Below are 72089 nucleotides of genomic sequence, written 5' to 3'. Positions count from 1 at the left end.
TGTTTTTTAGTGGTCCTGCCTATAAATGTAAAAAAACAGGAAAGATATACAAACCTGTTCAAAAAAATAGGTCTAGCTACATCAAACTGTGATTTAAGGGGCACATTCCCCCTTTTCTCTCTGTAATAGTAACCAGGGCTGTATTTAGGCCCGATGCGGCTCTAGGCATCGGACCTAAACATGCCCCTTATGGCGTGCACGTGACATCATACGGCGGGAGTGATGTCAGTGCGTCATGCGTGTGACATCACTTCCGCACAATTCCTCTGGTCCCCCTACCCCTCACCCCCCGAGCTCCATCACCAGATTTCCTATGGAAATCCGTGGCAATGGGTTGGGCATTTTAAAAAAAAAAAACGTAAAAAATAGGCAATATCTATAAGTATATGAATACGACCCTGATAGTGACATAGTAACATAGTACGTCAGGTTAAAAAAAGACACAAGTTATTCAGGTTCAACCTCTTAATTCTATGGGGCAGATTCACTAACCGGCGAAAAGTCACCAGCGACCGCTTCACACCCATCACTACACTTTGCCAGACTAAAATTCGCTCAGACATCGCTAATTCATTTCTGCCTAGCGAAAATTCATTAGAGTTCTTGAGCTCAGGTTAATTTGCATACGGCAGGAAATTTAAAGTTGAATGGACATCTTTATGTTATATGTTGCAGCAAATACGTTACATTTCCACTGTTAATTACACATGCCCAGGGAACCTTAATAAAGACATTAGAGTTATTATAATGCCCTACACATGAGCCCACTGTATAATTAATGTTCCATATGTTAGCAAATGTATGGGGGGAAATTTAAGGACTTTTGCAGGCTATCACTCTGAAAAAAGGAAAAGATGCCAGCGTTTTTTTGAACTTTGATGCTTTTTCCACTAAAGAATATGATGTAAGTAACAGAAGATTGAGGAATGTACTCCAATGCACTTTGCCTGGTCTGAGCTGGTGAAGGCAAGCCTTGCAAAAGAGGTAACGTTCAGTAAAATCCGCATTTTAGTAAATTTGCAGAGTAACGACCATTCATTCGCCAGAGGGAATTGTCACCTGCCGATAGAGTGCGAATGACCGATACTGCCGATAGCCGATATCTATTTCGCTAGCGAATTGGCCCCTGCACCGGTTAGCAAATCGGTGATGTCCCTGCAGGGCAGTAACGCTGGTGAATTGTCGCCAGCGTTTGCCACTTCGCCCTAACCGTAAACTGCCTAACTGCTAGTTGATCCGGAGGAAGGCAAAAAAATCCATTTGAAGACCCAATCCCGTTTTAGCTGCTGTGTTATCAGTTTTTCCAGTGCCATGCAACTCACCAGTAGGATGCTTAAGCTAGGATTGGCCCCTCTTATACCTACTAACATACAGAAACATCTCTGTAAATAACATGAAGACACCTGGTGATGGAGCAGCAGGATTGTCTAGAATAAGTAAGCTTAGCAGAGGTCAGGCCATGGATTAGGTCAGATGTATGTTGTATACAATGTTCCCTCTAATTTTTTCTCGGCTATGTGTGCCAAAAAATTCTTTTGTGCACACATTGTACACGTTTTTTAAAACAGAATGAATACAAAATGGGGTGTTTACAAGCCAAATTCTATATGAGCATCAAATTTGCGCACATAGCTTAGGGGGGATATTGGTTGTATACTATAAATATATACTATAACAGTGCATTCAAATTCTAAACAAATCCTACACTGTGATATATTTTTTTCAAAGTATGCTGTTTGCTAAAAGTATTAAGTAGCTGCATTTTAGTATTCTGAGAGTCACCTTTTGCCACAACGACAGCTTGAAGTATCTTGGAGTAGATACATACCAGCTTTACACACTGGCCAATTCCAGGCAGATTAAAGCTTTGACTGGGCCATTGTTCCTGACCCATTCTAGTGTTAAAGTGGCCATACATGGCAGATTTAAGATGTTGAAGCTGTCTCTTCAGACCAAGGCTGGTATGGAAGATTTTGTAGGATGGTGTCAGATTGCATCCTACAAGTCGGAAGTAGTTGCATTGGTCAAATCCGAGCTGAGCTTCCTGTCGCACTATATTTTTCATCCGATGGTCAGTACAGAGTGCAGAGTTCACGGGGGGTTTAAAATTTTTAGGAAATGAGCAATAAGGGGTGTAATCTGTTAGAAGCCTTCATCCAATTGGAATCTTTTCAGATTTTGAAAGTGATGTACTGTATATATATGAAATAAGGATAGATACTCCCTATGCACTTGGTGATATGTATCCTAAACATCAAAGGTCAGAAGAGTCTACACCAAAATTAAGAGACACAAGCTTGAAAGGCTAGGCTTTCAAATCCAAGTATTTAGTGGGGGAAAGGTCTGATGTATTACATCAGAGCTAGGAATAGGAAAACCAGATCAGGAAAGTAACACGTTTATATTTATCAATTAGCTTGAACAGATGGGGAAATGACTATATTATACTACTCTGATGAGCAATAATAATTTATTTTGGCCTAAGATTTGGCCTGTTGCCCTTCTATGGATGTCTCTGTTTAATAACCTTATAGATGCAAACATTCTCCTCATAAACTAACTTTACTAAGACATATCCAAAAATATATTGAAGTGCAAAATTAGGTGTGGCTGAGGTTGGCACACAGGGGTGTGGTATATACAGTGATGTTCCACTCACAGAGGATGTGAAAGTAGACATTCAGAGACCTGATCCAAATGTGGATTGTGAGTCTGGTACATAATTAAATAATACATCATCATTTGCATTTCATGGATCTGGTACATTGACACATGATAATCATTTGTTGGTTAAGAATACGCCAAATGGCTAATGGTCCATACAACTTACACGTTTTCAGGGTTTCATAGAAACTCTGCTTTTTATCTGTTTGAAAGTAGAATTTATTTTGTAAAGATTTCAGGAAGAAACAGAAACTACATTGAAATGGTTAGAAAATGTATGAGGAGGTAAAAGAGAGAGAATGGTTTATGACAGCTCCAGTTGTTTACAACCCGGTTAAAGTTCTTAATTTTACATATTATGACAATGTGTTTTTTCTTCAACAGAAAGATGGTAATCCTTATGAAATCTTGAAGCCTAATCATACACAAGCTCTAGGTCTAGAATTATGACTATGATGGTTTTTCTTTTACCTGAGACTTCCATCTTTCTTAAAGATGTTAATAAAGGGGGTAGTCCTCCAATTGTCAAACTGTTTGTCCTAGCTATACATTTATTGAATGAGAATCTTTCAGTATTAATAGATGTACTGTATATTTACAGCCATTGGGTACCTAGGTTTGTGGTCATTACTGGGGTATAATAGTGGTTACCACTAATGTATGTGCAGCACACTCTTTTATTGCTATATAGGTCAGACATTCTTGGGGATTACTCCCAGAAAGGAGTGGGCATTGGGGCTGTTAAGGTCAAGGTGCAGGACATCCTACAACAATTGTGCCTATGACATAATACTTAGGGGGTTATTTACTAAAATCCAAATTTAACAAAAAAAAACCACAATCAAACTCCCATGCCTGATTTTAGCTTATTTATTAATAAAAAAAAACCTCAATTTAACTGGATCGCGGAAAAACTTGATAAAATGAAGCAAAAAACTTTTGGCATTTTCCCGAATTGCTTACATTTTCAGGCTTTTTCGCTAATTGCTCTAGTTTGAGATTTTAACATTTGGATTTTAATAAATAACCCCCTAAATGTATTAAATACATCAGGCTTTCTTTATTATTTTTTTTTGTCCTTTTCTTTCCATTTTGTTCTCTATCTCCGCTTGGTCCTTGTATCCAACTTGTTTTTCAGATGTCTGCATAAGCTAGGTGTTAAGAATAAAATGCAAACTCTCTGATTCTCACCTCTGAAAATATCTGAGTCATGGAGAAAGGAAGCCATAGAGAGCAATTATTCTGCTGAGGGTGTAGTAGGTAATGTTGGGAAAGCTTGCAACCAAGCAAGAGAAAGTAAGAAAAAGGCAGAACACACAATGAGGGTGTGACACAGCTACCAGACTGGGGTGTGAACTCCAAATTGCATTTGGAGTTCTGTTTGTCATTTAATGAAAAGTGGGACAAAACCTAAGAACTCACAGCACATTTCCTAGAAGTAGAGAACAGTTTGAATAAAATGCACGGATCCATCAAATTAAACTTTTGTTACAGTGCAACCTGCTTAAAGGAACAGTAACACCAAAAAATTATAATGTTTTAAAATGATTAAAATATAATATACTGTTACTCTGCATTGGTACAGCAAGCATGTTTGCTTCTGAAACACTACTATAGTTTATATAAACAAGCTGCAGTGTAGCCATGGGGCAGCCATTCAAAGCTGAAAAAGGAGAAAAGGCACAGGATCCACAGCAGATAACAGATAAGCTCTGTAGTATACAATACGATTCTATAGGACTTATTTGTTATATACTGTGTATCCAGCAGCTTGTTTATGTACACTATAGTAATGTTTCTGAAGCAAACACAACAGTTTTACCAGTTGCAGGGCAACAGTACATTATTTTGTCATTCATTTCAATACTTTCATTTTATGGTATTATTGTTCCTTTAACTTCATACTGATCCAAAATATGTTGAAAAAAGCCTTATCTGAAACCATTTACAGTACAACTTGCCTCAAATGGGAAAAACTCTTCCTCACTCCAAAAGAACAGTTAAATGCATATGTAGCAACTCTGGCCATACATGTCAAATAAAAGCTTTTGCCTTGCCCTACTAGACAGGGTTGTCAGGTTATTTGTCTGGCTAATGGACCATTGGGACCCCCTGCCCTATTGATTTTTGGCCAGATATTTATTGGGCAGGTTTGAAAATCCCTGTATCCTCATCCCATTGGATGAGAACCATATTTGATCATTGGCATCTGGGCTAGTGGTCAGATCAGCATAATCTGGCTCAGAATGTAGGTAGTCAAATTTGTTTGGTGACCTCACCAAAGAGTAGATCTGGTGTATGGCGAGTTTTAGAGTTAGACGATATCAAAGCATTTTTTAGAAACTGTCTGTTGTATATTATAATAAAGCCCCTTCACACAGAGAATTCCTCAACTTCACAGTTTTCACTATAAAACTCTATTTTTGAACCTCAAATGGAAACTCCTTTCTTTTATCTCAAGAGATGTATTTGCCTCCTCTGGAAAGCTCTACTCTGAAAGCATCAAAGCAGTTATTATATGATCCCATTATGTATTTATATATAATAATCATATCCCCTTTAAAAGAGGTCTGAATCCATTTAGCCAGCATTGGGCCCTTTCAAAGTCCCACCTCCAGAGCCACTGAGATCTTGTTCCCAGACAGCAACATTTGGCACTGTATTGAAAGCTTTGGAAACATCTAAAAAGACCACAACTCATACAAAGCAAGCAAAATAGTTTGACCTCATCTGTCCTTCATAAAACTACACTGATTACTATATATTCTCCAGGACATGTCTTGAGTGTGATATCATAACAGACTGCCCTCCTTCCCCACTAATAATGTCAACCAGGCCTATAATTGCCTGGTTGAGACTGTAATCTGTTTTTAAAATAATTATGCCAGCTTTCCTCCACTCCACTGATACTATACCAGATGACTGGGGATGTGAGAAAACCAAAAGTAGAGAACTGGCTAAAACTGATTAAAGGAACAATAACATCAAAAAATATAAATATAGTAATATACATATATAAATATAAATATAATGCAGTGTTGCCCTGCACTAGTAAAACTGCTGTGTTTGCTTCAGAAACACTACTATTGTTTATATAAATAAGCTGCCGTGTAGTAATGGGGGGCAGCCATTCAAAACCTGTGGCATATAATCTTTTTTCCATTTCCACCATTGCTACACAGCAGCTTGTTTATATGAACTACAGTAGTATTTCTGAATCAAACAGATCAGTTTTACCAGTGCATGGTAACAGTACATGATATGTTCATTACTTTACATTACATTACTTTCATTTTTTGGTGTTACTGTTCCTTTAAACATTACTAACTACTTGAGGTTGTATTCTATCAGACCCCAGAGCCTAGTAACATTAACTTTGCTTTAAAAAAAAAGTATCTTGAAACTCATCTGTTGTACTGTATATATTGAGGAAAATAAATCATTGAGCACAATTCAGAAACCAAAATATGGGACAAATGAAATGTATTGGGAACAACTTATCTCCTAATTCAGTTTTTAATAGAGGTTTTATGGTATAAGGCAGGAAATGTTTTCTCATTGATCATTGGCCAACATTTTTATCTTTGAATGGAGTGACATTCTAAATCCACATCTTTTGTTAGTATAATTTTTGGGATCAGTCTTTTCAATTGAAGCAGACTTTGCTTGAAGTTCCATAGTGTATTAAAACATATAGGCTAATCCTATAAACAAAGAAATAAACATAGCTATACTATAGGTAAAATATATTGTAATGAAATCCCTTAACTTAGCTTTTTGATACCGGTAATAGAATTTAGAGAATAGTATAGATACCAAATTATTGATTAAGGACAGCTCCCTTTGGCCCAGGATCAAGAAATCCAACAGCTCTTTTGATCCAAAGTTAATTGATGGAATAGGATCGATCTGCAAATTCGAATCGAACATTTTTTTTCTTTATTGATTTTCAAAAGTCCACCAAACAACTCCAGATTGGTTGTAGGAGGTCCCCCATAGGCTAAAACACCAATTCGGCAGGTTTTAGATGGTGAATAGTCTAATTCAAATTCTTAACAGCACAGCAAGATACATTTTGAAATTTGAATTTCAAATTTCTTAAAACTCAAATTCGAATTTTGGAAAATTATCTAGTCGAATTACACTAGGGCAGATTTATCAAGGGTCGAATTTCGAAGTTAAAAAACTTTGAAATTCGACCATCGAATTGGCCAAATTCGATAGTCGAAGTTTTCTTTTTGAATTTTTTGCTCGTCTTCGCTCTAAGTAAAATCGTTCAATCAGTCAAATCGAATGATTCGAACGATTTAATCGATCGAAAGATTTTCAAAAAAAACGTAGACTTAGCCAAATTTTGGCTCTAGGCCCTAGGAGGTCCCCATAGGCTAACATAGCAATTCGGCAGGTTTAAAGTGGCGAAGTGTCGAAGTCTACGTTTTTTAAATAGACAGTACTTCGATTTTCTAATTCAAAGTATTTTCAATTTGAATCGAAGTCGAATTTGGCCTATTCGATGGTCGAAGTACCCAAAAAATACTTTGAAATTCTACGGTTTTTTTCATTAGAAAATTCACTTCGACCCTTAGTAAATGTGCCCCTAAAATAAACTCAAAATTCAAATTTAAAAATTAAAAATTTCTATTCAACCCTTGATAAAGTCGAAATTTAGAGTTTTTTATACCTCGAATGAACTTGAATGGACTCACTTTCGAATGGTTTCTTATTTAAGAAAAAACTAAGGGGAAAAACTTGAATCGCTTGAATGGGTCGAGTTTTCAGGCAAAACCCTCTGAAAAAAAACATGGACATCATGAAGGCTATTAACCCTAAAAATCCGAGTTTTTAAAAAAAACTTGAAACATTGACTTGAACTTGAACTTCAACTTGAAATAAGGTTTGCAATTCACCATGCGTTGCCTTCGAGCTGGGCTTCTAGAGTCTTGGAAAGTCAATAGTCTTTTACCTCAACCTCAACCTTTATCCTACCTGGCCCTCGCTTTTTCTCTAGACTTCCTTTGAGAGCCAGCCCTACAGTTTGTCAACCACTTCTTTATAGTATATAAGCAATGAATATCTCACAAATCCACAAAGGAACCTTACATCTGGCTGTCCTCTCAGTACTACTGGCATGTAGTTAACTTTTCAGGAAACTGGCAGCGTGTATAAGGAAGAGGGCAGCACACACAGTATTCTATTTCAGAACACTTAATCTAGTCAAACCTGTATTTTTCATTTATTTATTTTTTTCAAAAAAACATGCACAAACTCTGTAATATTTTATGGTTACGTCACAGAAATATCATTGTGCAAGGTCTGTAAACAGGCTTCACTTTCCTGACAGTCACTGGAATGATTTATATGTAAATATGAGATACTTCCTTTTTAGCTTTGATCCTTTTTGTTTGACTAGTCATTACGGGTAGACATAGAATGACTAATATGCAGTACAACTCATTTGCTACAACAAAGGACAAATCGTCCGACCTTTCTAGAAGCTTTAAAAACAGAGATAAAAAGGGAGGATAAGGAACCTGAGAAAATAAAAAGCAGAAAATCTGGTTGTAGGGATGTGATTATTGAGCTGAGTTCCCCCACCCAGAACCAAATCCCTCAGCGGTGACAAAGCTGCTTTGCTTTTTCTAGGCTGAAAGCAGAATTCAACCACATTCCTATGAGCAGCCGTATAGTGAGTCAGTTTCATTGTCTGCTAACTGGAGTTTCACATTCTCTACACTGCAGACAATCATAATGTTGGGAGATTCACTCTAGAACACTCACCAGCTTGTGCCATGATTCCCAGATCAGTGCTTTTCCCCTTACATGCTGCAACAATAGGCACATTTTTTATTTGATTGACATGAAGCTTGTGGAATTCACTTACGAGGGATGTAAACGTGCAGATATGAGACTGTGAACTTCATTTACTAATAACAGACAATGGGTAACAATTGGCGCAACGGGCCGTGTTTGTACTGACAATTTTTTTTCAGCATTTCATTCTCAGAGCAAAATTGAGTGTCCGTTAAAGGGGTGGTTCACCTTTAAGTTAACTTTTAGTATGTTATAGAATGTCTAATTCTAAGCAACTTTTCAACTGGCCTTCATTTTTTATTCTTTATAGTTTTTGAATTATTTGCCCTTTTCTTCTGACTCTATACAGCTTTTAAATGGGGGTCACTGACCCCATCTAAAAAACAAATGCTCTGTACAGCTACATGTATTGTTATTTCTATTTTTTTATTACTCATCTTTCTATTCAGGCCCTCTACTATTCATATTCCAGTTTCTTTTTCAAATAAATGCGTTGTTGCTAGGGAAATGTGGACCATAGCAACCAGATTGCTGAAATTGCAAACCTGAGAGATGCTGTACAAAAAGCTTAAATGGATACTGTCATGGGAAAACATGGTTTTTTTTTGTATCAGTTAATAGTGCTGCTCCAGCAGAATTCTGCACTGAAATCCATTTGTTAAAAGAACAGATTTTTTTATATTAAATTTTGAAATCTCACATGGGGCTAGACATATTATCAGTTTCCCAGCTGCCCCCAGTCATGTGACTTGTGATCTGATAAACTTCAGTCACTCTTTACTGCAAGTTTGTGAGATATCACCCCCTCCAGCAGCCAAACAAAAGAACAATGGGAAGGTAACCAGATAGCAGCTCCCTAACACAAGATAACAGCTGCCTGGTAGCTCTAAGAACAACACTCAATAGTAAAATCCAGGTCCCATTGGGACACATTCAGTTACACTGAGTAGGAGAAACAACAGCCTGCCAGAAAGCAGTTCCATCCTTAAGTGTTGGCTCTTTCTGAAAGCACATGACTAGGCAAAATGACATGAGATGGCTGCCTACACACCAATATTACAACTAAAAAAATACACTTGGTTTAGGAATAACATTTTATATTGTAGAGTGAATTATTTGCAGTGTAAACAGTGTAATTTAGAAATAAAAATGACACCATAAAAATAATAACAGAATCCCCTTAATAACTCAAAAACACAAATAATAAAAAATGAAAACCAACTGCAGACTGTCAACATCAACATAATACTAAAAGTTAACTCAAAGGTGAAAAGGAGGTGAACCACCCCTTTAAGGGCAAGGGATGTGTCAATACAATGTGCAAAACTTCATCCTTTTGTAAACCGGCAGTAAATTAAATCCTTTTGAGGTTTGGGAGTTCTTTTACACACCCTCTAATTGTACTGGTGCTAAGGAAAGGGTGTGTGGGCATAGGAACTCTGGATTTAAAGCTTTGTCAAAGGCAGGTTTAAAGTACAATCTTCACATGTGCAATAGTGCTGTACCTTGTCATGTTACTCATTAAAGGCATAGTTCAGCTAGGAGCTACTTTTTACTACTAATTGGATTTTTAAGATTGCTTTCTGCAAGGCAGTTTTATGGTGGTGGCAGATGGGGTCATTAGTCGCCCAGAGACATTTGAAACTATTAGTATGTCATCCTGCTGGGATTCGTATTCATGCAGATGGAAAGGCATTTGGGCAGATTAGTCGCCCGAAGAAGTGAAGATTTGTAGCTGGCCGACTAGTCTCCCCGTCTGCCACTACCCTTAAAAAACAAATTTGAGCATATTTTTGAGACTAACACACAAGGAGGTCAAATTTTAATGGTATTAGAACTTTGACATTGTACCTCGGTAGGTTTAAACTGCCGAAGTATGTAGTCAAAGTTTTTTTTAAAGAGACAGTACTTCGACTATCGAATGGTCGAATAGTCGAAGATTTTTTGTTCGAATCGAAGTCGAAGGTCGTAGTAGCCTATTCGATGGTCGAAGTCCCCAAAAAAATACTTCGAAATTCGAAGTTTTTTATATTCGAATCCTTCACTCGAGCTTAGTAAATGTGCCCCTAAATGTCTGAATGGTTAAAAAAAGGTCTAATATGATTAGGGTAGCTCCCATTGGCTTCTATGGGAGCTCAACTGCTTTAAACAGGAGAAGTTTTTTATTCTAATTTTTCATTGTTTTTACACTTAATAAATTTAGAATTTTTAGAGAAACGTTTAAAAATAATGATTTGTGAAAAAAAGGGAAATCCGAAGGTTAGTAAATAGACCCCATAGTAAATGAGGCTTTAAAGGAGAAAAAAAAGTTAAATCACCGGGTGATTTGGGTGCCAGTTTGTTAAGCACCCCCTCAATGATAATCACTAACCCTCCTACCCCGAGTCTGCCCTTCTCCAGCCTGGGGTACTGTATCCACTTTACTATCCTGTGCAGACACACACTCATTAGAGAACTTCTTTAGAGCTTTATATTATGTATGAAACAGTGCAACGTTTCAGAGATGCCTGGCACATAATGGTGGCAACCTGGTATGCACAGAAATATCCTGGGAGAGAGATGGGAAGCTAGGGCTTAGAGTAAGTTCCATCAATTAGAGATACTGGAGGGTGCCTAAAAAATTGGCACCTGATTTTACATTTCCTTCTCCTTTAAGTGCTCTGTTTCACAATAACCAGAAAAAAGTGTTTGCTTTGTAAAGGTGAGCAGGTTGCATCTGTGAAAAAATAGCCTGTTTATAAATAGAGTTTCATTTACATTTACTTTCTTTTATTCAGCAAAACAGTGCCCCTTCTGACAAAACTATTATGAGAAATAAAAACATGAGATGACTAAGCATACAAAGTCTCACCCAACCTCTCTTTTCAAAAGCTGTGTGACATACTGGTCGTGATAAGATGAAGATCCTCCTCAATCTTATGTCAGTGACATCATATCCTGTAAGCCGAAGAGTTATAAAAATGATAAAAAAACCCACAGGTGTGTAAAGTGTGATTGTCTTTAAAAGTTGTAACTGTTAAAAGTTTTTTTTAAACCATTTGAGGGGCATACCACATTTGTTTTAGGGTGGGTTCATTTCTAGGACATTAGAGGGTCTCTTTTGCCTTTGTTTTGCTTCCTCGGACATTTTTAATAAGTGGCCACTTCAAGCAATTTCACCAACATCACTAATAAAGACAAATATATGACCTATATGTACCCACACTATTCAAATTGACCTAAGCATAGGTGTATTAAGGACGTTTCGCTAGGCAGAAATGAACGTTAGCAAAACGACGCTGACGAATTGACACTAGTGAAACTTTGCCAGCATTGGGCTACAGAGACGCAACTTCGCATTTTATCGAATAAGCATAGTGGTAGCGAATAGTGGCACGAAGTGTGGGCGAAGCCTTCTCAGGCGAAAATTCACCCCTTTATTGAATTTGCCCCCATGAATCAGGATGCCCAGATCATAAACAAGGTCCTGAGACAGAAGGTATGTTACGAGACTTCCATTGGATCTCTGAGGACTAGTCGATACTCCATGAACTCACTATTGGCTGACATTGAACTGACGAGAAAACAGTACATTCTGAAAAAGCAAGTCATTCTATTCACCTTTATTTCAGGCATGACTGAATGCTGCAGTGCAGAATGAATCTACAGATACTGGCACATACCATGTGTGCTGCTTTTGCGCAAGAGATGCGCCCAACCCAGATACGAAAGAAAGGGAAAGTGTGTAACATAAACAGTTTGTGAATGACATTAACCAAACACACCGCTTGTTCAGCATTGATCACATTGTATTGAGGTTCCTCACTGGAGGCTCCATGACATTATGGCACCTGTTCAAATAAATCAGAAGAACTGCAATGCAGCTGCACCGACACTGAACAGGGCAATGAATACAGGATGTTCAGTAAAGATGCCCAGAGACAGCAATCTGACAACAGAGAAGGTGGATTTCACGTTAGTTAATGGGAATGCTGCAAGAAATTCATTCTTGAAACTGTTGGTGAATTATCGTAGAAAAGATAAAGAAGATATAGCAGTAATTCTAATCCAGATAAACCACCCAAATCCTAGCCCAAGATAATCTATGATCTCCCGCATGCATGTAGACTTTATCCCACTGCACTAACTGAGCTTCTCCTTTATTGCAAAGCCACTTTCCTCCAGGGAGTCACCTTTCCTGAGCAACTCTAACCCGTGGTTTTAGAATAATAGGACCAGCCGTTCCCAAGGCTCCCTGAGCTTGAAAATCCAATATGCTACAATTACTTTGCAATGATTATAGGTAATGTTACAAACCTACAGACACAACTCAGTCAGCAGAAGAAAGCCATTAAAACGAACAGCTTTAAGTGAAAAGAATTTATTAACAGAAAAAAATGGCAGTGTTAAGTAACTCCCTGCATTATTTATAACACATCCTAATGAATGTATAGGGACTTGAAAGTAACATGGATATAATAATATGGATAATGAACAGTGAACTATGTCCTACTTGTGCTTCCAGTGGCTAAATTATATGACTTGATTCCAACTGTACTGGGATGATCAAGACCACTGAAAAAATGTGTTTAACAAACACACTTCTTCATCCTTAAGGCATAACACATTCTATCCTAGGCTGATATAATAGCCTTTTCTAATTATGTATATGATATGGATGGCCTAGAATGATGCACTGGCCCAATTGCTGATCATATCATTTGCACCAGAAGTGTAAAGAAGGTTTGGCTCCTCTCACTTCATAGTCATCAGATGGCCCTTCGCATGCACCAGTGGGATTATTTAATCAGCAGAAGTTCAATTAACAGCCACTGACTCTAATTAGAATTAGATATACATCATAACACAAATGTAAACAGAGAACTAGCCAGTCATACTGTAAAACAGCTTCTCCCAAGTCAATCTCAAAAACATCCCTTTATAGAGAAATTACACAGCGCTATGACATGTTAGAACCTCTGTTGTTATTAGTGGGATTGTTACAGGTTAAGTCACAAAACACACACAAACAAAATATTGGTGTTTTAAATGTATCTAATACAAGTAGTGTAGTTGCCTTTTCCTGCTTTGGGTCACTATTTACTGTATCTAGATTTTGCTGAGAATATTGCTGTTAATAACCCCTGAAATGTAGCGTTTTCACACTGTTGTAGAGAGAGTCGTTGTTCCCAAAAATAGGGGCACACACTAAAGCAGTACCTTCACCTAGTGCAGGGGTCCCCAACATTTTTTGCCGGTGAGCCACAATCAAATGTAAAAAGAGTTGGAGAACAACACTAGCACGAGAAAAGTTCTTGGGGTGCCAAATAAGAGCTGTCATTGCCCATTTGGTAGCCCCTATGTGGACTGGTATTCTACAGGAGGCTCTGTTTGGCAATGCACCTGGTTTTTATGCAACCAAAACTTGCCTCCAAGCCAGGAATTCAAAAAGAAGCACCTGCTTTGAGGCCACATTCAAAAGAAACATTCAAGGGGATGGTGAGTAACATGTTGCTCATGAGTTATTTGTTGTGGATCACTGACTTAATGAGACATACAGTAGTTATTCACCTAATTAATCACTCCAGACGTAAGTTACAGTTAACTTGAAGTTGACTCAATGACTAGCCATGCTGCTGTGTTCATAGCAGCTCTCCCTGACTCTTGCTGCATCAAGTCACATTGATTTATGAAGGAAAGGTCATGTCAGACAAATTTGATTGCTTTTTATGAGGAGGTAAATAAGATGCTGGACAGTGGGTGGCAGTAGATGTGATCTATTTGGATTTTGCCAAAGTGTTTGATCCCGTGCCCCACAAACGACTGCTTTCTAAACTAAGGTCTGTGGGGCTTAATGAAGTTGTTTGCACATGGATAGGGAACTGGCTACAGGATCGGGTACAGAGGGTGGTTGTTAATGATACATTCTCTGCTTGGAGTAAGATTCTTAGTGGGGTCCCTCAGGGCTTCATATTGGGTCTGCTTTTATTTAACTTGTTCATTAATGACTTAGGGGAAGGTATTGTAAGTAATGTATCAGTATTTGCAGATGACACAAAACTATGCAGCCCAATTAATTCCATCCAGGATGTGGCATGCTTGCAACATGATCTTGACAAACTGGCAATCTGGGCAGCGAAGTGGCAAATGAGATTCAATGTTGAAAAAAGTAAATTCATTCACCCGGGATGTAAAAATATCCAAGCCACTTATACTCTTAATGGGACTGCACTAGGCAAATCCATTATGGAAAAGAACCTTGGAGTCCATGTAGATGATGAACTTGGCTGTAGCAAGCAATGCCAGTCAGCAGCATCAAGGGCAAATAAGGCCTTGAGCTGTATTAAAAGGGAATTGATTCACTGGAAGAGGGGTCATTCTTCCACTGTATAGAGCACCTGTAAGGCCCCATCTAGAATATGCCGTACAGTTTTTGTCTCAGTGCTCAAACAGGACATTATTGTATTAGAGAGGGTACAGAGAAGGGCGAAAGGTATGGAAAATCTTAGCTATGAGGAAAGACTGGCCAAATTGGGGATGTTCACACTGGAGAAGAGGTGCTTATGGGGAGATATGATAACTATGTATAAATATATAAGGGGATCATATAATAATCTCTTTAATACTTTATTTACCTGTAGGTCCTTCCAGCTGACACAAGGTCACCTATTCAGATTAGAAGAAAAGAGGTTCCGCCTAAATATTTGGAAGGTTTTTTTTTTTTACAATGATAGCTGTGAAGATGAGGAATTCTCTCCCTGAATCAGTTGTACAGGCTGATACATTAGATATCTTTAAGAATGGGTTGGATAGCAAGTGAGGGAATAGAGGGTTATGGAAGATACCCGGAGGAAGTGCCGAATCCAAGGGCACGAAACGCGTAGGTTTTGGAACTTTGCATACCCACTGTTGTATCCTCACACTGTGTGAAGTAATAAAGCCGATTTGCTATTAATACAAACGCCTCCTTACTCGGATCGGTCGGCGCTAATAGTGAGTATTTTTAATTACATTATGGAAGATAGCTCATAGTACAAGTTGATCCAGGGACTAGTCCAATTGCCATTTTGGAGTCAGGAAGGAATTTTTTTTAGGCAAATTGGAGAGGCTTCAGATGGGGGTTTTTTTTGCCTTCCTCTGGATCAACTGACAGGCAGGTTAAAAAAAGTTAAAAGTTTGAACTTGATGGACATGTGTCTTTTTTCAACCTAAATTACTATGTTACTATATATTATGTACTTTTGAGTTCATGGCTTCCCTCGTCTGGCCTCTTGGGGTGGCAGTTCTTCTAATATGTTAACTGTTCTAGTAGCCACTTTTCAGTGTTTTAATTTTAGATCAATGAGTTGTGTATACAAAAGCAGCTGCAGCTCTATAGGGGACTTCGGTAAGGCTGAGTATAATGTGCTTATACCCAGAAAAATTGGTAGTGAGTACTACTAGTTCTCCCCATCAGAAGAACCTTTTGCTTAAGCTGGCCATAGATGTAAAGATTTTTAAAAGATCCAATCGATTATCTTGAAATGATGTGTCCATCAACTACAAAGACCATTTCAGGCGATATTGCCAGCAAAACTGAAGAGTAGCTGCCTGCTTGGCCCTGCAAACATAGATAGATTGCACTGGGACCGATAAAGATTTTTAAACCTGGCCGATCAATTTTCTGTCAGATGTCGGCCGAAAAATCGTAAGAAGTACGATCGTTTGAATCCCACTAACTGCACGATAATTTGACGGATTGGTTAGACTGCACTGAAATCGGTCGTTCACCAATGAAGAATCGTCGCGTCTATGGGGACCTTTAGTCTTGTAGCTAGGTCACAAAGCAGCTACACTGACAAGAATGACCCTGTCTGATAAGCAACTGTTTGTTTGTAGAGCTTCTGAAAGGCTGGGACAGGTGGCAGTGTTTGAGTAGGAGAGAGACCTGGGACATGACCCTTTAAGCCTAAGGAAGGCTTCTATCTTTAGTTAACCCAGTAAAATGGCAGTGTTGACTATAGATCTCTAATGGTGGCCATGCACGGGCAGATAAAGCTGCCGATATCGGTTGTTTGGACCAATTTGACAGCTTATCTGGCCGTGTATGGGGGCTTCCGACAGGTCTTCCTGATCGATATCTGGCCACGATATCGATTAGGAATGTTTGATTTTTAACCGACCGACCCGTCGGAGCCTCTTGGCGTATCGTAATTCGATTGTTCGGCCATACGGTCGAACGTTCGAATTACCCCCGATATAGCCATGCCGTTAGTGGCATATCGGGGAAAGATCCGCTCGTTTGGCAATGTCACCTAACGAGCGAATCTTTGAGCCTATGGCCAGCTTAAGTCTACAACTGGCTATCCCATACAGCTTCTTCTAAGCCAGGGGTCTGCAACCTTTTTAACCGTGAGCAACATTCAAATGTAAAAAGAGGGGAAGAAACACAAGCAGGAAAAATGTTCCCAAGTGTTGCAAAACAAAGGATGTGATTGGCCATTTGGTAGCCCCATGTGGACTGGCAGCCTACAGGAGGCTCTGTTTGGCAGTACAACTGTTTGTTTTATTTTTAAACCAAAACTTGTCTCCAAACCAGAAATTCAAAAATAAGCTACTGGGAGCAACATCCAAGGGGTTGGCTAGCAACATGTTGCTTGTGATCCACTGGTTGGGGATCACTGTTCTAAGCTGTAGAGAGAAGCACTGATGGCCCATTATATAGTTCAGGGATGAGAAGCATAGCCCATTCATAACAGGCATTTGCTTGGGAAGAAAATATGAATTGGATAAAAAGTGTTTAATAAAGGGAGGTAAATGTTGTGCTAATTCATTACAGGTGGTACTGGAGGGGAGGAGAAGTGCTGAACCATATTATATGATGTAGGTATTGTATTATATGGGTGCTAAGGACAGCACCCCCTGTTCAAAGGCAAGTTGTGATTTTACGTCTGTCATTGCTGGACTTCCTTATTCAACCAGCAATGCAACAAAAAATATATATGGCCTATCACTTCATCTCTGTGGGCCATAAAGTTGGGTTGAAGAGGCCCTCTAAAATAACATGGTCAGAAAATTAGCAGAGACAAAAACAGGCAACTAAAAAAAGGAGCAAAATAACCTTTTAAAACCACATTACATAAAATCATGGCTTAGTCTACAAGGATTCTGGGTTCATTTATTAAAATATGAGCTTTGATTCTGCCATTGGCTGATGCACAGAACTGTGACCTGTACATTGGCCCTTGGGTTCCTTTAACACAACTTTCTAAAACAGTTTAAAATAATATTACAATAACTTCAGAACAATTACAGGATCTATATTTCAGATATAGTGAAGTGTCATGACAAGTGAATGGCAGGGCGATAGACAAGGGTGACACAAAGAAAATTCTGTGTTTGAAGTATTTTTGTGGAGCGACAAAAGTAAAGAGCTGCTCAGAGATAACCAAAATATACAAAAGAGATGCTTCTAACAATAACTGCATAGAAAAAGAAGCCCTTGCTATGGAGACCCTGCTGCCAAACTGCTTTACAGATATGGAATTCACTGTAAGGCCTTATAAGAGGGATGATAGATGCAAATACAGAGAGGATTCAAAAACACTTGAGATGGGTGTACGTTATGTGGAATTTGAAAAGCAGCCAATAATGAAAAAAAGGGTGTTCAGTTTTACATTGGCCAGGTGAGCCTAAGAACCCTTATCTCCTGTCAAATGCTGTTTAAGATCAAAATACTTGAAGCACGGTATTAGTAATGGATTAACCACACAGATCGTGTTTTTGTTTTACTTGCTATCTTATCCTCAGTTTGCATGAAAAGTCATATGATCACAAACATGTTTTCACAGCAGCAGAGAATTTTCCGGTATGGAAGGCCCCATGCCAGCGAAAAGAGGTACCCCTAAAGCATGCACAAAACAGGATGCCCACACCCCCTCCTCTGCAGTCCCTCCCAATAATCAAAACAGAGACTTTTTTTCTGGTAATAAAGAGAGACAGTGTTGTTCTATGTGTAGGGAATTCAGCATATGCAGTGTAGCTCTTCCATCCAAAGCAGCAAAGGTAGTTCCTCTTCTGTCCTCTCACTATCTCACTACAGACCAAAATAGCATTTCTCTATCTACATCCCTAAGGTTTCCCATTCACCCTTATCTACTTTGCATTCCAGGCCTCTCCAAGGAAGAGGCACTCTATAACGTGGGGGTGTCTCTCCTGGCACCCTTTCTAAGCAGATTCCCTAATAAGGCAACGGAATAATAGTCATTTCTTTTTCAGCAGGATGGTTTGCTGAGGTTTGTAACTTATTCAGCCTTTAGGCCTCCATTTCTAATCTATAATTCCTGGCTCCCCTATCAGCTTTGTCTGCTTGGAAATAAGCTGAAGAGCAGCAGGTTGGGAATAGCTGCTTTAACAACCCATGTTAGTGATGCGCTAAGTCCAGAAATTTGGATTTGGATAAATAATGAATCAGTACCAATGACTTAAGCTGCTTATTTGAATCTAAATAAATTTCAGGAAAAATCACATCAGACAAAAAGAAATTGCAACCTTCGGTTGACCAGTGACATGACGGGGGGGGGGGGCGATTTATTAAGAATCATGATAAATCATGATAAATCAATGACCATGGGAAAAAATGCAATTAATACAAAAACTGGCCTTGTGATAAAGAGCATGGTGGAGTTTTTAAAAAAAATGTTTTGCCTGATTCCCTTCTGCAGTTCTTAATAAATCAACCCATAAATCTTTAGATATGCTTTACCAGGCACTGAAGATTTGGGCAAATTCTGCAAAAAAGGCATGTGGTTGAATTTTTAACTAATTCCCTGAGGTCAGTTAATTCCTACTCCATATGTTGTGGTCAGGCCCGGACTGGCAATCTTTGGGTTCTGGCAAATGCCAGAGGGGCTGCTGTATGGTTCCATAGAAAGTTACCATATAGTGGGCTGGTAGGGGGCTGTTTGGGCTGGTAGGGGCTGTTTTGGCATCTGTGTACTTGGAATGGCAGGGCCTATTTTGACTCCCAGTCCAGGCCTGGTTGTGGTACTACAACTCACAGCATGCCACTGACAGCCTAGGTACTGTATGTCTAGTAGTTCTAGTTTCACAACAAATGGAGAGCCTAGAATTTTAATGCCACTTTGGTACAGAACTTCAATTTTGTCACAAAAAAAAAACAATCAAACAATTCATACTTAGTCAATTCTACCTTCCAGGTGCTAAAAATAGTTGCTGACTAGGATGACAATTACATGCAGTTTGCGCCGGGGAATAACAAATGATTTGGCATGCAAATTTGTCAACTTCAGGACTTCTTAGTAAGATTTTTCTTTCCAGTCAGTACACTTTTGAATTGTTTTGTCTTTACATCATGGAAAGAAAAACACTTTTGCCACCTACTGTAATTTACCTGATGGTATGTAATGTTTTTTTCTTGTTTAGTCGCGCTTTAATGAGTCTACCCTCCTCCCATCTGCAAGCACTCCTCCATCAATGGATGCCTCCCTTTTTGTTCTACCCCCTCTTAGTGTTATCTCATGACAATACAATCTTTTGAAGACTCTAAAATTGTAATGCACTTAACTGATTTTTACCTTGGCTACTACAAATTCCATCTGGCTAGAATGTCCGTAACCTGTCAGTCCCCATTCTAGATCATACAGAATTCAGCAGTCAGACCTGTCCACTTCAGTTATCTTGCCTGTCTCCTTGCTTTAACTGTGAGTCATAATCCTCCCCCCCTCTCCTTTTCATGAATATTATATATCTTTTTACTTAGCGCAGTAAAATTGGGGTTAAGCACACCAGGTTAATAGAGATGGAGGAGGGCTCCGAGAATCATGGCTTTGTTTAGATCAAGAATATCCCACTAGTTCATGACAGAATTATTTATATAAGACTGGAACATTCTCACTGCTCTTTCACATAGATCAAATCAAATAATGTGTGGTTCAGAGTTGGACAGAACTAGTTTAGATCAAGGATAGTTTCCATTAGCTTTCCAAGAAGCAAAAACACAAGGTGAAGGTCCCAGGTTTACATGTCTTATTCCCACCAGCTCATCCATCTTCCATAAACTTTCTCCTTTAAATGCTTCCATTTTGGCACTGCCCCACATCTTGTCTCTTTTGTTTTTTGCCAAAATAAGTCTTATATCTTATCTTTCCAAATAAGTTCTAACAACAGCCAACGCACCAACGTCTGCATCCTACACACATAGTTGTCCTACGCAGGAACATCTTGAATAAAGCAAACCATAACAAAAGTTATACCAGATCTGACTGCATAATGAAGCACTTTCTTCATATTTTATGAGCCAGTAAAGTGAGACTTGTGTTTGCACATACATCAGCATCCCCTGTATGACACGAGGGCATGACTTCACATGTAAACTGGGGCAGCAAAGCAAACTTCTCCAACAGAAGGAATCTCGGAGTTTGCACAACTTAATAATAACTTTTACATGTCGGAGCCCATTCCACTTCTAGGTAGGATGAAAAAGTATGGTCTATGCATAACCATGTTAAAGTAAACTGTGATTTTATTTCACCCTCACCTTGATAGTGGCTGTCTATGGTTTATTGTATCAAGCTTTTGCAATCTTTGTACTGAGATTTGAGACTGTTTGACCAGGTATTTTGTTTGCATGGAAAGTTCATGCCTGCACTTGTAACCTCACCCAACACTTAAGTGGTAAGAGTGTAAAGAAGTTGTACAAACACTTTGGTCTGGGATTTCCCAACCCACACGACCCCTTACTTCACATTTACAAGGAGGTGGGCACCGATGCCATTTGTTCAGTCTGCATACCACAACACTTGCACAAGTCAGCTAAAGTAGCACTCATAAACTTTTGGCTGGGATACTAAAAGTCTCAAAAAGTGTTCCTTTGTGCACTTCATTTAGCATCCACCCCTTATTTGGATATAAATTCTGTTAGACGGGGGTGTTAAGGTAAACACTATAAAAGTTAGTGCATCATCCAATTAGATCTTATTGTCCGCAACCAATTTCTGTTGGTTCAGCCAATGCAGCATGTGTGCTCTACAGTAAATTACATTGTGGCATTGGTACAAAAATGTTCAGAAAAGATCTATTTTTGTTCTCCTTACTTTTAGGCTAGGGCCACATGGGGCTGAAATTTGCAGGATTTCTGCAAAGTAATGCAAGATTTTGCATAGCTTTTGACAACCATGACCCTTGCTTCCAAATTCTCATGCACTATTAGACAACTATGGAAGACTATCCAACCACAAAATTAATCATTACAAATCGGAAGCACCACCTATAAATCGCTCTCCAATACAGATGACAGCATTTGCAGAGAACTGAAATTAAACTACAAATGGAAGGTGGATTCTATTAAATATCTTGGTTTACATTTGACTTCTACCCACACTACAATGTACAAAGAAATGGGGATGCACCAAATCCACTACTTTAGTATTCGGCTGAATCCCAAATCTTTTGTGAAAGATTCGGCTGACTAACCAACTAAATCTGAATCCTAATTTGCATTTGTAAATTAGGGAAATGAGGGGGAAAGAAAACCGTCCGGTTAAAAAATATTTATGACATTATCTAATATACTGTAAGTAATTCTAAAACACCTGAACTTGCAGAGTAATCATTAAAGACGGTTCACTACTCATCCGAGCAGGTTCTTCAAACTTTTGTTTGTGTGATGAAAAGCCATGTGATTTTCCCAATTTGGATTAGGTTTGGCCAGGCACTTGGATTCCTGAACTGCATCCTGGATTTAGTGCATCTCTACAAACAATATTATACCCTACTTATTGCTAGGGATCTTGATAAATGGAACGCTTATGGCTTGACACAACTGCCACAGTGAAACTGGTCACTCTCTCTGGATTATTGCATTATTTTGAAACCCTGCCAATACAGGTTTTCTTTAAGGTCCTCAAAGCAATACAGGCAAAAATAATAGATACCTTCTCTGATGAAAGACACTCTTCTTGGCTCTTTAAAGCAGACTGTCTCAATCCGGAAATATGTAAAAAAAAAAAAAAAAAAAATAATAAAGCCTCACTCAGAACCTCACAAACTGTGTCAAAAACCTTTGCAAAAAAAAAAAAAGGAGATAGGCCTCACAGTGGGAGAAAATGTATATATACATGCATATATTCTGCTTTCACTCTCAGAAAGCAGTACTATGCCTCTTAAAACTTATGCTTGGTAGACCCCTGCAGGTAGATCCACTGTTATTCCTACTGGGAGCTCTATTCCCAAAGCTTAAGAACAATTTTCAGAACTTGGTTAATATGATATTGACCATGGCTTAACGCCTAATAGCTAGCAACTGGAAAGAGCCACAGCCAACCAATGTTGGCAGAACTCAAAGCTCAGGACATTTGATGCATGGAATTCTTAATAGCTCTTAGCTGCTCCCAGGTTCTTAACTTTGGCAAAGTCTAGTCACAATGGGACCCCCAACCAGATGACCAGTCTCCAAAGGCCCTTCATCCGAGATGGAGAACCTTTTCACCTCAACAAAAACACAGAAGTACACAGTTTCTTCCCCAAGCAGCTAGTTTCTTTTGACAAGATGACCAATTTCTGCCTCTCAGTTAAAAGAATGCATGTTATTTTGTGATAAGTTAGATATGCTGATAGAACAGTGTCTGTTTATGGTTGATACACAATTGTAAATATCTGGCAAGCATAATTGCAGTACAACTGGTAAAACGTAGTAAATGGTTGCCCCAGCATAGAAACCCATAGCAACATGACCTCTGCATATCGTATACATCTTCTTGCATAAGTTCTTGGAATCTGGGTGGTATCTGGGTTCGCACAGTACTACATATTCCTTTATGTATTTTTAATTGACTTTAGTTTTTATTAGGGATGCACCAAATCCACTTTTTAGGAATTTCTCCAAAACTCTCATGAAGGATTTGTCCAAATTGCAGGTAATGTGTTTGCACTGGAATCTGACATAAATACCTAATGTATTATAAAAGAAAAATATGCCCACCTTTTTGACAAAGTTTGGCAGAAAGAACATAAACAATATATGAACTTTTTTTTTTTTTTTACACAAACTCAATTCCACAGGAAAACCATGTAACTTGAAAGAACCATTTTCCACTCCCCTTAAGCTCATGGTGTAATGCACCTCAAGCTTTTTCATTGTGAACTGATGGATTCTGGGACTTAAAACCCCTCTGCTTTGCGTAGCGGGTGGTGCACAGATTCAAGGAAAGCAGGGAACTATATGGAAATAATTCCATCACTTGGCAATGCAACAAGGTAAGGGGGGGTTGCATTATACTGTGAGCCTTAAGGTGGCCATAGATGTAACAATTACAATCTTTCGTGGAAATTATCTGTGCGTCTATGGCCACCTTTAGTGGGGTGGGGAAAAGGACTCTGATCACCTTGAAATAATGTGCAAGAAAACCATATATTTTTGGAAGCATAGATAGACATTATGCATTTTTTCTACATAAGCACAACTGAATGAGCTCATGTCCCTTTAACAAAGCTTTGGATATGCATTTCTACTCAAGTTATCATTAATTTCTAAACACAGCTGCTAAATATATTTAACATAAAGGCATATATCTAAATGCATAGGGATAACCTAAGGCCCTTCCAGCTGTTGTTGCCCAAGCCTGTGATACAGCATGATATTAATAAATGCCTGTTTTAAACAGCTTTTCACTATCCATGTTAATTCCACACACTAGGGCTCATATTGCAAAGGTGAATAATTGCATGTGACTAATAACAGTTGCTACTTGCCCTAATAGAGGTCAGCAGTAGGAATAAAGATTAATCTTAGTATTTTTTGGATTGCAGATTCTGCGATTCTAATCTCTTCTTTTATTCCAATGCTATCCCCACATCCAACAAACAGGTCACCCAGTTCAAACTAAATTGGATAGTCCGTGTTCTTTGCACACATTACAGACAAAACAGATATAGAGATATACAGTATCAGTACAGTACAGTATAGAGAAAAAGGCAGGCAGGCTTTGAGTCATTGCCCAATCTTGGGCCTCAATTCAGCTTTGGAATCTTATGGTCCAGTGGGTTGATTGTAAGGGAGGTGACCACCATTACACAATATTCGGTATTTTGACAATGAAGGGCTTATGTATTATGAGATTCCATTTATGCTTGGCTCATTTATTTACTGTATCAGGTCCTGTGTTACAAGTGCATCACTAAAAAGGTATTCTGATCAATACATGTGTCTGCACAATATAAAGATTTTCTTTTTTTATTTGATTTATCCTTCAGTACTATGTCTGTCCCTGACACGCAAACCTTTTTAAAATGTAAACCAAGTAACCTTTAAAAGTCTATAATCTCCCAACAAACCAATTCTCTGTTCTTGTAGTGACTGGAGGCCAAGTCTGATTAGAAGCAGTTTTTCACTACCAGAGCCTGCAATGTATTTGGCATATACTGCTATTGTGAATCAGAGTGAGCTCACCAACCCAAAACTCTGTCTGTAGAACATTCCCATGATTCACATGTTTGCCTTAAGGTTTAACTCAAACTTACAGGAGACACGTCTTTATCACCCGCTTCCTTGTAAGCAGAAAAAAACACACTGAGTGTACCAGACTTGCGGTTATGATATGGTCACCCAGCACCCACTCACTGACTGCCGCTTAGAATTTATCCACACAGTATAACAGGGAGAAAACACGCAGACAGAGCATATAAGATTTCAGCAATACAGCAGGTCAATGTGCTCCAGGCATTACACATGTCACGGTTGAACTATCCATTTGCACAAAAGAGAACAACAACAAAGGACAACTCAAATTACATACTTTTCTTGAATAATTTAATTGAAAAAAGTACTTCTTTATAAAAACAATTATAAAATGCAATGTTATGACAAAATCCACTCTAAAACACATTTTCAAAATTGCAAAAGTGTCAGAGTATTTGCAAAATAAAAACAAAGCAACATGGTGTCAGGATAGGAGGAAGGATAGTAGAGACAAAAGGACTGAGAAAAAGGAAGAGTGAAAGCTTGAGAGTGAAAAAGTGAAAATAAGAGGGTGGGAAGAAACATTGGGAGAGAAGGCAGACGAGATTATAAGAAAGGACAGAGCTGGAAAGATGACAAGAAGATGAGGGAAGAGCAGCGGGAAAGAACAGAAGGGAGGAAAAGAAAAACAAACATGAAAGATAAACTCATGAGCTGTGCCATAGTACCTCTCCTCTAAGGAATGAAACACAGCACAGTGTAGAAATTTATCGATCACACAGCGAGATACGGTTGTTCCGCCTCACTCACTTGGCTGTTAATAACAGAACAGCCTGGAACGTATATGTATATATATATTTATTTATATATGCAGGGAATCCAGGAAGAAAACAGTCCAAAGCAGTCTTGTTTGGCTGCAGTTGAGCAAATTGCATAAGGCACTGCAGTGTACACACGGGTGTGGTGCCTGTATCTGTGAGGTGGGGCAGATTCTGGGCTTTCACTGCAGGTACATATAGAAATGTAAGGAATAGCTAGTTCTGAAATCCAGGAACCCTCCAGAAATTCTGCAGTAGGCGGAAGACTCTTTATTTTATTGCCTTTCTTGTACCATCCAGGGCTTCAGCTACATCATGCAAGGCCAGAACCTACCCTAAGTTGCAATGTATCCTTCTCACACTCCTCGTCCCTACCCTGTACACAACCTCATTCTGTCACACCCAACACTCTTTTTAAAAACACCCCTACCTGCACATTATTACACTCTCCTCACCCCACATAGGACATGGAGGATATGTAGGAGTGAGCTATGTTCTCACAGCAGCACATCATCACCAAGTGCAAGTAACCAACAAGCAGAGAGCAGAGAGTCCTGGTGTACAAACATTGCGGTTTCTCTTGTAAATCCTCTTGTAAATCCCTGTCGTTTGTCACGGTTCTCTCTTGTCCAGCTCTCTGTTGAGCCCTATCCTAGTCCATATTATTTCTTCAATATGAAGAGATGAGTTCCTTGGTTGCTGTAGTTTCACACCTGGACAGGAAGTGTTTGACTCATTTGTAGTCTCATGTCCTGAACACTATTGAGAAGTTTTTTCTGGTGACCAGCCAGCGTCACCCCGATACGGAGCAGGTCCCTAAGGGGAAAACAAAAGGAAAACCCTTCAAAAATCTACACAAATGTTTCCTTCAGTTTCTATTCTTTGCAGTCAGTCATTTATCCAGTTGAAGATAATTTTCTTCTTCTAAAATGATACCTTTTCAATAGGGGTTTCACAACAAAATCATTTTAACGCCCCTCGCTAAACTTTGGGTAAAAGACAATATTCATAAATATTTGTTGAAACGGCTTATCAGTCGGTGCCCAATTACACCTCCTCTATCTTCTGTCCCCCCCAAAGCTGTGACAGGGTCTGGATTATTTATATGTTTCCTAAGTTAGAGTTATGGTTACTTACTCAGCTGTCATTTGTGCTACCAAGTGGAAGGAAGTGAATCCAGCGCTCAGAAAATTCTCTTGATATTGTCCCATCTTAATGGCTTCCAACCAATCGCTCACAGTGGGAAAAGTAGTGTAATCTGGAACAGTGCGATCTAGAAGCTGCTGAGATACCCTGAAACAGCAAACAGACGATAGTTTAGTGTTATTACTAGGAAGATGAAGCAAGGGGGAGAGTAGGGGGCGCTGCACCAATGAGGCGATTTGAGAAACTCTCCTCAGACGGCAGCAAAAATGCCGCTCCTGGTACTTTAAGAGCTGAATTTCCGGTTTTCAAAGCGGAAATTCAGCTCTTCTAGCGCAGAGATGTATGCTCTCTGCGCCATCATCCTGGCCCTCTCCGCCGCCCTCATGTACCCCCTCCTGCGCCAAAAGGTGAGCGCACGTGGAGGGGTCCCAGGATCGGCCCCCAAGAGAAAGAAAAGGCTGTTTAGACATCCCAGACTACAATATTCTTATGGCTGCAGAGTTGAATTTTGCAGAAGTATGAAATGCATTGCCGTATAAGGCTAACCGTTATAAAAACCAAACACATTATATCAAAGATTTAAGGGCCTTTAAGACCCCTTCATTTTGGAGAAGTTTTATATGTGTATAAACACACTCTGTTTACAGAGATCTAGGAGTACAGCATATAGCTAATATGTATAGGTGATTGCAGATGAGCATTCACACAAAGTCACACCTTCTATAACCTACAGACTGACAATTTGAATAACCCATGAATAACCCATATTTTAGTAATTGAGTGGCCAGCTCAACAATTTGTTAATATAAACAAAGTTAGTAAATAGTGTAAGTATAAGAATTTCATTGATAGATACAAAGAATACAACTTTACTTACCCTGCATGTGCAGGACTGGTCACCTTTAAACTAGCTGCATTACGTATTAGCTTGTCCAGTGAGCTAACGATCTGAGAAAATTTAGGCCTTAAGTTGCGGTCGCGGAGCCAGCAGTCTAGCATGAGTTGGTGCAAAGCAGCGGGACAATCCATAGGAGGTGGCAGCCGATAGTCTTGCTCAATTGCATTAATTACCTGCCAGTGAAGGGTTTCATTAATATACAAGTTTTTTTCTGTGCTTCACACACAACTAATGTTTAGGTTTTAGTTAAATTCATCAACACACGTTCCCACTTACATCCTGATTTGACATGTCCCAATATGGCCGCTCTCCATAAGACATAACCTCCCACATTACAACGCCGTAACTCCAGACATCGCTTGCAGAAGTGAACTTTCTGTACGAGATAGCCTCTGGAGCAGTCCAACGAATTGGAATCTTCCCTCCCTAATAAGAAAAGAAGAAGTTGTATTGTATATTTTTGATAAAACTGTGCAACACAATTGTACCGATAATATCTCCTCCCTAAGAAAGATGTTAAATAGAAATTACTATTGTATTAAGTCCTGGACACTGGCAAAGGGTGTATGCGAAGGAAGAGAAAAAACCCCCCCACAAAATAGAAACTCACCAATGAACTTGTGTAAGTTGGATCAGAGCGGCTGTTCTCTAGAAATCTAGAAAGACCAAAGTCCGACACTTTGCAGACAAGGTTACTGTTCACTAGGATGTTCCTTGCAGCAAGATCGCGATGTACATAGTTCATCTCAGATAAATATTTCATTCCAGATGCAATGCCACGGAGTATCCCAACCAGCTGAATAACTGTGAACTGTCCGTCATTCATCTGTAGGAAAAGCACTGTGTAAATACATTTCCATTTCTACAGTTCTATTCTAAACCAATTTCTTACTAAACTCAGCCCCTTACCTGCAATCCATCAATTCATACAGCTGCCCCAGAACACAACAAACCTCATGTTAACTAGTCTGGCCCTCTTCTCATTTCTCAATGCAATCAATATGCCACCACACTTCTATGTTTAGCCATTCATTTCTCACACATTTCTCTGCCTCGCCCAATGCCGTCAATCAGCTTGCCCTCGGTGCAACCTGCTCATCTTTACAATCCTCTAACATTCCCCTAACATATATCTCTGTCTAGTAATTCATCTCTCCGACATACCCTTAGAAAAGAGTCAAGGGCTCCATTCTCCATGAATTCAGTCAAGATCATGACAGGCCGGCTCCTTGTCACAACTCCCTCCAGCCGGATGATGTTTGGATGATCAAACTGTCCCATGATGCTGGCCTCACCCAGAAAGTCTCTTCTTTGTTGTTCTGTGTAACCTGCCTTCAGTGTCTTTATAGCTACAAACTGTTCCCTGCGCCCTGCTTGCTTTAGTTTTCCCCGGCACACCTCCCCAAATTCACCTGTGAAGCAATGAAAATCATAAAGTTACAAATGTTCTTCGCCATATGAATTTATCAGATGACCTAAGACAAATTCTCTTCTTCAGTATTGCTGTAACAGTTTTTTTCAAGCACTCCCAACTCCAGTGCAATACAATAGTGTGTTTCAGTGGATGATTTCAAACATTAACTGAGTTTAGTGAGCCATATCATATCACTAACCTGCACCAATCACTTCTTCTATTTTCACACAGGAAATGTCAATTTCTTTTGCAAAGTCTCGCACAGCTTCATTAGGATCCTCATACGTAAATGGATCAATGTAAAGCTTCATGCCAGGCACCACTGTGAGAAAGAAAGGTGAGTCATGTTTAATAACCAACTCAGCACAGATGACACAAAGGCTGTTTGAAAAGTGAGCACCAGTCCTATTTGAGAATTAATTGGCCGAGGCATCGGAAATACAACCAATTAACAAGCTAGACTGCAGTACAATATCAAACATTTCTGGTCAAGCAACTAGCAAAACTGTTCATGGCCTGGTCCAGCTTTCTTGTGGATGATCAAACAAGAGGAGGATTGGCCTGACTAATAATTTTAAGGAGCCACATATGCCAAGATGACCATTTGGTTTGGCTGGAAACTAGTGATAGAACATATTAGCTTGTTATGCAACCACTTTTAGTTGCTTTGTTTATAAGACCATGTATTAAAGAAGAGCTAGAGTGCACATATGGAGCAGTGCTGTGAAAAGCAGCATTAGATTTCACTAAATGCTGATATCTAAAAAGCAATCTTCAAGCTGTTGCTGAACTACAGTCAGATTCTGGGGGCTGGAATTTAGTAACAGCCTCACACATTCCTGGAGCTGCTCCTGTCAGGGTCTCTCAGTAGAATAAAACATTTTAACATATAAAGAACACTGTCCTAGGACAACTTAGCAAACTGTTATTGAAAAGGAGATTTTGTGTATTCACCGTCACTTGGGGGACACAGGGACAGTGGGGATAGTGGTACCAGCTATATCCACTGTCCCTGTGTCCCCCAAGCTGACTAGGAGAAATAGGACGTGAATGTTTTTATTAAGACAATAAAGATGTAAAAAATTGATGGGAGATGGACACTTACTGTACTGTTGCAGTTTTTCAGTGTACTCAGATTCAGAATCATTCCTTTGCTTGCGGCTGAAAATAATTAAAGTCTATATAGATAAAGCCATAAATAACCCAAGTAATCCCCATAAAATAAGGTAATACCCAACAATCCACACTGTGATGTATTTTACCAAACAAAAAGTCTGCAGAAAACATCCCCTGTAGGCAAAACAATACATCAATCCACCTGACCATAGCACAAACATCATATTTTTAGTCCAAGCGTTACTCACCTGAAGCAAACTATTACTATAATGACCACTGCAATGATAAAAATGAGTCCAGCTGTTACAGAGCCAACAACCATTGGGACTTGTTCCTGCAGACTGCTCCGGTCCCCTGTTAGGTAAATTCGGAAGGAGAAAAGGGAAAGGAGGGATGGGTGAGTATAATGGGTACAAGGATGGAGCAGAGGATACAGGTAAGGAAAATATGTCTATGTGGTAGAAAAACAGGCTATGGCACACATAGGGAGAAGTGAAGAGGATACAACAAGCTGTTGTCACGGGGAGTTCGGTAAAATAAAAAATACGGAATTGTAGTGAGGATCAATGGACACAAAGAGCACAGAGAGTTAGAGAGCCATTGGACACAACGACCTGCTAAGTGACAAACTGGTACCACAAGATGGATGGATGGAAAGCACTAAACAACCCTATTGGAAATTTATTTGTATCTATATATTTAAAAAAAAACCTCCTCTAGTAATGTATGATTTTTCCTGTATAATATGAGTGCGCATAGTCTAGTATTACCCGTTATAACGAACATTTAACATATAATGTTAACTGTAAATCACTGCATAACTTGCTGGCCCTATATACATAAATTATGATGACGATACATTTTTAGGTGCAATGTAACATATATGATGAGCAATTAACTCTATTGTTATGTTTGCTACATTATCCCAACAGTCCCAAACAACCACCAGTCACAGGGGTCAGTAGAGAGATTAGGAGAACAGGAGAGATTAGTATGGTCTGGGTTTATTAGGAGATATTCACTCACCATCTTCAGCAATGGTCTGGAATTCTCTAGGTTCACTATAGGCTCCATATCCAGCCACAGTACGGGCTCGAACCTGAACAACATATACTGTATCTGGGGTCATTCCTTCCATTCGCACAGTTGTGCGCTGGCTGGTCACTGTGTTACCTGCACCAATATGGCCCTAAAGGGGACAGAAGAAAAGTTAAAAGAGTTAAGAGAGTTAACAAATTATATAAAAAAATAATACAAATGAAGAGTCAAGAGAAAAACTGAAACATGGGAAAGAAAGAAGATTGCTATAAAGCATGTAAATGTCTGAGTAGGGGAAACAATAATGACAGTATATGTTACAGTAAGGAGAACTACAAAGATAATAATGAGAGGGCTAGAAACACTCAGCAGCAAGTGGAGCTGTCAAGTGAAAATGAGAGACTGTCAGAGAAAAGAAAAAGACAACATGAGAGGGAATGGGAGATGTGAAATAAAAAGCAGGAGGTGGTGATAACATCACAGGCTGAAGGGGTGGAGGGCAGAAGGGCAACATAGGGAGGTGCTGAAAGAGAAGGATAATGAGTGGGGGAGAGAATAAAATCAAATGGAGGAGGCAAACTTGAGTAGGGTTAGTCATTGCAAAGACAAGCATGCAGGCATGCAATGAGCACTGAAGAATGCTTGAAGATAAACAGGATAGGTGTAAGGTGAATGGGGAATAGTTGGAGAAGGGGGTCAGGGTCAAAAGCAGATAAAGGAAGAATAGCAGTATTACACCAAAAGAGCCGATAGTAAGAAAAGGAAAGGCATTAAAGCAGGGAGAGATCACAGCTGTTGTTCATCTTATTGGTGGAAAGCACCTAGATGAAGAGTAGGTAGGAATGATATGGGGGGGAAAACTAATGAAGAGAGTACAGAAATATTTTGCCTGAGTGATAAAGAATGCAATATGAAAAAAATCAGATATAGCACAAGCAAAAAAAAAAAAATGGACTGAAGGAACTCACTTTGGCATAGTACTTTATTTCATAGTCCAAAATGATGCCATTGGGACTCTCTGGAGGTGCCCAGGACAGAGTAAGAGAGTTTGCTAAACTTCCGTGAGACTGCACCATTGGCACAGATGAAGGGGCTAGAAAAGGAAAGAGCAGAGAAATTAAAAAAAACACTATTTTACATTCTGTTGTACAGCATTGCAGGTTAAGTTGGCGGTTATAAATGTGTGCTAAGGCAGTGGCCGACTGGGAGATTTGCACGACAGTAAATGTCTCTCCACTGTAAATAACTGAAATCGCTGGCTTTGGGTGAAAGTTTACAAGTGACAAAACATAGGGGTGAATGAAGAACTGAATCTGAATCCTAATTTGTAAATGCAACTCTGAATACAATTGGCATGAAAGACATGAACCCCCGAATCCTTCGCAAAGGATTTGGCCGAATACTGAACCAAATTTGCATATTCGAAGTGAAAAACATTTTTTACTTCCTTCTTTTGTGACAAAAAAAACCCACGCGATTTCCCTCAATGCCCCTAATTTGCATATGCAAATTAGAATTCTCTTCGGCCGGGCAGAAGGATTCGGCCAAATCCCAAACCGAATCCTGGATTTGGTGCATCCCTACTTGGTTCAGATAATAAAGGATTGGGTTTGTTATGAAATAATGATTACAGCCCCCACACATTTACTACATCCTCGCACACATTTCAGTGCTGCTCTTACTTACCTGCCTGGTTAGTTGTAATATTTACAGTGAAGTAGTTGGGGATGTGTGGACTTTTGCCAGACACTCCATTGACCGCCTGGATTTCAAAGCTATACTTGGTGTGGGCCTGGAGATGACTGACGGACACTAGCCTCTGGGTAACACCGAGCTGCCGTGGCCAGAACTGAACATTATCATCACAGCGAGAACAAAGTCGCTCCAAGCACTTCTTACAGATCACATTGTATAGAACATCATCCCGACCGCCTAAATGACCAGGCTCCGCCCATTCAAGGACCACAGAGGTCTCATTCACATTGGAGATAACTTGACGTGGAGCTGAGGGCACAGCTGCAAATAAAAAGACAGAAAGTGATGGAGAGATTCTATGTTACATATTTTTCAATATCCTGTCCCATTATTTCCCCTCACTACAGTCACACACACGCTCATTACAGACGTCTCTGTTTCACTGAACTTTTGTCTATTTGGGCTCTCAGAAAAATGTCCATGGGGAAAAACTGTTTAAATGCCGCTTTTAAGCCGATGCCAAGAGCTTTCCTTTTTATTCCTGAAAGTGGTCAGTTTCCTGGTAAAACATTTTTTCTTTAAACTGCAAGCTAGGCCTGTGAGTCAATGGATACCGTGCCATATTTCAGAGGGAAACTTCTAGCAATAAATAGGTATGGGAAAACAGAGCCCATATCACAGATCTGCAGTGCCCTTTGACCCTCCAATCCTTAGAGGAGATACTGGCCCATCTGTTCTAAGGCCTATAACATTAGAACTCTGGGGAAATAGGATATATAAATTATATAAACTGGTGTCAGCTAACCGGAAAACTAAATCAAAATTAATTATCTCTGCCTCCCCCATACAAAATCGGGCCTGTAAGCAATAAGTCGGAGTAGAGATTGCCATCAAATAATCCAGCCTATTACCTATCAGTTTGCATGGAAAACTCCACTTATTACAATGCTATGGCTTGTATCTGGGTCCAACTCCAAGCAGATACAGTATATGATTTCATCAATTACAGTTTGCAGTTGCCCCAGAGAACTTTTACCATTTTCTTAGCCTGAGCAACAATAAGCCTGCATCTGGGCAGCTCATGTGGTGCCAGAGAACATCAGTTCAATGTATTTAGTACATAGGTGTATAGAAGAAGCTGAAAGTAAAAGCTGAGCTTGAAGCACAAAAACACAGGATGGACAATATTTTTTTCCTAGGAAACCCTAGCCATGGGTGGATATTCCTAATGGGGGGTATTATGGATGCACACGTCTGTACATGCTTAGGGTCCATTGCAACTCTATGCATCCTCAACAGCCACAATTTGGACACAAATCTCTGTTAACATTATCCAGGGAAGCATGACAATATTGGGGGGGTTAAAAACTGCTAAAGTAACGTATGTATATAGCTGTTTCTGCAACAAGCCACAGGGGGCAGCAGTTCAGCAGAATTCACAGATGCAAGGTGTCAGAAAGTGTATGACTGCCCCTACACATACGTTACTACATTGCCCTCTGAGCCTTCAGTCTACACCTTATGTTTAAAAGTACAATCTCATGCAATTGTAATTGTATTTATTGTGCTGTTGGAATTAAAGGCTCAGATTACTACACTTAGCTGTCTCTCACAGTTCTATATTGCTTTATTCAGGACTGGCTTGTGTTAAAATGGCTGAAAGGTACTATTGTGTTGTACTGTATTACATGCTATTATGCCCGGATAATTACTACACTGCCATTAACAGATTTACAATTTTGTTTTACTTTAGAATCAATGCAGTTTGTTTGTGGCAACAGAAAAGTGTAAGTGGATAACCACTGATATATATCGCCACTTTTTAGGCTCACCAGTTTATACAATGTCCAACCCCAGACCCTCTAGCTGCAACACCTAGTATCCTCTGTGAGCTTTAGGCCGTTTCAATGAGGCTCATACTGTACAAGGAGGCATGATTGTAAAAACTCAAATACTAAGTATACTCTGAAATAGGGAAAAAAAACTGTGATCTACAATGTGGGAAAAGGGTAGTGCCAATCATTTTCCGTGACAAAATTCCCATTTCATGGAGCTATCACAACCACCCTTTTAACTTTAATTGTATTCCTTATTAATAAGCTGTATCATACCCACACCCACAATTATTGGATCCTTATTTATATGTTAAGTATATGCTATATTACATGCACAGTGCTGGCGGTATGAATATGAATGGTACTGATCGAATGGAAGCCTGTACAAATCTGCACAGACATGTCTGTTGCCAGCTCACTCATTTGCAATTCTGTCATGGAAGACAGACAGCAATGAGCCGAGCCAAAGGACTGAACTGTATAAAGACAGTGATCAAAGAGTGTGAACCAGTAACATTCATGCATCTGGTGACAGACGGATTTACTAACAGTTTCCTAATGGATTCCGCAGGCTAAGTTCACATGCTTATACTCTACTAATACTCTAATACCCTTTAAATATCTAAATATTAAACACAAGGAGCTAATAGTATGCTCATTTGAGCATGTGCCAACCATTGAAAACTCTGCCTTTACCAAATACTGCTCACTTGGCAGATAGAAGAGAAAGGGATAATGATATTAAAAGTAAATCAAGAATTAAAAAGGCTGTGTAGTAAAAGAAATACAATTATGGACCAAACCTCTATAAGAACAATGCCAGAACAGCCTAAGCAATAGGAATGCTGCTGTATAATGGCTACTGAACTGCACAAAGATCAAATCAATTCACAAAAGAAAACAAGTTTCCCAAATACTCTATATCCCCAGTATTGAATTAGTTCCGAGTGCAATCACACAATTGTGAACTATCATAAGCAGGTCTAGTAGTGGCCCAAATAGTCACCATGTATAATCTCTACCTTAGCCAGCCCCTAACTGCCCATCCAAACCTAATTGTACAGTTTTGACCAAGCAGGGTTGATCATCCAAAACAGGGCAATAGATCACCAGCTTCCACATGTGTATATGGGGTCAGCAGCCAACAGGGCAGATTCCTGTAGTGACCCAATTGTTGGTTATATCAGTTTAATCTGCCCAACCACCTAAGGTGTCAATATCCCCACTATAAGAAAAAAAAAACAGTTTCAATATCCTGAAAATAGCCCATGATAAATACTAACTACAGTATATAACTGGCTTGCATAGTACATGCAAGCTATATCTCTTTTTTGTAACAATAAATGTAATCGGGTGCGTTATCCTTTTTAATACATAAACATGGGGTTTGGATGTACATTTATGACATACAACGCTATTTACACAGTTTAGACAATCTGTCCCGCACCCCTGGGTGACTCACTGCTCACTCCAGCAGAGACCCTGCCACAAGTCTGCTAGAAGAATCTCATCCTGTAAGTACTCAAGTTTGTTTCTCAAAGTTGTCAGATCTGCTGAGGGCTTGGCCCTAGTCAAATTTAAAAGCATAGATTAAAAACAGATCCTGTGAGGCAGAAAAGCCAGGTTGAACTGCCATGTCAGCATCTTGTGACCCTTGGAAAGTCACAACCTCTCTGAGAGCAGGATTAAACAGATACTATCAACAAATAAATAGCCAGCACTTGCATGTAATATTACACAGTGGTATAGATCCCATTCAGATATGTATCTCAAATAAAGGTTAATTATATCAGTTACCCTAAAACAGAATCCCAGTGAAACTCTCCCAAAACAAACTGCTGGGATTTTGATTAGAATTGGTGTTTTGTGTAGAATTGCTTTTTTATTGCTACAAGCCTATGCGTTTTTTATTGCCACAAGCCTATGCATTATCAAAAAATGAGCTAAAAAATGGGTCTTTGAGGACTTTCCATCATACACAGGCGATCTGTAACTTGTTCATCTAATGCAGACAGAAAGCATGCCAGGGCTGCTGATTTTCAAAAAGAATGAATTAGGCACATATGTTGCATTAAATATGCTCACTTTCAGAATAAATCAAACATGATCTATCCTCACATATTTACATTTTAATGCCCATTTTAACAGCATTGGCCTGTGTTTCATTGACGCGGACCTCTATTAATAATAAACACAAGCAAAAGTTAGCTCTGGCACTCACTATCCCAGCTGAACTTGTTGGTTGCAAGAAATATACAGCCATTTTAAATAGGCTTATGGAATAACCAGGATTTCAGTGTTCAGTCAATCAGAATTCTCTGGGGTGTCGTCAGCAGCAGCATCTTTAGCGCTATGCTGTAGGATAGTAAACAATATGATCCCTGTGCCCGGTAGACAGAGAGCCATTGACTGATTCTTGACTCATGCTCTCTATGATAAACATACCTGGAATTTCAGCCATAAAGGATTACTAAAATGCAATTTCTTAAACTTGAAAAAACATGCCTTATGACTAGCAGTATTAAGCCACTCCATGCCACAGTGATGTAATATTTATCAATTGTGACTTGCAGAACTGGAGTCCTGAGCTTGATTCTGACAAGGACACAATTTTATTTGAGTTATAATTTCTCCCCAGATGCTTTGGTTTCCTCCTGCACTCCAAAAACACTGGTAGGCTAACTGGTTTGAGTTATAAGTTCTCCCCAGATGCTTTGGTTTCCTCCTGCACTCCAAAAACACTGGTAGGCTAACTGGCTCCTGCTAAAACTAACCTTATGTGTATATTGGGGAACCACTAAGGCAGGGCCCAATGTAAAAAATGAACTCTGTAAAGCATAATGCAAAATGTTTGCATCATATAAACAAAAGGGTGATAATAACTATTATTAAAGCACAAAGTGTTTTATTTCAGCACTAATTTATAAAGAAAAAAATAGAACATTTTAACCCCATTCATGTGGCATGTGCAATTAAATTCTGCCCATAGGCTAAATTTGTCTTGATCCATAAAATAAAGATTGTGTGAGAATATGGGAGAAGATTTACAGGCAAGTAAACAACATAGCATTGTGTAGAGGAAATGTGGCATCACAGGCTGGCATATGTAAAAGGGCAGCATATAGCATATGTGAGAGACAAGAGTGTGTGTGTATTATACACACATTTCATATATATTGAGATTTTAAATCTAATTCAGGAAGAAACTGGAAGCCTGCATAGGGATTTGCATACATAAGTGGTATGAAACAAGGCCAGGGATAGGATTACTCTGAGGTTTTTAAGTGGTTGGGAAAATGGGTAAGCTAAATGGACCAAATGGTTCTTATCTGCCGTCAGATTCTTTGTTTTCCCTCTCCTGGGCCCCAGCCCAAATTTTCCCCTTCTCTAAGAAAAACTTCCCTTTCCAGCCTTTGGCCCCATTACACTCTCCCCATTCCCTATGGTCCCATCACTTTCTCCCCATTGCCTCCCCACCCCTCCTCCTTACAGGTACACGCAGTCTCAGCACTCTCTCCATCTGCGCGGTAGTATCCATTCTGACAGGAACAAATAGTGGCTGCTGAAGAAATGGCTCTGCTATTAGCGGGGCAAGGCATGCAGCTCCCCTCTCCCTGCTTTGACTTGTATGTTCCCCGTTTGCAAGCTGTGAAAAAATACAAACATTTAAAAGTAAAAAATACTATTTAAAGATGCAAAACTGAACAGTAGCACCTAGTAGTAGCACCTTTCACATGCATAGAAAGGGTGCATGGGCCCGATCTATAGCTTCCCAGCCCACGTTACTCATATCAACTTAGTCTGCCCCATGTTGCATACCTTGACATTGGGTGTCCTTCCCAGCAGGTTCAAATCCAGCTGCACATGTACAAGCACCCACGGGAACCATCCAGTCTCCATCTCCATTGCAGTACAACTTGAGAGGAACAGAAACTTCTAAGGCATTGGGCACACATGTCCCTGGTGCAATAACCAGTGATGTTGGTTCAGCCCCTGTAATTGTCTCTGGAAAACTTGCAAATCCAGCAGTGGTTCGAGGACACTTTTTGAAGAAGACACGTACTGAAATTAAGGAAACACAGGCACCCAAGTCCTGAAAAGCCAAGTAGAAGCCTGCGCGAGATATGGGTCCAAAGCTACGTATCTTTGTGTTAACACGCCCAGAATCCCGTCGTGAAAAGCTCTCATCTGGAGCTATGGTATCCACCTTAATGTATGGGTTCTCCATCCAGAATGGGCTGTCAGCAGAAGCGGAGTCAGAGTCTGACTCATAGTAGAAGAAATTAAAGGTCTCTTTGCAAGATCCTCGGAGGTTAGGCAGGCTGTTACAATCTCGGACAGTAAACTTCAACTCCACATATACACGCTGAACATCTTGCCGGGGAATAAACTGCGTACGTAGCCAATTATTCTGATTACTATCCCGTACATTACAAACCTGATATGTCCGGATTGGGTTTGAGGCTTCATCGTATCCGCTTACTTCCTCCCACTATAGTAAATAAGAGACATATAAAAGAGAATTGATGTAGAGTGGCAAAGTAAGAAGAGATTACAACAATCCAGAAGGCAGGTCAAGTCTAAGTGGCCAGTAGGGCACCAGCAAAGCAAATGATGCAAAAAGATAAAGAAACAAGATAGAATAGATTGAATAGAATTAAGATTAAATTGCAAGAGAATGCAAGCACACTTTCACATAAAATTCCCAAACTCACCCCTGAATCTGGGTATGCAACCCATGCTAGTTCTGAGGTTGTCCATTTTGTGTCCATCAGAGTCTCTGAAAAAAAAGAAAAATATACAGTCCATTATACTGGGTAGTTGCACAAAAAGCCCAATATATTTTAGTTCTAGCATAATATTTATCCAGTATATTAAGACAAACCATTTTCAGAAGCATTTTTCAAAACACCCTGCCTTCAAGATTCTGCTCCCAGACAGCACTCTTTTATGGCCTTTTTTTGTTTCCCAAATACAGAACAATGCAAACATGTCATCTGGCCTTACTAATAAGTGCGTGGCCAAACTGCACAGACCCTGCTATTCAGCAGTTGGGATGACAAAGTAGATGCACAGCTATTAAGAAGAGACAGGCCAAAGATCTTCCATGGGTATAAAAAGGCACACTTTATATTCAAAATAAGTCTTTCAGGTGTCAATCAATATACAATGGTTGGACAGTTTGTTAGAAGTAAACTCTGAACTGCTAGGAAGCGAATTGTAGCCTTTCACAAGCAAATTCCAACGAAAATTAGGTTGCCATTCATTATCCTTAACTCATCATATTTGATCCCTCAAACTCCAAAATCTGGTTAGTCAAAGCCACCAAAAGCATTTGTGTTGTCAGCCATTTTGCTGTGACCTCTCTCACAATCTGTGTGTGGTCATCCATTTGTCTCAACAAACTGCATGTGGCCATTCTGTTCAAAATGATACACAATAGCCTGTTTGGTTAACATGCTTGATTATAACTAAAATGTGCAGATATTACTATACTTGTGGGAATATTATTTGCCTTACTCAACAAAGTCTTTGAGAGTGAAAAGTGTTTGATCAGTAAATCGGAAAATGCTACAGTCTTGATCATCAATGTCATCATCACTGCCTCATGCATTAGGCTGGGATCATATATATTCAAGAGGCTCTTGCAATGCACTTAACAAGTTGATTTATTTTTGCTTGTTTACTTTAGTGTGTAGTAACATGGCGGCATGTGGCTGCACAAACTCTTGTAACATATGGGAGACCATAAAATGTCTGGAGGTTGAAATGGGGGTCAGCGTACTGAAAAAGTGTTAGGACTCACTGCTTAAAGCATTAACAAACACAATGAACTGCTGTATGGCAACAGTAAAAACTGGCCTTTCAAGAATCACCCTCCCTTAATTCTGTGAAGAAGTTGCTTCTGCATTTACCTCTATTGGTATGTAAGGGGGGGATGAATTTAGGATTATGCAAGTACCACTCCTAAATCCTATTCCAATGTGAGCTCAGCAACATCTGCCTACTCTCAGATAAATGTCCAATTCAGAGGCAGGCCTGCAACCTTTGCACTCTAGAAACAAATATATAGAATGGTGCCTAAGAGATCACCCACAGAGACTGGAGGTCAAGCCATCAGCAGCTGACTGGTGACAATGCACTGTACATTATAATCCTTAAAGGCAAACTGCAGCTAAGGCATAACTTGCCCCTTTCTGAACAGAAATAAGTAGTATTCAAATTCATAAGAAGCTTCATAAACAGAAAAAAAATGTACATGACATAAACAGGGTACCAGCAAGTGTGGCATGTGATCAGCACAAACTGAAAATACAGCATCTTCAATGAACAAGAATAAATGCTTCTGAAGTCTATGAAGAACACTTCAGAAAAGTATAAAAAGCTAAATTCAGAGCATGAGAAACTATTGCCTTATACGTCATGGTCTAATAAAGGTACAATAAATGTTAGAAAACTGTTGTTAATAAACAGGTTCTACTTCCCCTGAAATTATTTTCTTTTAAGACCATTTCTCCCACTGAAGTTGCTCAACAACATTCTTATAATGTTAAATGTGGGAAATCACACCCGACAGGGAGAGACAGGGAGAGGTATTATATACTGTTATGGCTGCCATGACTTCTCACAATACATAGAGAAAATAGTGGCTTAACAACAAAGCAGTTGTGCAATGGAACTACCCAAACTATTCATCCAGTATCTGTTCAAACTGACATACTCCATAATGCATTATTTTTGGATGTAAAGCTTGCAATGCACCTAAAGATTTTTTAATAGTCCTTAGCTCTGAACTTGCTCTTTATAGCTGGCCAATTTTTGTCCAGATAACAGCTGGACAGCCCCATACCCAGGCCAATAAGCTACCAACTATACCCAATAAAACCAAGTCAGTGGCTTTTATCACCCTGTGTATTAACACTGCTTTAGAAAGTAAATTTGATGTTGAAAAAGTAGGAATTCCTAAGAAAATACAAGTCAAGAGAGTCATGTTGTGATCATGATACCAGCAGACATCCCCATTATCCATACAAAATAACATATACACTCAAGTAAGGATGAAACAAAGTGGAACGTTATCACTCATTCATATGATGGTATTCCTAGCTTCTCCCTACCCCACCTAATAAGCTGCTAGCTTTTCCTATTCTTTGGATGCTTTAATTTAATCATATTAATGGGTCTCTTGTGAGTCTTTCCCAACAATGGTTGCCATAGTGCCATTAATCGTATGTTCTGTTGATCCAGGGATTAATCCCACAGAGTTTTTTTACTTTTTTTGGAGTCAGGAAGGATTTTTTTTTTTGCCCTTCTGAGGCAAATCTAAGACTGCTTTAGCAAGGAGGGGGGTTGCCACCTTCTGGATCAATGAAATTCAATGAGGTATTATGTTAGTGAAGGGTTGTACTTAGTGGGCATGCCTTTTTCAGTCTCTGTTACAATATTATAGGCATGTGCCCCAAGTGGCAAGGACTCAGGATTCCGAAGGCCCGTTGCCGAAGAGCCGTTTGGTCTCCAGTTGAGCAGTGCAGGGCTTCTTTCCTGTGCTGTAATTGTGTAAGGTGTTAAATATAAGGCTGGAGTTACATGGGCAAAATTACACATCATTCAGCCACACTAATACGTCATTTTAGCGCTTACACGGCCAGGAGTAGAACTTTTCCTCTGTACAACATAATGTTTCACTGAAAGTTCTGACTCTCTGGCTTTGTTTCAACTTGGACACATTTTTCTCATTAAAAAAAAGAAAGAACTTAAGTTGGGCAGATTGCTGTGTAAAACAGGGAAAGCTAATCCTAACAGTGACCCCCCCCCTCCATCAAACAGTCCCAGGGGGCTCCCCCTCCCTGCAGGGCAGCACACAAAAGGGCCCCACGAGGGAGGGGGAGGAGCATGCATACTTGTACATACTAACACACAATATAAACACTTTATATATGTAGGGAATCACTAATCAAAAGAGAGAGACAAGGAAAAAAAAAAACTTGTTCCACTTGGAGTTCAACACAGATAAAAGCACATCGTTAATTTCATGCCTTCAAGATCCACATGAACACTGTGACATATGGAGTATGCAGAGCTCATTACACAGAGGATGAGGGAGAAAATGGTTTGCTAGCTGAGCCATTCCATCCTGAAAACCGTCTTCTGCAATGTGAAAACTACATAGTGGCTCAGCCAGTAAAGCTCAAGTACAATACCCCCCCCCCCCTCCCAGTTCTGCCTTACCTACAGGAGATCTGAGAAGCTAGAACAAGAAATAAACACTGTGATTACATGGGACTATCCTGATAAATTATATTTCAGTGTTGGATGTTTTTGTTCCCACAACTGAAGGTTCTGGTTTTTGAAAACTCTGTTTTAACACTGATTACAAGATGGAAGGATGCAAATGGGAATCTGGTTATGTGCAATAGAAACAGTTTTTACTTTGCTCCATAAAAAGGCATATTAGGGAATACACTAGAGAATCTTAGTATATAAACCTCCTTTTTACTTAAGGTGGCCATAGACGCAAAGATCCTATTGTACGAATCGAGGATTCATACGATTTTCGGACCGTGTGTGGAAAGTCCCGACATTTTTCATCCGGCAGAGATCGGTCGTTTGGTCGATCAGACAGGTTTGATTTTGTCCCGACCGTCCTGCCGGAGCCCATTGCGCTCTCAGTGTAATCTGATCATTCGGCCTGAATGTTCAGATTATCCCCGATATAGCCATGCCCGTTAGCATATCGGGGAAAGATTGGCTCGTTTGGCGATGTCGCCAAATGAGCGGATCTTTGCGTCTATGGCCACCTTTACTCGCTCAACCCATCCTGAACACATAGGCAAGTTAACTTGTTGCTAATTAACCAATGACATAGCGATCATATCTCTACTGCTGCAGGGGGGACAGATTTTAAAGGGGACAGGCCGGATGTTCAGCGATGTATTGGCGCTATATAAATTAATTAAGAATTGCTATTAAAACTGCAAAATGCTCTCTACGGACTCCACCTCTAATCATGCCTTTTTTGCTTACAGTTTGGCAACATGTCTTCATTTTGCCCCCCCCAATAAAATTCTTATAACGCCAGTGCAATGGATCTACAGAAATGACTGCAGAACTATGAATATTATTTTAAAGAGTCTGCCAATAAATAGACTGCAGCAATATATTTCTGTACTTTGAATGACACAAGGGGTACAGTTTTCCACTTAAAGTCAGAATTACATGCTGAAGTGTGACTAGTACAGATTTCTGACCATCTTAGCCTGCCCTTAATTGTATATATACAGACTAAAGCACAATTTTCATTTCATATACTCTTATTGACCGTGCATTTTCAAAGCCCTATTTCCCTTTATAAAGCCCCACGGTGTTAGGCCGTTTTCAGTTTAACAACTGCCAGTGTGCTCAAAATTATATGTTCCAGACTCTTGTATTCTCAAGCAATTTGCCTTTGTTTACTTATCGCTCTCCCTCTGCTAATTAAATTGGCACAGATTTAAGGGCTATTCCCCACAGAGCCCTGTAGACAGTAAAGGTTAGTAGAGCAGAGAGAAAAGAGTCCACAGACTTTGAATTTTTGAGCAGGCAAAGAAAATAAAAAAGAAATTTAATGTTTAAGACATATGACTAAAATAAGCTTTCCCAGCTTAACTAATTTTTTAGCAGCACTAGATCCACAATTTTAAACACATGTGTTTTTATACTACTGATCTAGTGGCTAAACTACAATGCCCATCATCCTTGGTAGGAGACGTCTTCTGCAATAGCTGGAGAGATACTGTCTCTATTTATCTTTTCCTAAATATACCACTACATTAGTGGATTTAGAGTGGATGCATTTGTATTTGCCCCCACTGCAGCTAAGCACAAGGCCAATACACTTTTGGGTGGGTAACTGTTGCAGCAAAAACGCTGGTCTTGAGCATGCTGCACTTTCAAGGTCAAGAGAAGCTAGAGTAGAACAGCTGCAGGTTGTGTTTGAGCTGCACCCACCACCCAACCATTGTGCGTTCGCTTTATCAGTCCATAAAAATACCAGAGGGTATGAGCCCATTGCATACTTGGGTGGCTTTCTGAAGAAGGCAACCTCTATAAAACTAGCATATTAATATAGGCACGAAAGATACAAACAGGTGAATGGCTTTGAAATAAATCAACATTAAGGGATATAAATGATTCAACCAATAATGCTAAAATAGATCTGGTTACAATTGTGTTTGCCCTGCGTTTCTTTGTACCTGCATAATGATTAAGAAATGCAAATATGCTGGGGTAAAATGTAAGATTACCCACAGATCCAAATAAAGCTGACCTTTTCCTAAACCCTCAACAATGGCAAAATTATAAAGAAAAATGCTACAATACTTGCTTGAACTCACTCAGCAGTAACTTTGTAATTGGGAGCCACTCACACTTTGTTTTTATTCATCCATAGTTTTTATTTTCCCAAATCCTTAACCTGTCAGTACAATAGAACATCCCTAAATCTTAAAGGGAGTCTGTCATGATTTTTATGATGTCATTTTTATTTCTAAACTACACTGCAAATAATTCACTCTATGATATAAAATTTAATTCCTGAACCAGCAAGTGTATTTTTTTTTAGTTGTAATATTGGTGTGTAGACAGACATCTCAGGTCATTTTGCCTGGTCATGTGCTTTCAGGAAGAGCCAGCACTTTAGGGTGGAACTGCGGTTTCTCATACTCAATGTAACTGAATGTGTCGCAGTGGGACCTGGATTTTACTATTGAGTGATGTTCTTAGATCTAACACGCAGCTGTTATCTTGTGTTAGGGAGCTGCTATCTGGTTACCTTCCAATTGTTCTGTTGTTATGCTGCTGGGGGAAAGGGAGGGGGTGAAATCACTCTAACTTGCAGTACAGAGTAAAGAGTTTATCAGAGCACAAGTCACATGACTGGGGGCAGCAGGGAAACTGACAATATGTTGAGCCCCATGCCAGATTTCAAAATTAAATATAAAAAAATCTGTTCGCTCTTTTGAGAAACAAATTTCAGTGCTGCTGGAGCAGCACTAACAGATGTGTTTTGAAAAAAAAAAAAAGTTTTTTTCCCATGACAGTATTCCTTTATTTAAGTTTAATTCTATTAAAAGCATCCCCAACAGACAAAAATATAGTCAGAGTAGAATCTTTTAAATGAGTTGTTCTGAATAAAGGAACCCCTTGCTTCCAATACCCACATGGTTTTAATGGAAAGAAAAGATTTAGCTTAGAATTATCACTTCCTGCTGGCTTTGCCAGAATGGATCACAGATCCCTGAAAAGGCATGCTAAGGACAAAAGAAAATTGCTTCTCTAAACCTGCTTTCAAGATAATTTACTGAAAGACAACCCTTATAGGTAGGGTATGTTTCCCTTTAATTATACTGAGCCAATTAGGTACACGTGGCAAATACATGAAGGGACTGTACTGCAGGCAGACATAAAAGAACTAGGTGCAGGATGTCTGACCTAAAAAGCTTACAAAGTACACTGCATGGGAAAACCTATATATTGCTCTTCTATCCACATTCACTGTCTAATATAGCAGTCCTAGCTGCTGTTCTACCTTCACATATACCAGAGTTCTAGTTTATACAGACGGCTACACTGTAACACGCATTAAGTTGGATAATGTATATAACACACAGAAAAATGTTCACTTGCGGTTTACTTCATTTTTCTTTATTTGTTCATAGAGTACAGGATTCATGTGCATTCTCTTAAATAGCACTCAGCGCCCATATTGGTTGCTCTGGTAAATAATGGTAAAGTATTATGGTTCTGATGAATAATAGTCTCAGCATGTAATAATGGTGCAATGCTTGCTTGAGCTTCCCAAGCAACACTTTTAAATAACCATCTTTCAGATTTGAGAGTACCATTTAGGACGAAAAGCCATTTAGAGCTTCCAATGTTCTAGTTTTCTACAGTCAAAGTGCCCCTTTAATACCAGGTGCCTTATATGATTTTGTGGTTTTTAAACAGCCAAATAAAAATGAGAAACAGTGACAGCTCTGCCAGTTCAGCGTTAAATATATTTCTGTTGCAGGCTGATGTCTGGCCACACACAGAGTGGATAGACCAGGCACCAACTACTAGGGGGTTAAAGGCAGCTTCAAAGCTGATGAAAAACAGATACAACAGCTAAATATTACTGTATTGGAGTCCATATTAACTGCAAACATGCCAACGTAGCTACATAAAAGGTGCCCATTCTCCCATCACTTAACACCAAGTGCTTTCCTTGTTTTCCCATCCCGACTGGTGAACTTTGATCATATCTTTTACACAGAGACAGACACACACCATTATACAGGTATTTCTTTAATCCCATGGCGTTTTCCTCATGTGGGTTACAGCAAGGACTTCACAAGCAGCTCCTTCAAAGGCAACAGAAATGATATGGACTCAGAACAGAAAAACAGAAAACCTGGAACAGGGAGTTCGGAAATTGAATGGAACCTCCCATTGGTGTAAGACAAGCAGACTTTGTTAGAAATATGTCAAGCATAGAAGCTGCTGTTTCAGTGCTAGGTAGTAACCACCAAGGAACCCCACTGCTCCCAGTGGCAGTTAGTGATTCCCCTTCTCATGGGAAATGATGCATAAATTAGTAATTAAATGCCATGTTTAACCCTTGGAAAAGCTGCACCACAGGATAGACTGCCATAGGGCAGCATGATGTCGAGTGAGCACATATAGAACCAGAATGGCCTGAATTATTCTCTATATGAATCTTAATCGATCTAAAAAATCCTAAAGATTGCAATGGAATCTAAAATGTTAAAGGGATTCTGTCATTATGTAGTTTTTATAAATTACACTCTTTACACTGCAAATAATTCACTCTACCATATAAAATTTAATTCCAGCAAGTGTATTTTTTTTAGTTGTAAAATTAGTGTGTAGGCAGCCATTTCAGGTCATTTTGCCTGGGCATGTGCTTTCAGAAAAAGCCACCACTTTAGGATGGAACTGCTTCCTGTCAGGCTGTTGTTTCTCCTACTCAATGTAACAATGTGTCCCAGTGAGACCTGGATTTTACTATGAGTGCTGTACTCAGATCTACCAAGCAGCTGTTATCTTGGGTTAGGGAGCTGCTATCTGGTTACCTCCCCATTGTTCTGTAGTAAGGCTGCTGGGGGGGGGGGGAGAAGGGAGGGGGTGATATCACTCCAACTTGCAGTACAGCACTAAAGTGTGACTAAAGTTTATTAGAGCACAATCACGACTGGGGGCAGGTGGGAAACTGACAATATGTCTAGCCCCATGTCAGATTCAAAATTAAATATAAAAATATCTGTTTTCTCTTTAGTTAGGGCTACATGGACGTTTTCGGGGCGATCCTACACAATGTGACAAACCGCATGCAACAAAAATAAGGTAAGTGAATGCACTGTCGCAGCGTTGATCCGACGCGACACGACTGTCAGATGCAGACGCAGCGTGCAGTGTCTGCATCCGACAGTCCTGTCGCGTCGGATCAACGCTGCGTCACCATGCGTCAATGCATTCACTTACCTTGTTTTTTGTCGCAGTGAGATGGATCGAGCCGAAAACTTTCACGTAGTCATACCCTTTTGAGAAACGGATTTCAGTTCAGAATTCTCACGGATGCATTTTGACAAAAAAAATGTTCCCATGACAGTATCCCTTTAACAATTTACTCCAGACAAGTTAAGCTACACAGACATACAAGAAAAAAATACCACTGCAGCACCTCTTTGCTGTAAAAGGTGAAAAAATGTAATTTATTAGTTCAGACAACCGGGCAACGTTTCAGGCTTACGCTCGCCCTTTTTCAAGTTAACCTAGATCTTGCAAATCTTGTAGAGAAACTACAGACATACAACACCTAGGTGTGAGGTTAATGAGCCCTCTCAACCTACCCCATTGCTTTCTGAACATTGAACAAAGCAAGGAGGTGAGGAAGAGGTGTTACCAGTGACCCGACACATCTGTAACTATTAACAAGGCAGAAACTCCAGAAAAGATGAGTCACTGGCAGAAAACAAACAGAACCCTTATTCTCGATGAGTGTCCCACCATAGCAAACCTTAAATAGCCCTAACACAGGAATGTCTCGCCTGCAGCCTCTCCGCTATCCTTGCCCCTGGCTCAAAAAACTGGTCATAATGAAAAAGAAGCAGGTTGGACTTCCCCGTAGGCTTTCCAGGTATCACCAAGGAATGTATGTAATGACACAAAACTGGAAAAAACTACATAAAAACATTATTACACACTGCTATTGTGTGATGTAAAGTGTAAATACCACACATCCTTTAAAGTCAAATGCAATATATACTATGCAAGCAATGTAGTGGAGACGGACAGTTAGTTATATGGGGCAATTGAGCACTATTTATTAGCAGGATATAGGGTAATCATTAGCAAACACCTAGTTCACAAGACAAAGATAGAGAAACTCCGTATTTGATAAGGCAACACCTTACACGCAGCACCACAAAGGAGCTCACTGATTTATTACACTAGGGAGATAACATCCTAGTGATAAAGCCTGCCCTTTCTACCTGTGGGAATCTGAAGGAAAATGATCAGGTTACAGCTTTTTTTTTCTCATTGGTTTTATTAATCATTCTATTTACCATTTACAACAACCTGTATTAACGGTGTAATTTCCCTATCATTTCCAATCTGCATACAATTATCAGCTTTCAGCTGGCACAGAATTGCTTGTTTCCATTCCCTTCTCTCTCTGCTAATTTAGATGATTAAGGTTTTTTCCTCTTTTAACAACATTGCACACAATAGAATGACTGTGGCTTCCACAGAGAGCGAGTGACTGGGGGTCAGCAGGATACTATGGGAAACCTTTGCCAACAAACATCACTAGACTGTTCTCTTCTCATCAGGAAGAAGTAAACACAAGCCCCCGATTAGCAGGGAATAAACTCTCGAGCAAGCAGAACATTTTCTAACTGCCTGTAAAATTGCAGAATGCTTGTATAGCCATGATAGCTGCCGTTAACACATGCTCAACAGTAAGGGTAGAGGCACATGATGCTATTTTGGAGAGGTTAGTTGACTTATCTCCCCCAAATAGCATTGTGTGCTTCTACCTTTAAAGCTGGCCATAGATAGATTTTTAAAAGATCTTTTCGTTATCGTTAGACCAAGCTTATCTTGAAACGATTGTTTAAATGTACGATTTGTCCATCAACTAAAAAGACCATTTCAAGCGATGTTGTCTAGTTGAAACCAGGAAAACTGAGGGTAGCTGCCTGCTTGGCCCTGCAAACATAGATGGATTTCACTGTAACCGATGAAAAATTTTTAACCTGGCCGATCAATTTTATGACAGATGTCGGACAAAAAAAAAACGCTAGATCCACGATCGTTTGTTCCCACTAACCTCACGATAATTTGACGGATTGGTTGGATTGCACTAAAACCGGTCGTTCACCAAACAAAAATCCTTGCACCTATGAGGACCTTAAAGGTTAAGAATAGATGCACATTTCCACTCCACATGCAGGCAGTGGCTTCCCTTGTCACACAAGGCGAGGGGACCTTAATCACCCAATACGACTCTGCAGAGTTCTGCAAGTATATGCCTTGCAGTGAATCACAGCTTTGATCTCTCAACTCCTTGTAATTAATTATAATGTGCTGAAATTGTCTTAATGTGTTTCAACAACTAAGGGCTCTTACACATGGGCGGTTTTTCCTGCGCTCCCCTGCGTTGCGTTTTCTTCCGTGCAGCCGCAGGGGAGCGCAGGAGTAGACACACTCAATTATTGTCAAGGGGGTTGTACTCACACAGCACCAAACTCAGGTGGGATGTAGCATTTTGCATTTCACCTTCATTCGGCGCATACATGCGTCCGTGAGAGTACAGCCCCCTTGACAATAATTGAGTGTGTCTACTCCTGCGCTCCCCTGCGGCTGCACGGAAGAAATCGCAATGCAGGGGAGTGCAGTAAAAACCGACTGTGTGTAAGAACCCTAATGTTGGGTTGAAATGTTCCCATGTTTTAACAGAGATACAGGAGCTATTGCCCTATACAAATAAATAACAATAATAACCTAAGGTTGTAGACGTTGTTGAGCCCCTGAAATATCACCATTGGGACAACATTTGACAGGTTGCCCTCTGAGTAAACAGCTGCCCAGCATGATACCAGTGCTAAAAGACAACAGCCATGTCCACAACGCAGTGTGGCTTACAACACTATGGTCAAATTTGGAAACATTCAATAACTTCCGTGTAAGTTTATTAGCAGAACCGCTCTAAGCAAGTACAGGCTCGAATCAGGTCACCTTTTTAGATCTTTGCTTTATTTCAATTGTAACCGTCATGCAGGACAAAAATCCATTTTAAGTTTTTACACAAGTATTTTACCATGATGGTGAAGAAGTGCCAGTCACATGTGTCCCATGCTATTTACTGAAAAACAACATCTTCACAAGAAATAACACCTAATAAACTCTAAAAGGCAAGTATATCATTAACAGGACAAATAGCACACTGCGGCAGTGGCCTTTAACTTCTTTGCCTAAAATATTCACAGCATCAAACTGGTAAATTTTTTACAAGAAAGCAGGCTGACATTTATTCCAAAACACTTGCCTCAGTTATAGGCTAAAATGGATTTAAAGAATTCATCACTGTTGAGATTTGCACAGTATTTTATAAATAAACCACCTGGTGTTCTACTATCCCCATTCTGTGAACAAAGTGGTATGGTTCAGATGCAACACTGATGCCAGATAGCAACATGGAACTAACTGGGCAGGGAGAGCACGAACGCACCCAAATACAACCCGCCAGCCCTCTTATTTTATTTCATATGTTTGTATATTTTCATTCACTGTGATAAGTCACAAGCAAAGACAGCATTTTGCATATTGTTACAGCAGATGCCGCCATGACAGTGTTCATGAAGATATCATAGGACAAGGGAGCTTTGACTTTCGCTCCACCAAGGAAAAGGGGAAAGGCACACAGGGCAGTTCCCGGCATCATTATTTACATCTGGATAAGGGGGACATGGTTTCTAAATGACAATTACCTGACAATCACTGTGGTAACAAAACACTTGTCCCTTGGAAACAGTGACTGCCATTGCCCTAAGCCAATGTAGCACCTAGAGGGCATTTTGTTCATGGTGGAAATTGTATGAGGCTGCCTAGAACTTTCTCTATACTGTGTTGAGCAAATGGTCATAAGGGGGGGGGGCTATATTTTAAACAAAATGTCCATTGTGGTAGAAAGTCATTCCTCATGAACAGACTAGTGGATCCAATGATAGTCATCAGACAGAATAAGCCATTTATAAGTATGAGAGATGGAAGAGAACTAATGCAATTGGCAATGGATTGTATTTGGCTTTACTATGACCTTTGGGACCCTTCATAACCGTTAGTCCAGCTGGAGGCACAGGAGCCAGATCTCCTCCAAATGGATTTATTTGGCCCTCGGCCTGGCCGAGCGCTACACTGAATTATCAATAAGATTTCATTTTATTATCATGCAGCCAGGGAACATAACCATCACACTCTGTGAAAAAGTTGAACAGAACTGCTCCAGACAGTAAGCTGAAATGAAACTGGTCTTGTCTGCATCTGAAGCAGACCACTGGTATTATCTGTATTTCACTCTTTAACAGGCCTGATGCACTCTACAGACATCTGTCTCATTCAACATGGTCCAAAAGTCTGTAGTAAAACTGGATAAAATGTCATGATCACAGTGTTTGAGAAAGACTTCATCTATTGACTTGCCAGGTAGCACGAGTGCTCCACGTATGCTGTACAGCGGACTGCTATGCAATTCACTGAATGCAATTTCTCTGTACACAGACTGCTCAGATCATATATCACTATAGGGCCAGACAGCATTGCACCAAAATCTACACTGTGTATAATCCTCATATTAGGGGGAGGCCGAATCAGCCTAGCCATCTCACTATACACTTCATAAAAGCCTAAATAAGTAGGAACACTAATAGGGAATGTGAGGGCAAGCTCCAAATCAAGCACACGAAAATATGCTCAGAGAAAGCAAAGTAGGAGACCAAGATAACAAGCATAAAACCATCTCCATCCCTCCCAACACCACCGCACAAAATCATTATCAAACCAGAACAACAACAATCAGCCAACTCCAATCCCAAAATCACGAGAGTATGCAACCCCCTAATAAACAACACGCATAACACGCCACCACAAGAATGTGCAAACACAGGCTGATAGCAGCAATGCTCTGCGTGGCCTTTTATCCTTTATACTGTATGAAATCATTACAAAGTTGGAATGTGAAATACACTTATTCTGTATTAGCCACAGCCATGTACTGCAGCAAGGATCTTTCTAACTGAAACATGAAAAGGGAAATAAAAAAATCCAGGCAATATTGTATTCTAGTGCTCTATTGTATTTTCTTGGCTTTATAATATGACCCTTACAAGTCTGAGAACACTGAAGGCATAACTCATGTGGTCAGCATGTCCTAAAACACAAGTCAGCAATCCATTTAAAGTAATCAGTCTCAACCCAGCTGGCCCTAGATTTAAATGCATTTCTTTTTAAAATGTCATGCTCAGAAAATGATGGTAAGACCCAAAGAGAAGACATGACAAACTGGTGTTCTCATACTTTCAGTGAAATGTATCCCCAACTCTTTCTACTTTTATCACTATTAGGTGCCACATATTTTCTGTAACATTGTTTTTCTAATTTATGTTGCGATCAAGTTATATTAGTTCCCTTTTTGTGGGATGTTTTATTTGGCAAATGAGACAAGATGCGAGGGAATAATTGAAGCCTACAATACAATAGGAGTTTTATTTCCAATATGTATGTAATCAATAATGCAATGGAATCAATGCAAGAAAAGAACAAATAATTTATACACTAAGGCAGTGATCCCCAACCAGTAGCTCGTGAGCAACATGTTGCTCTCCAACCATTTGGATGTTGCTCCCAGTGGCCTCAAAGCAGGTGCTTATTTTTGAATTCCAGGCTTGGAGGCAAGTTTTAGTTGCATAAAAACCAGGTGCACTGCCAAACAGAGTCTCAATGTAGGTTGACAATCCACATAGGGGCTACTAAATGGCCAATCACAACACTTATTTGGCACCCTAGGAAAGTTTTTCATGCTAGTGTTGCTCCCCAACTCCTTTTACTTCTGAATGTTGCTCACGGGTTCTAAAGGTTGGGGATCCCTGCACTAAGGTATTATTTCTCGGTTGTGTATATGGCCCCTCTTTAAATAGCTTGTTGATTTTTTTTACTGACCACGTCATTTGAGTTTGACATACCTGCCATAGACGATACTATGGAAAAAAAATCACTCCCAGTCTTTGAAGCGCAGAAGCACAAATTATATATATTTGCCTGAAGCCTAATGATTACAAACCAGCCATAGATGAAGAGGCACAGCTATTTACACCTGTTGCAATGTAGCACTTACTGCAGGTCAGAGGTGGCTGCTGCTTGGTCTCAATGGCCATAACTGGCCAGGTTATATGTATGTATATACGTGAGTTCCGGTGAGCTCATTAGCCACTCAGGAATTCTGACTCAACAGTCCTTAATGAGGGCAAACCTAACATGTTTTTTGCCGTGGGGCCTAGAGATGGACACGCCTGTCTGCAGGATAAAACCACATTAGTAACTACATGCACAAAACAAAATGCAAACTATATTACTGTATTTGGGACCTTGTGAGTTGCAGTCTGGTCAGAACAAGAGTGCCAAACAATGAAGATGATTGGTCCACCCACCGCCACATCTGCTGTTAAACTACAACTCCCAATGCTCATCCAGGTGGTGGGGGGGGCTCTGCTGCATTGAGAGAAAACCAAATAAGGAAGTGCTTGTCAATCAAATGTTTTCTTTTGTCCAACTTATCTCTATTAACAGCGATCTAAGGAGCAAATAAGGCAAGCAAGGCAGTGGTATGTTGCCCACTGCAACTACTGGTATAGGATCCGTTATCCGGAAACCAATTATCCAGAAAGCTTAGAATTACCGAAAGGCCATCTGCCATAGACCATTTTATCCAAATAATCCACATTTTAAAAAGGGATTTCCTTTTTCTCTGTAAAAATAAAACAGTACTTTGTACTTGATCCAATCGAAGATATAATTAATCCATATTGGAAGAAAAACCAGCCTATTCAATGCTTACATGATTTTCTAATAGATACATAGTAAGAAGATCCAAATTAAGTACAGATTCATTATCCGGAAAACCCCAGGTCCGATACCTGTACTGCCTTTGCGCCAGTGATAGGATATCAGACAAAGGGAGTTAACAGAGGAAATTAAAGCCTTGCCAATTAAACTTTAAAATGCAATGAGGTGTCAGATTGAGATAAAACAAGTATCAATCATATCGTTGGCAAGGCTTCACATGGGGCCTAGGAGAGATAGCATCAGAAAAAGTCAAGAAGGAAAGGCAGCACTACAATATTTGCTCTCAGTAAGATTGATTTCTTGTAACGTTAGCATAGGTAATGCGGCAATCAGTAACACACTCAATGCATAGGTGACGATCAGTCAAATTTCATTAAAGCCAACCCCATCCCCTCCCCCAGAAGGTTTATTTCAGCAGCCCGCCTGGCTGGCAAGCAGAGGTGATCTTTCTGCATTAGTGTCAGTCACACAATCCTCTCTCTCTCTTCCAGCCTCACCAATCACCCACTGGAATAGCTGTTTTGCACCCAGAGAAAAGAGCTCTCTCCCCTGTCACAATACATAACCATGCTCACTTAGGGCCTGCAGAAAATCGTGAAATTGTGTGGCTGCTTAGCAAATCCACAAAGCTGCAAAAATAAAGAACGAACATCATTTTGTGCATTGTTTTCCATGGTATCTGGGGGGGCTGTTTTTCCTTCTTAGTTATATTTCTTCCCTATTAATAGGTATTGCTCATACTAGCAAGGTGGCAGCCCTAACCTTAAAGTGGCTGTACACTGGCCAATATGCACTGGTATCAGATCAGACATGCACAGGATAACCACCATTCTAATGTTCCGTTCATTTGGGCTAACAGTTGGAACCTTTGCACTGGACAATGGTGCATCAGGAGATAAGATTTTCAAACATGAAAAACCCACTACAAAAATATCAGTCATGACTGTCCGCCCAAAAATCTCAGTATGTGTTTGGCCAGCTTAAATGCAGTTATACAAGTATGTTGATTGTTTCTGAAAGCAAAATTTTATTTATGCGTGTTTGGCCTTTAACAAAGTTTATTTTATACTTTATAGCAAGCTCACTTCCCTACTTGAGGCAAAAATCAAGCTTAAGACTACAGACCCCCCTGGCTGTTTTGTTTATTTGCAGGAAAGGTCCAGACAACTGGAATGTGAACTCGCTAAATAGCATAAAGTAGGAAAAAAGTAATTGTTCTCTTTTCGGTGCACAAAGGGAACCCTTATACTGGAGAAGAGAATGACTGCATGTCTCTATATGCACGGCATTGTGGCAACTTTTAGCAATCCCATTCTGTCCTTGGCCAGCAAACAAACACACATATGCACATGAAAAGACATAAGGCTACAATCATTTTATTCTCCTGTGAAAATAGTCCTCAGTCTTAACATTGATTTGCATGAAAAAAAGGGCTGCTAACAGTTGTGTCTGGGGGTACAAACACGTTTTGTTAAGAAGCTAATTTGCAACATCGGCTGCAATGCTTTGTAAGGAAAAAGCTTCCTTTCTCTTTAGTATGCACCTCAGGCATGTAGATTCAGGGTTAGTGTACACTGAAACCCACACATAAACTAATCAGCTCCAAACTTTGTTATGAATGTCATTATTATGTATGGTAGGTATTCCATGCCAACATATTCCATAGCTCTGTACAGTAAATGGGTGTATAGATCAAGCATAGGAATTACAAACCACAAATACAGACCCATACTGAAGGCCATAACCAGCAAAGCAAAATGATTAGCATTTGTAGAGACTAAGGGGCAAATTCACTAAGGCGCGAAGCGCCGAACGCTAGCGTTATTTCGCTAGCGTTTGGCATTTTCGCTACTGCGCAAATTCACTAACGAACGCTGGCGTAGTTTCGCTAGTGTTACTTCGCAACCTTACGCCAGGCGAATTTTCGCTAGCGACGAAACTACGCAAATTCACTAACTTGCGCAGTGTACTGAACGCTACCTTTTACGCTAGACTTCCTTCGCCACCTCAGACCTGGCGAAGCGCAATAGAGTAGATAGGGATTGTTTCAAAAAAAGTCAAAATTTTTTCTAAGTCCCAAAAAACGCTGGCGTGTTTTCTACATGATGGCTGATAGGCTGAAAAAGATCGAAAATTTTTTGGGGCTCCCCTTCCTCCCCCCTACATTTCCTGACTCATGGCAACTTACCTAGACAGTGGGCACATGTGTAGGGCAAAATAACATTTTTATTTGCTGATTTGAAGGTTTTCTAGGCATTTGTAGTGCAGATACGTGTTCCTCCATTGAAATTTGAATTTCGCGCCGTATGCAAATTAGCCTTTGCTAGCGCAACTTCGCTTTATTTAGCGAATCAACGCTAGCGCAACTTCGCAAACTTATGCTACCCCTGTGCGCAACTTCGGATTTTAGTGAATTTGCGAAGCGCTGGCGAAAATTCGCCTGGCGAAGTGCGGCGAAGTTGCAAATTCACTAAGCTCCGTAAATTTGCCAGCGAAGGCTTCGCTTAAATCGCAACACTTCACCAGGCATAGATTCACCAGGACAACACTAATTCACTAAAATCCGAAGTTGCATCCAGGGCGCCGAACTCTGGCGAAGTTGTGCTAGCGTTACTGCGCCAAGCGAAGCGAAGTTGCGCTAATGTTGGCTAATTTGCATACGGCGGGAAGTTAAATTTCAATGGGCGTATATGTTGCAGCAAATACATTACACTACACAAGCCCAGGGAAACCTTAATACAATTAAATCGAGTTGTTATAATGCCCTACCCATGAGCCCAGTTTATGTGCCATATGGTAGGAAATGTATGGGGGAGCCCGGGAAACCAAAAAAAAAATTTACAGAATTTTGCAGCCTATCACCCTGAAAAAACTAAAAGACGCCAGCGTTTTTTGGGATTTCAAAATTTTTCAACTAAAAATTGAAGAAGCCCTATACATTCCATTGCACTTCACCTGGTCTGAGCGGGCGAAACAGGTAACGTTCATGCATCTTAGTGAATTTGCGAATTAACGCTCTTTCGCCAGAGCAAAACTTTGCCTGGTGTAAGAGTGCAAAGTAGCACTAGAGGCTTATCTCCTTCGCTAGCGAAATTACGAAGTTACCTAATGGTAATTAGATGAATTTTTGCTAACGTTAGCCACTTCGCCCTTTAGTGAATTTGTCCCTATAGCTGTATCATAGTGGCTAATCCAAGTAGTATCTGGCGCTACTAAAGGGATTTCCAAATTGTGTTTGTTGCCCACTTATTTCTCCCTGCAGACTGACAGTCAGAGTCTATTTAATCTATAAACCTTGATAGTAGAACTCCCGCAAGCAAAATTTAATAGGAATAATGCTAACATAACGCATGTGACACGATAATTAAAAGTCATGGGGCATTTGCCAACTTTGCTACCCCATCACATGATTATGCTCTGGTAAACTGCACATAAAGAGGATATTTATAACTCCAATGAGCCTTGCTAGCCACAATGCAATATAAAGTATTTACTCCAACTTGGGGCTTGGCACTGCTTGTAGACTACAAATCCCAGCATTTCACAATAGCCTTCAGACGATGCTGGCAAAATACAGCAACAAAGCCAAAGGCTGGAGATCGATGAATAGGATAAATGGGATATTTGTGTTATGACAGCTGCAGGGAATATCTCTAAAGTGTCATTAGTATGAAACTGGTGTTGAAGCGGAGCACAATCTATGTTTAAGCAACAACCTTTACAAATATTTAAATGCCATTTCAGATTTTTTTTTTTTTAACACAGCTTTGCCAAAATAAACATGAGAATTTAAAACGCCGAACCGTAGTCAAATAGAATTCACAAAGAAGGCCTAAGGCTTGGGCAAATATAAGGTTCTTTATAGAACTGTTTTGCTCACTGCAATTTCACTTTACTCCATCTTGCTGAATTCTCCCTGGCTGAATAGCCAGCTCTCACGCTGTAGCACCTGATGGAGCCTTCTCCTCCCACCTGTGGCCCTCCAGCTGCTGTTTAACTGAAGGCCCTGGGATATAATGGCAGCTGAACGGACACAGGTAGGACAGTCCTAGTGATGTGGGTGCAACTGGTCAGGGACAATTTGGGCTGAGGAGGGAGATTGAGCTGCACGGACACTGATACACTGAGCTCTGCCAACACCCCAAATACGGGGCCCTGTAGGACGGGCACAAAGTAGTGTCCCATAATGAGAAGCTGCTATACACATACACCTATGGATATTTGCACAGCGCCGGCAGGGAACACAGCGCTGAACATTTAGAGCCCAAAGAGGGATAAAGAAGAAGAAGAGCAGTGCAGTGAATGTGCCACTAACGCAGAGTGAGGGGGGAAGAATCTCGTTCCCTGGCTCGTGTCCCTATAAAGATCCACTCTATCCCACCCCGTGTCCCACGAGCTGCACGGAGCGCTCTAAAACAAAGGCACCGGGATGCGCGCTCACCCCCTGTCGGTATTCACACCTGTGCACGCGCGCTTACCTTCCAGCCCTTGCACTGCCGACAGCGCCAGGATCACGAACACAGCCGGGAGCATTTCTTGGCTTCCAACAGACCGAACTACCGCCAATAAAAATGCAGGGGGGCTATCCACTCATTCGGTTCGCTACAGATTGTATCCAGATTCAGGTCCCTTTGGGTCGCTATACCCCCTGGTTAAATCCAAGTCTTTGCTTTCACCCCCTTCCGAGGGTGTTTTTCGGGTATCTTCAGAGCTCAGACTGGCGGATCCCGCACTGCAGCCACAGCACAGGACTGGGGGGAAGGGGAATGTGTCAATCTCCGGGCGGTCACGCCCCACTGCCCCGTCAGCAGCCACCTCTATCAAAAGTAATTGGATACTGTAAGAGGCCCCGCCCTTTTCTACGCTAGGCACGTGGGTTTCTAGAGATTTGTAGGTGTGTCTAAGCTAAAAAGATGAATTGAGTTGGGCAGGCTTTGTTGTTCTGATGCCCCGCCTCTCGGCTCCATTGGCTTCTTTTTCCGTCACCGTGGCAACGCAGTAAGGGTTGTCAATCAACTGGGGGGACTCCTTATGGATAAGGGATGAGCGACGCCGTGTGGCCAGGAACTACTACAGAGGAAAGGAGGAAGCGCACAACAATACAAAGGCGAAGTTCAGGAAATCATAACAGAGAGTGAAAGTACTTTGGGAAAGTATTAATAAACAGTTGATACTGAGGCCGTGGCTCTGCAGCTGTGGCTGAACTGCAGCTCTTCTCAGCCTATAGTCTTCTCCCCGGGGGAAAAGGGTCTGTCTTTCCCTCTGCCCGTGATGTACATCTTGTTAAACTACTGACAGCTGCTGGGCGACATCCCAACTGTCCCGTTTTTAGAGGGACAGTCTGCAGTCCCTCGTTTGTACTGGAAAGTCCCCATTTTCTCTGCAATGAACAGGCCGAAAATTAAAAAATGTTTGTAACTTAATTGGCTTTTGGCAGAGAGCCCAGAACAGCCACAGCTGCAGATAAGATACTTTTGTCACAATTTTGAGATAAGCAAATAAGAAATTGTAACAATATAAGATAACAGGTCTTTTGGGAGAAGCTACACTCAGCTTAAAGGGGAATTCACCTTCATTAGCAAAACTGTAACAACTGGAAAAAAAACAGAAATATGTTCAAACTTTCATAATCTGCCAAATTTTGTAAAATGAACATGGTAATTAGGGGGTGTGGCCATAAAACGGGCGTGGCCAAACATTGCCCTTCTTTTTATTTCCAAAATGTTGGGAGGTAAGATGGAATCGTAGTTCCGTCAGCTAAAAGGCCACATTGTGACCTAACTAAGGCACCTACTTTAGAGGTTGTTTATAGGAGGCACAATAAGGACCCTACCACTGTTTCCAAAGCTTCAGATACAGTTAGAGCATGGGCACTGAGATCTGTTTTATAGTTAAAAACGTATTTATATCCTGCAGTTGGTCGCTTTGAAAATGCTGGGTCACGTTAGGGGTCAGACATTCCCAGAGAACAGAGTCACAACCAAGGACTGTCACTGGGAATGAGGCACAGATGGCAAGTTTAACATGCTGCCTGGAATTCTGCTTTGTACCGTCTTAGGCTCTGTGATAAATCGTTTTGATCTGCCCTGTGGGTCTGGATGCTGAATGCTTTAAAAATGTTCTTCATTGCATTATTATTAGTAGTAGTAGTAGCGCATATTAAGAAAGTGCCAGGATATTCAGCATCCCTGTATAACAGATGGAGGTGCAACTATACACATTACTTACAAGTTGTGACAGTTGCAGGGGGTAAAGGAGGTCCTGTCCGAAAGAACTTACAATCTAATAAGGGAAGAGGGTTTGAGACACAACATTCTGTATGCATTAATGTGAGGGTGCAGACTCGCTGGATATAACTAAATTATTCAACACTTTGTTAGACCATAGGAAAACATATACAAATGCACCCCATGGAACATTTACATTTCCACTAAGCCTTAATCACCAAATATTTTGTGCCATCCATTTCATTTCAGCGTTATGTGGCTTAACTGGGAATGGCAACATTTTTTCCTTTAATAGTTAACTGTCATTTGGTAGCCATGAGGCAAACACCTTCTTCAAAGCAAAACCTGTAGAATTCAGCCGTTTGATTGTCAAACACCAGCAGGAAATGGTATCTTAGGATTTCATGATTTATTACTGGAGTGAAATAGCATCCCTTGATCACCTCCGCCTTGTTGATGAGATAAATGTAAAAAAGAAATGCGCAGAATGAGTCAGTTAAAATAATAGGGTGCAGACAGGTCCTTTTGTTGCTGGCATAGACACAGACAGGAAACACACTAATGTTTTCAGAGTATGCGTGCAAAGCAGGGGCTGCTATTTGAGGTCCATACACATCACAGGAATGCTGGCTCAAAGCTGTGGGCTTGCAGTAGCCATGATGGCATTAGTTATCCTTTTTTGCCCACTCCCACTTGCCATGCTGACTACACAGTTTTTCAGACACACACATAAACAAACATAGCCTTTTGAAATTAGAAGGGACACTGATCTAGACTTGTTTCTGAGTATGTTACAAAAACATGGTCAGCATAAACCCATGCATTTTAGTGACTGGCAGCTGCATCATTCAATCCTATGTGATGTTCATGCAGTTCAGATGAGCGGGATCCATTCATGTGTGCAGTTAAAAGTGCCACAATATAGAAATCCCCTAACAGATTTAAAATTGGGTTGGACTAATCTTAAGGAAATAGATTCCAAAGTGATTATCTTGCAACACCATTATCAGAATCGCTAGCCACAAAGATTGAGTCTTAAGCTCTAAATGTAGATTTGTGTCAGAGGACCGTTAGCTCCAATATATTCAAAGAGAAAATATATATATGACCAGTGCTCAAGTTAAGCCTATGTGAATCCATTTTAAAAAATATGTTACAAAGAAACAATAAGGTGTTAGTACTTAATTTTTTTTTAGCTCTAATTGTATGTACATTGTTTGGGCAAAGGGAGCACATACCAATTTATTAGACCTGACTGTCAATCAAAATCTGACTCCTGCACGAAGAAATGCAGATTACAGGGAGGGGTAAGTAAACAGTAACATTATTATTTCAGAAATGGGGAATAATTTTATTATGTTTATTATATTTTTTTTTAACAAATATTTTCATTGGGTTTTCCGATTGTACAGTTTGCAATGTTAAGCAAAATCATAAACATAAAGTAACAGAAAATATAAAGGTCACAACTAAAGATAACAAAAAAAACAGATCAATATATAAAAACTTTGCATGGCATTCTTAATCAACAATCAGTAAAAGCATGTGTGATAACAGTAGGTATCAAGTGCAATCACAGTATCAATTTCACAGTTTTCCATAAGTGGCCTAAATGTGTGAGAGTCTCAGTTGAGCATTTTCATATAGAAAGATATTTATTATATTTAGAAATGTTTCCATGAGATGAAAGGGATATTCATTTTTGCGATAGTTCCCCTCTAATATTTGTCAAAGCCAGGACATTCAGTAATTCCAACTGCTTTTGCTTTCTGGCACAAAGTAATACAGGTATGGGACCTATCCAGAATGCTCGGGACCTGGGACTTTCAGGATAACAGGTCTTTCCTTAATTTGGATCTTCACACCTTAAAGGGATACTGTCATGGAAAAAAATTTTTTTTTCAAAATGAATCAGTTAATAGTGCTGCTCCAGCAGAATTCTGCACTGATATCCATTTCTCAAAAGAGCAAACTGATTTTTTTATATTCAATTTTGAAATCTGACATGGGGCTAGACATATTGTCAATTTCCCAGCTGCCCCAAGTCATGTGACTTGTGCTCTGATAAACTTCAATCACTCTTTACTGCTGTACTACAAGTTGGAGTGATATCACCACTCCCTTTACCCCCCCCCCCCCCCAGCAGCCAAACAAAAGAACAATGGGAAGGTAACCAGATAACAGTTCCCTAACACAAGATAACAGCTGCCTGGTAGATCTAAGAAGAACACTCAAAAGTAAAAACCCATGTCTCACTGAGACACATTCAGTTACATTGAGAAGGAAAAACAGCAGCCTGCCAGAAAGCATTTCTCTCCTAAAGTGCAGGCACATGACTGGGGGCAGCTGGGAAATTGACGAAATCTAGCCCCATGTCAGATTTCAAAATCGGATATAAAAAAATCTGTTTGCTCTTTTGAGAAATGGATTTCAGTGCAGAATTCTGCTGGAGTAGCACTATTAACTGATGCGTTTTGAAAAAAAACATTGTTTTCCGATGACAGGATCCCTTTAAGACTAATAGAAAATCATGTAAATAATCCCAATAGGCTGGTTTTGGTTCCAATAAGGATTAATTATAACTTAGTTGGGATCAAGTACAAGCTACTGTTTTATTACTATAGTGAAAAAGAAATTCATTTTTAAAAATTTGAATTCTTTTATTATAATGGAGTCTATGGGAGACAACCTTTCCGTAATTTGGAACTTTCTGGATAACGGGTTTCCGGATAACGGATCCCATACCTGTACCTGTATTGGAATCCTTCTATGCAGCTGCCTCATTTGAAAAACAGGAGACTTTTCCAAGGGTACCAACAATGATAGAAACAATGAACAGTTTCTAGCTATGAAACAGCAAGTAGCATTATCTGAGCAGATACTGGCAGAATTCACTTTTTCAATATAAGAGCGACTATTTGTTGTCAGTAATGCAGCCCCTCCATACAATAACTAGGTCTGGTCTTTAAAGGATTCCTAGTTTGGAATGCCATATGTTGAGAAATTGCTGCTAAGTGCAGTAACTGCTATTTTTCAGTCTTACAAACATTTTTCTGTTACGTCATCTACTCCCACCAGTTTTACTCGTCCTATCTCAGTATTGCTCCCATGCACACATACCTTCATTTTTCCATTTTAATATTCTTACATGTTTAAGTGGTTTGAAGAGCATTATCCACAGGATATCCCTTTTAACACTTCTTCCAGCACATTTGAGACAGTGGCCCACATTCTTATTGTTTCCCACAAACCCACCACACACCCCTAAAACTTCCTTCCTCTTCATAGCCTTAGTAAGGCTCTTATGGTAACTGGATAGAATTTCACACATTTTGTGGTGACCAATAAATGTGATGTAACATGCATAAATGATCTTTTTCGTATACACTGTCCCATTTCTTGTCCTTGAATATTGTGCATAGGCTTTTCAGGGTACATATTTGTCTGCCACACGTAGACTAATTGCTGCTCTGCTGCTTACTCCAGCTTTTCAGCTGCTTTAGCAGATTACAAATCACATTTTATTGAGCTCTGGGAGTATAGTATTCCATTCTGTCAATGCTGACTTACCCAGGTGACAAATGAGATTAATCGCATGGGTTAGATAGCATGGTGTCTTATGGAATCATTTACACTTGCAGCTTGAAACTGTGTCTGTTTCAGCAAGTTATTTTGTTACGATTAAACATTTTCTGTGATGCAATTAATCATATGAATTTTTGTTTTACTAATGTATTTAACATTAAAGGATGTATTAGGAATGATATCTTTCCCTTATAGACTGGGATTCCCATGACAAAAAATTACATTTTAATGCAATCATACCTGGGAGCTAAAGTAATTTTAGACATACAGTAATGCTTAAGGACAGCCAGTTCTATGTTGTCTTCATCAGTTTTTCAATCTCAGTTTACTCCAAGGTAGCAATGATGTGGCTGAATAATAGATTGGCATAATACAATACTATCCTCAACCTCTAATTCATTTGTCAAAAGTATGGAAATGAAGGTATGGCATCCATTATCCAGAAACCCATAATCCAGTAAACTCCGAATTATGAAAATGCTATCTCTCATAGACTTCATTTAATCCAAATTAAATTTTTTTAAAAATGATTTCCCTTTTCTCTGTAATAATAAAATAGTACCTTGTACAACTAAGATATAATCAATCTTTCTTGGAAGCAAAACTAGTCTATTGGGTTTATTTAATATTTACATGATTTTCTATGAAGTTTCAAAATATAAAACATGTTATTTGGAAAACCCCAGGTCCCAAGCATTTGGAATAACGGGTCCTATACTGTATATAAGACGTAACTTTTTTTTTCTCTGAAAGTACAACAAAAATTCTGCTGCAGAAAATAATTATAAATGTCCTGTCATTTGCCCCATACAGCGGGCATTCAGTGATCTACCTAACTACCCCGCAACTGGGGGGGACACCTATGCCACCCTACCCAAGGTTTTGATGTGGCATCAGAGGGCACCAGCTTTGGATAATTGAGTGAAATGAAAATGCTCTGTTAGAAACGGAAAATGAAAATGAAATTGCTGTTTCTGGAGACACTTAGGGGGTTATTTATTAAAGTCTGAATGACCAAAACATGAAAAATTTTAAGTTATTGAAGATTTTTTTGGGGATTTATTATACCCTGAAAAAGTCCGAATCTGAAAATCTGGCATCTCAGACCTGCCAAAGTTGTATATGTCAATGGGAGAAGTCCTGAAGATATCCTGATCTGTGCTGGGTTTCATGCAAAAATCCGAAGATTTCGTGGTTTTCGGGTAAAAATCTGAAAAAAAAAAAAAAAAATTAGTATGATTCGAATTTTCGGACGATTTATTCGAGTTTTTTCCCGAACTGGAACGGGAAAATGTATTGATAAATAAGGGGAAATAACCTGTTCGGATTTGGTCGGATTATATTTAAAAAAATAATGAGATAAATTTGGATTTTGATAAATAACCCCCCTGACTGTCATATAGGAATATGACATTGGCTAGCATAATTTCAGTTGAGCAATTCATTCAATGGCATTAAGTAGGGATGGGCGAATTTTTTCACCTCGTTTCGCTGAAAAAATGACGCCCATAGACTTGTATGGCGGCGTGCGTCAAAAAATATACGCGCATCAAAAAGATTTCGTCGCCCGACAAATTTTTTTGACGCCCATAGACTTTAATGGGCGTCAGCGACAATTCGCCCGTGAGTTTTTAATGAAACGGGTCAAATTCGCCCATCCCTAGCATTAAGTAGTGCACTCAAGAGGCCACTCTATACATAATGTGACTGTACTGTGTAAGGATTGCATGGGCAATGACCATTTTTAACAACCTTAATTGGAAGTAATAGTGCTATCAGTTAATCAGAAAAGAATAATAGTTTCTCGACCTGATAAGTATAAGCTGCTTTCCTGATTTGTTATGTAACACCCAAGGGGAAAACATTGTTTATTTTGTTTGAATTAATGCACACTAATGCTACTGTGTTACAATCTATGGACAATAGCATATAGATAAAGTTGTATCCACCCAATCTTCCACACCTCCCCTCCTAAACATTATCTCACATTCCTACACCAACACCCTTCTGGAAGTAGCTGGCCTGCCTTAGGATGAGCTTTCAGAATGCATGCTATTATACAGTACTGTGTAATAATGTTTAGCATAGATAAGAGAAATCAAGTCCTGATTAAAATTACTAGTATGGGGTGGTTCTTATTTGACTCCAGAGAGGCCTGAGTAACCATATAATAACAATTAAAAAAAAAACGTATTTACTTACTAAGGGCAATATAATGACATATACATTGCCTTATTTTACATTTAAATATATGTTTTATTTATTTATATAAATTTACCAGACATGCCCCAAGGCCCAGAAAAAGCTCTAGCATCTGGGATGCAGATTCCTGCTGTTTATATGAAGCCCCAAGGAAGCCCAGCATATTCCCTTTCTGGGCTTCAGCCTTTTTATCGTTTGCCAGAACTCTTAGAATGTACCACGGAATTTACCAACTTGTAGAATGGGTGAGTGGGACCACATTGGATGACTATTAAGTTGTCACTTATTTTGTTCTATTACTTTTTATTAAGAGAAAGAAAAGAAAGAAAGAAAGAAAGAAAGAAAGCTTTGAGCTCGCCTTCCTGCAGCACCAACAGCCTGTTTGTACGCATAATACATTAAAAAAAATAGCAATCCTAAATATGGATTATTTTCAATGTGGTTGGGTACATAAAATATGTTTTCATAGCCGCCTTTTGCAGTTACCCATTTGATTCTGCTTTATCAAAACTCAAGGTCTTGTCAACACAGATGTTTTTCAGTAATTTATTTGCAGCAAAGTCACTGGTAGTGGTAACCTCCTGAAAAAAATGTATTTGAGACCAGTGTTGAGGAGAAAGCTCAGAAAACAGCAAGTTGTAGGCATCTGCAGTCACACTGCTGTAATACCCAGAGAGAAATGAACGTAAACGTGGCAGAATGATAAGGAAGCCAGTGGTCAGACCCAATATACAACATTCAAGGCTTGTATGAGGCTTTCTATGCAGCTAATGTACAGCAGATCCCAGATAGTGATATAAGGAGAGAGAATCTGTGCCACTCCAGCTGTTGTAAAGCACCCTGGTTGCTCTATACACTGATCAAGGTATGGGTAACAACTGTGAATCCCAAATCCTTGCCCAGCCCCTTTCCATCCTACACTGATTCAGGTTTTGGTCATTTGGGGCACTCCAGCTGACGCACAGCTCCTATAATGGATTTTGAGTCACAGCTAACTAACAAGGGCAGCTTAACTCTCATGCTTTGTAGCTTTGTAACAGCTGGCGAACCGAATGTTGCCAATCACGACACTAATCCACCCTAATCATGGGGCTAATCCTTCCTTATCATGGTTATGGCACGCCTCTATCCTACAACTTTGTCTTTAAAATGGGAACAGCTTCAAGAATTGCAAATATATTGGGGCTTATTTTTTAATAACAGAAATTGCTTCGCCGCTCTACCCTATATTAACCAGTCAGGCCATTTTTGCTTAAGTGGCAAACCTGTAATATAGAGATCAAGTTAGTAACCAGTCATGTGCTCTAATAAACTTCAATCACTGTTTACTGCTGTACTGCAAGTTCGAGTGATATCATCCCCTCCCTTTCCCCCCCAGCAGCCAAACAAAAGAACAATGGGAAGGTAACCAGATAGCAGCCCCCTAACACAAAATAACAACTGCCTGGTAGATCTAAGAACAACACTCAATAGTAAAAACCCATGTCTCACTGTGACACACTCAGTTACATTGAGAAGGAAAAAGAGCAGTCTGTCAGAAAGCATTTCTCTCCTAAAGTGCAAGCACAAGTCACATGACTGGAGGCAACTGGGAAATTGACACAATGTCTAGCCCCATGTCAGATTTTAAAATTGAATATAATAATAAGTGGAGCAGCACTATTAACTAATTAATTTTGAAATTTTTTTTTTCCCATGACAGTATCCCTTTAAGAAATAACTTAGAGATTCTTTGCTTGTGCTCCTCTTTAGAAACGGCGAGAGGGTGACGATCTGTCGTGTGGTGCTCAATTTCTGCTCCCTGCCTTCTATAGGAGATAGCCGGGGAGGAGAAATCGTGTGCCGCACGATGGATCGTCACCCTGTCGCTGTTTCTGAACGTGTATGGGTAGGGTTGCTACTTGGGCAAGGCTAGTATTTTGCCAGCCTGACAGTGCAAATGATTTCTGGTGGCAATTGTTATAGTAAGAAACATAATAGAGATGAAAAGCCAACATTTATTTCCTCCAGAATATGTCATCTTGTTTGTTCACCCATCTGTCAGTTTGGAATGCTCCGGTTACTGGAATAATAGAAAGACTTGCCATTGTTTTAGTGATAATTAATTAGCCTGATCTTTGTCATTAGACAAGTTTAGGGTTGTATGGTTCTTTGTTTGTGTTCTTAATTACTTCCTGTTGAGCTGGTTACCCATTTGCAGACAGGGAAACAAAGTTTAATGGTCACCAAAGGATAATTCTGTATAGCACCCCCTTCTCAGCACAGCAAGATATGGATGTCCCAAGTGATTACCACTTTCTACCCCTTGAGTTGGCTCTGTGTCCTAGCACCTTCAGCCTACAGCTTTACTGTGGTGCAATGTCCTGTCTTCCAGATCCACTGATTCACCTGCAAATTCAGTAACAAAAGACCAGCAAATCATGGTAACAGGGAAAAGAGGGATACCTCTCCTTTATCTCATTTACATTTTATGAATAATCAGGACCTTATCTTTCCTATGCAAAGCCCACAGTACAGCAGCCAGTCTGTATTATACGTTTTCAGCCTTGAGCTTTTGTTGAACTGTAGACCAGCAAGAGCCAAAGAGCAATTTGTGTGACCCCTGATCATTCCAGGACCATAGAAAACAAAGAGTGAAAGACACACCAAGTAGCCTGGGGTGACACAAAAGACCTGTTATCTGTCTTTGTCCTCATGTCCTGGGGAAAAGTTCTGACAGAATACAAATTAATAATAGCAAGTAAATACAAATCAAAGAATACAAGGAAATTAGCTTTATTAGGCAAACATAAAGGTGATAAGAAGTAAAAGAAATCAAACCACTTTTCCTGTAGTTTTTATTTATTGAGTATTGGGATTTAAATGATAATTAGCCTGATGATTGTCATGGGTTCTAGAGTTGTTAACGATTTCCTGTTGAGCTGGTTACCTATTGGTTTGAAACTGCCTGAAATAATACTGCAGCAGAATATGTTGGTGCTTTGTAAATACAATTTTAATAATAACCAAATTGTTTTGTGCAGGCATCTTCCTTGTCAAAGCACTACACAGATGTCCCCAGTGATCAGGGTCTCATCTTCTCTGAAGCTGACCAAGCTTATGAAATTTTCAGCACAATGGAGACCGATCCGTGTTGAAGCACGCATGCAACTGGGCTCGTTTTAAAATATTGGTATCAATTGAGTCCCCTGAAGGTGGAAATAATGCTGGAATTATGGGGGGGGAAATCCTGAATTGTGGGTAAATAAAACTTAACAACCACTTATATATCATTATATGCATCATCAACAAGCAGCTTGTGGTCCTCGATCTGGCAGGAAAATCAAACCTGCCCCATCCAATGGAATGCATAGTGGCAATTATTGACCACATCAAGCATATTGGTGATAGCCACTGTCACCAAACAAACGTATCTTATAGTGCATGGCCATCTTATAGCAGTGGTTTCAGACCCACACCCCTGGGTGACCTGTAGCAGTGGCAGGAGGGTTGTTAAGGCTGAGAGTTCAGGTAATTGACAACTTGCTACTTTAGCCCAACTAGAGTGTCAGTTATGATGGGATTTAGAGTTGAAAACACAATTGTTCCCCTATATATTGATGAAACTATTAATGAATTGCAGATACAACAGTGTTATTTGTTTTCTTTATATTTAACCATGTTATGAGCTCAGAGCGGCCATGAACAAAAAAAAAAGTCTTGGGACTTGAGTCAAAAAAGTTCGACAACCACTAGTCAATTGCAAATTGTCAAAGTTGGGCAAATAAGAGTGGAGGGTAGTTGCTGCATTTTACATTAGGTTCAGCACCCTGTGAGAGGTTTATACAAACCCAGTTAGATGTGACAGATGCTAGAAGTCCTAAGGACAAACTTGAATGTGCTGGATGAAAGTGATTTAGGAGGTGTAAAGGTGGCCATACATGGGCAGATTCGCTAATTTTGAGAGGTTGCCAAACAAGCATATTTTCGCCAGCCATGGATTACAAGGCAAAAAAAATCACAGAGACAAAAAAGTCCCATTGACTTTAATGCATTTGGACAAAAAAGTCGCAGAGAGAAAAAAGTTGCCACAAGAAAAAACTCCCATTGACTTTAATGCATTTGGAGTGAGAAAAATTGTCGCATGTGCAAAAAATTGTCTTGTGGAAAAATGTTTTTGACGCCCATTGATTTCAATGTGTTTTGCAAATTTTTTGCCGTTTCCTAAATTCTTTCACAGTTTCACAAATTTTTCAGTGGATCAAAACTGGACAGATTCGCTCATCACTACTGGGTGATATTGAGCTGACCCGATCAGTTGCCCTAGTACAGATATCAGATGGGAAAGCCCGTCGGAGGGCTCCTTACACTGGCCAATAATCTGTTGACCTTGTCTGTCGAACACTTTTATTGGCCTGTGTAACACCACCAGGGCCGCCATTAGAAATCACGGGGCCCCGAACAACAAAATTTCTGGAGTCCAGGTGGTCAGGGCCCCCGTAAAAGTTAGAAGAAACTGTGGTGCCAGGGCCCTCCATAAAAGTTTTTTTTAAAAGAATTGGTGGTCAGGGCTACCCTACAAGTTAAAAAAAATAATTGGTGACCTGGGCCCCCCATTAAAGTTTTTTTTTTAAAAAAAAAAACATTGGTGCCTGGGCCCCCCTTACAAGTTGAAAAAAAAAGTTTTTAAAAAAACTTTGGCCTATAGAGTATTAAAATAATACATTGGTGGCCAGGGGTTTAATAAAATATAAAAAAAACCACATTGGTGTTCAGTAGAATTGAACTCGCGAAATTAGGACTTCAACTTCGCCTCCTTTAGTGACTTCGGGTCTTTTCGACGCTTCAGGACTTATATTTTGGCTGTTTTCATGACTTTGGGTCTTTTCGACTTCGACTGTTCAGGACTTCAGGAGAGGCGGCACGGCTATTTCGAAAAGTGCAGCACAGCCAGGCCCCCCATCAGGCCCGGGCCCTGTACAGCAGTACCCCCTGTGCCCCCCTGCTGGCCGCCCTGATGGCCACCTAAAATGTTGATTTGCTGAAGGCAAGGATGGATTAAA

The 72089-nt window shown here is 39.9% G+C and overlaps 1 protein-coding gene across 1 annotated transcript; it reads right to left on the bottom strand.

The window, feature by feature from the left end:
* Positions 1-25244: 25244 nt before the first annotated feature.
* ephb3.L (EPH receptor B3 L homeolog) lies at positions 25245-59732 on the bottom strand. Its single transcript, NM_001095726.1, is given in 16 exon segments — positions 25245-26544; positions 26866-27021; positions 27752-27945; positions 28049-28198; positions 28383-28598; positions 28937-29184; positions 29386-29508; positions 30292-30347; positions 30551-30656; positions 31329-31491; positions 32309-32433; positions 33027-33356; positions 38361-38516; positions 38690-39362; positions 39586-39650; positions 59512-59732. Coding segments are annotated over 16 exon segments (2925 nt in total). The 5' UTR covers positions 59567-59732; the 3' UTR covers positions 25245-26435.
* Positions 59733-72089: the final 12357 nt, after the last annotated feature.

The sequence above is a fragment of the Xenopus laevis genome, chromosome 5L, assembly GCF_017654675.1.
Source record: "Xenopus laevis strain J_2021 chromosome 5L, Xenopus_laevis_v10.1, whole genome shotgun sequence".
In the NCBI taxonomy this organism is placed as follows: domain Eukaryota; kingdom Metazoa; phylum Chordata; class Amphibia; order Anura; family Pipidae; genus Xenopus; species Xenopus laevis.
This window is presented reverse-complemented; position numbering and strand designations above follow the sequence as displayed.